This window comes from Pipistrellus kuhlii, unplaced genomic scaffold, assembly GCF_014108245.1.
Source record: "Pipistrellus kuhlii isolate mPipKuh1 unplaced genomic scaffold, mPipKuh1.p scaffold_m20_p_3, whole genome shotgun sequence".
NCBI classification, from domain to species: Eukaryota; Metazoa; Chordata; class Mammalia; order Chiroptera; family Vespertilionidae; genus Pipistrellus; species Pipistrellus kuhlii.
The window spans coordinates 179,161,102-179,233,190 of record NW_023425529.1 but is presented as its reverse complement, the minus strand read 5'-3'; the positions used below and the strand labels follow the sequence as shown (position 1 = coordinate 179,233,190).

Sequence of the window (72,089 nt, the reverse complement as noted above, 5' to 3'; positions counted from 1 at the left end):
AGGAGGCAAGCAAGAAACAAAACCAGTTAGAGAAGGAGTCTTAGAAACAATTCAAAGACACTAAGTGTACCACACTAACAAGAAAATAAAAAGATTTAATTAAATTAGACAGAAAACAACAGCAAGACATTATTATAATGATAATATATTCCCCAATTGCAGAACCAATAAAGAATATTATTAATATGCCTGACTTCAAAGAAATATGAATTGTTTTATAAAGTATAGACTTTGGGCAACATAGCATTGCAGGTTGAGAGAAAATATTCTTATTCCCAATAAGGTGACAGTCTCAAAATAAGATTCAGTGTTCATAATACTTTAAAACAGGTGGGTACCTCCTGTGCTATCAGTAAGCTTACTTCCAGTTTACCTGCCATTCCCACCTCCCCCAATTTTCAGCTAAAGATGTTAGAGACAGTTGCTGGAAGCTCCCTCCATTTGAAGTGATTTCTGTGGATGAAAGGTCTCTATCGATGGCCTGACTTTCCCAGAGGCAATTTACCCAAAGCTTTATTTGCTTGGTGATTACAGGATTGACTTGGGCTACCTGTGATGTTTACGGAGAAAGTGCTTCTTCAGGCTTCATGAAACTAAAGTGGAAATGATAGCCAAACTCTGTAATTCCTAGAGCACCCATACCAGGTAGAACATAGGTCTATTGGGAAACATATAAACAACAGTAGATCAGGCTAGAACATTAATATTTATGAGCTGTAAGTGTTGACTCTGAATAGCTGAATTCTATCTTGAATATAACTGGTAGGTAGGGTTTGTAAAATATATATGTATAGATTCTCTTGATAATGATTAATTATTTTATAATGATCACACATTGGGTATGTATTCCAATATAAACATTGTTTTTCCCCTGCTACTTTAATCCTATAGTACTCTATTTACTATGCTTTTATTTCCCTCAGAAACCTTTCTGTAAACGCTAATTACTGTAAGTCAACTGTTTAAATTCTAATATTATTAGAAACCTTAAGTAGGCTTAAAATCAAGTATTTGTGTTTACAGTGCAATCAATGCTTTTTTCTTTATACTATATAAAATATAGAAAAGCTTTTAATTATGGTTTTCTCTGTATATAAAGAATTCTATTATCATAAAAGAAACTACTTAACTTTATCACCTCTGAAGAAAATTCAGACTTTGCACAATTTCCAGCTTATTTTTTAAGAAAACAAAAACAACAAGCTATTTTACTAAATGAAACATAATATTCTTTAAAACTCTGGGGTTCTGAAAATAGGTTACTCATTTGAGAATATGACTAAATTTCCTGGCAGCAGAGCTTTAAGCACTGGGAAGAAGCTAAGTCAATTCAGTGACCAGATAAACATTTTGGATGGGCCTGAAGCCACTAAATTCAGGAGTTGCCATTGTTTAGTGCCCCCTTGCAATCAAGCTTACATCAAAAGTGGGGTTTTCACCAACTAATAATTATACATGATGGGTGAATACCAAATCTCTTTTCTTTCTTTTTTTCTTCATCCCTTTCTTTCTCTCTCTCTCTCTCTCTCTCTCTCTCTCTCTCTCTCTCTCTCTCTCTCTCTCTCTCTCTCTCTCCTTCCTTCCTTCCTTCCTTCCTTCCTTCCTTCCTTCCTTCCTTCCTTCCTTCCTTCCTTCTTTCCCTCCCTCCCTCCCTCCTCTCTCCCTTCTTTCCTTCCTTCCTTCCTATTCTCACCCAAGAATATTTGCTATTGATTTTTGGAGAGAGTGGAAGAGTAAGGAAAGGCAGAGAGAAATGTCAATGTGAGAGAAACACATCGATTGGTTGCATCCTGCAGGAGCCCCAATCAGGGCCTAGGCCAGGGAGGAGCCTACAACTAAGGCACATGCCCTTGACTGGAATGGAAACAGGGACCCTTCAGGCCACAGGCTGACACTCTATCCAGTGAGCAAACAGGCTAGGGCTAAGTCATTTATTTATGATGCCTGTTAGAAAACAGATAATAAAGCAAAATAAATTTAAAATCTTCTTCTTCAATATCTCTCAGCTCTGAAACAGAGAAGAGGACTGTGCACACACAGGGACTTGCTGAAGGGCAGCTCGCTGCATACACAGAGAGCAAGAAAGGTGAATAGCATTGGGACTGCGTTGCCTTCCTCAGCTGGAGAAACCTGGAACCACATGTCAAATGACTGTAAGGACTCCAACGTGTTGTGGGTGTGACTCAGAAGGAACCATCCAAGGCTGACAGATATCCAACGGCCCAGTCAGATGTGCAACGCTCCATATATTAGAAAGCTTCATAGACTCCAGGAAAATTCAAATAACTGAATGTGAATTCTCCTGCCAGTCCAAGTCAATCTGGACTAATTGATGCAGAAAACTAATTTCTACCATGTAGCACTTTATCACCTACAAATTATGTTCCTATTCATTGTCCTTTTTAATCCTCAAAACAGTCCTGAAAATATAATCTTTGCAGATTGAGAAAAAAGTTTAAGTCACATGACAAATTCAAAGGGAAGATGGTAGAGAAATACCGTTAACCTTCTGTGTGACTCAATTGAGGAATTTCCTTACTTGTAAAAAAAGTGTCTACAATATTGTCCTTTTTTTAATCTCACAATCATTGTGCTCATAAATATGCACAGATGTTTCCAGATTTATTGAGCCCCATAAAATCTCAGAATCAAGCAGTAGCTAGGAAAGGTAAGAAAACCCCTGAGAACTTGCAACTCCTTGAGAAGAGAGGAGGATTGTCATGAACCACTTTGGATAATCAATTTCATCTTGGGGATTTTGGCAGAGTCTTATAAATAGCCATCACACTCTTGAAGGCAGACTTCCACTTTATTCCAGACATGGCTTTGTCTGAACCGAGTCATCAGACCTCCTTTGAGTGCATCTCCCAGTCTCAGACCTCCAGCGCTGGCATACTCAGGCAATGTTGCATTGTTTCATTGCAGAACTCAAGGCTGTAACCCCCCCAGGAAAGAAATGGAAAAAGTCCAAGGAACTTCCTGTTTCTGGCATCACTTTGTTCCTACAAGCGAGGGTGGTTTGCTTCTACTGGCCCCTGCAGACACAGCTGGGTTTTGGGTCTGCATAAGAACAACAGAAGTAGAAGGTAAGCATGTTATGGCTGGAAACACCTGTGTCATGTGTGTGTTGGGAAGTTGGGACGTAGGAGAAGAAGATGGAAGTTGAGAGAAAACTAGTGTGTTCAAAAATATTACTTCACACAAACAAATGTTTGTCATTAGGTATTATGTGTAATTTAAAAACCAAGCCTTTCCCACTACTAGCTTAGAGTTCAATAGGAATATAGAGTGCAAAATAAAACCATAGTTCAGTGATGGATGGAATAATGGTTCTTATGATGGGAGAAGAGGAGGGGGATATGGAGTGACTACTCGTATCTACAAGGTTTCTTTTGGAATAATACAAATATTTTAAAATTGGATTATGGTGATGAACACACAACTGTATATATGCAAGAAACCATTGAAATGTACACTTTAAGTGGGTGAATTTTATGGTATGTGAATTATATTTTAATAAAGATGTTTAAAAAAGAAAGATAAAGCCCTGACAGATTTGGCTCAATAAATAGAGCATCGGCCTGTGGACTCAGGCATCCATGCTTTGATTCCAGGCAAGGGCATGTACCTTGGTTTCGGACACATCCTCAGTAGGGAGTGTGCAGGAGGCAGCTGATCAGTGTTTCTTTCTCATTGATGTTTCTAACTCTCTATCCTTGCTCTTCCTCTCTGTAAAAAAAATCAATAAAATATATTTTAAATTAAAAAAAAAGAAAGGTGAAGAAAAGCTAAGAACTATATGATTTCACTCATATGTGGGATATAAAACTGAAACTCATAGACACAGGCAACAGTTTAGTGGTTACCAGAGGGAAGGGGTAAAGGGTAAAAAGGGCCAAATATATTGATGGGAGGTGATTTGACTTTGTGTGGTGGGCACACAACCTAATATAAAGCTCCTGTATCATGGAAATGTATACTGAAACCTCTGAACAATGTCACCCCAATAAATTTAATAAGAAGAAATAGATAAATAAGATGAAGCAAGGTGATAGGAACTCTTATTTTTTGCTAAAGCAAGGTAGACTAAGGTATTTATAAGTTCATTGTTCTTTCCTCTATCTCTGCAATGTCTTTCAAATCTGTTCCATTTTTTCCTATTCATTTGTTTTTGTCTTAGTTCAACCCTCATTTAGCTCTTTGTCTAGTTCTTACCCATAGAGACTAACATGATTTTTGTTTGACTCTCTTTGATGTTGATTAGTTGTAAGCTGTCTTATGCAGACTGCTGCATTTGATTTTGAATTTTTTTTAACCTATATTATCTCATAGATTTTCCTAAAGCACACGTCTGATTATGGCATATTCTTACTAAATATTTCACATGATTCAGCATGACCTATAGAATGAAATGCAAAGTTTTAGCTTGATCCATGATTCTCTTTTTCTGGTCTTATTTTACATCATGATTCTACCAAACTATGATTCATTTTTGGCATACAAAACAACTCATCTTTATCTTAAAAGATACTTCATTTTTTCCACTTTTCTGGCTGTTGTTGCCCTTCTCTTAAATTTAAACTGTCAAAATTTCACCCATTCAGCTCAAATGCTTCCTCCTACATAAAATCTTCAATTGCACACATCAGAATTACAGCCTTTAACAAATTATACCTTTACTTGTATTTTAATTAGTTGCCTTTCTAGTGTAACTATGTATTCAATAAGTTATGGTTAAGTTGACTTTTATATTATAAACCTCTTTATTTGTAATAGAGAAAATAGATTCCTGTAAAATGAAGCAGAACAAAATCCCATCAGAGCCAATATGGACCTTTGGCTCATTCGACAGTCAGGTGAATCTTTAGGCTCCTGCCCCTTTTACTATGTCCCCCACACTCACCCCAAGCATTTCCAATCTACCCAACCCTCTTCTGCAGGATTCCATCCCCAAGAAAGTTCCAATTCTATCAACCAGGTTTGTCAGTGCCAGCCTCCATCTATTGAAATGCACTTTGTATTAACTTATACTTTTCAGGAACAGCTTTCAATCTGAGACTAAGCCGTACAAATGGAATCTAGGAGTGTAACATGTCCCTTTGCCAGAAACCACACAATATTGAAGCATTCTAGAGTATTGATTTATGGAAGTTTGACTTTTTCCAATATGCTTCCTGTGTGCATTTTCATTGAGCTCATCTAGGGACCAGGGCTCTGCTTCTGTTATACAACGAGGAATGAGAATAGTGAATTTCTCTGAGATGTCAGCCTGGGAAGTGATTACCAAGAAGCAAGTGAGAATGATTGGGGGCGTGAAATGATGAACAGCAGTTTGGTGATTTAAAAAAAAAAATCCTATATTTATTGCAACTGATTCCTGTCAAGTTAGGAAATACAACATGGATTTTAAACCTTAGCAGTACACAAGAAGCATCCTGTATGCTTTTAAAAATACAGGTTCTTGGGTCGTCCACTGGTTATTTTCAGAAGATGGGGCCCATGGACTGGTGTTTTTAAAGCTTCTCTTTAATTTGGAAGTAGCCAGATCTTAGATTGTTATTTGGAAACTACTGGGTCTTTGGCAATTTCTTGGGAGTAAAACCATCATGTAGAAAGGGTTGTGGATCTCATTCTGTGAGTGTCTCAGAGAAGCAAAGTCAGTGTTGTGGATATTCTCAATGAACTTTAATTCACTGGGTATTTTATATTTGGCATGAAGAGTCTTCAACGTTGTTCATGTTCTTATGCACAAATATGGGAATTGACCCTGCAACTTCAAAATGTTACAATTAGAACCAATACAAACATATTTCCTAATACTTTGTAACAAACACTTCCTTGAGAAAACTTAATTACAATATTTTTAGCACATCTGAAAATATTGACAATTTAATGTTGTTCTGTTGTTTTGTAAATGGTGGAATTAATAATGCTATTTCTAACTTCGCTCACCTTACAGTGTTCACTGCTTTCAAGACAGAACTAATTTATAAAAATAATAAGCCACAAATAAAGAATAGAACTCATCAGTTAAAGTGGAGAGTTGAAATAATGATGCCACAGAACATTTTTATGCCTTAAATAAGTCACATCTCTTGTGTTTCACTGGAAAAAATAGATATTCAAAGAAGTATATTTACAACTTTATCAAAGGAGAACAAATCTATGTGTTTTAATGGAAGCTCAACTTGAGTTAACACAATGCTTAGGAAACATTGCCATAATAGCTAGCATATCCAACTTTTAATACTTGAAAGTTGGCTGTGAATTGATTTTTCTAACTTGGTTTATTCAACAAATCTCTAGTCCTAGCTACTATATTCCAGCAAGGAACTAGAAATACCATAATCAACAAGGCCAAGTTCTTGCTCTTGGGAATCTCATAGACTGATTTTCTTCTCCAAGATCAAGCTAAACCCTATAAAAGAGCTATTTTAAGATACTGGAGTTTTCATGAAGTTAGGCACTCTACAGAACAGCCTTTAAAACTGTTGACTCTATCCCATTATTTTTCTTACTAATGGCCCAGTGCATGAAATTCATTCACATTAAAAGGAAATTAGAGGAAATATTTTGATATTGCTATTCACCCTTTCTCTATAATAGAAGTGTCAGAGATGAAAGAAAATGAGCAAAAAGTATATAAAAATCTTCCTCCTGCCAGAGTCTGGGGCATGCTACGGGACCCAGAGTCAAGTCCCCGCCCACCTGTGCCTTGAAATCACACAAGACCCAGACCCAGACCCAGCTGGCCTCACCCCTGTAATCCCCATTGAGGGGGGGGCGCAGCCTCAGGTCCCCCAGCCTGGCACTGGGGTAGGGGGCACACCTTGAGGTCCCCTGTCAAGCCCCACTGGGTGGAGGGGCGTGGCCTGAGGTCCTTGCCCTGGCCCAGTGCCATGTAGCCTCAGGTCCCTGCCGATTGCTCATTATGGGAGCCCCACCTCCACTGTGGGAGCAGCCATCTTGTGACAGCATGAGGGTCAATTTGCGTATTACCTCTTAATTATATAGGATACTCATTGAAGTACCTCGTTTAAAAAATACCAAGAGGTTCAGCACAAGGAATATTCCTCCTAAACATGCAGCGTTGGAGCCGTGAACATTCACTGTCACATTGCTGGCATTATGGAGAATTCTGGTTAGGTGCAGGGGCCCCTTCAAGAAAACTTGATGTTAATACTTCCCTCTCAGCAATAAAATAGCACTGCATGTGTTACTTGTAAAGGAAGATTTATTACCTTCATATCCTCTTAATAATTTATTGGCTCCTTTCATCAGATATAATCTCACACCACAGTTTTTTGGCCTTAAAGCGTAATTTCCTCTATTAGCCTAGCAAACCTTCTCAGTTAATCCTTGACTCTGAGTTGAAGTAGATAGTTTCATTGAGTGTGCTGTACTTGAAGGTCAGCTTCAGTTCATCACGTACCTGCAGGACCATGCAGGTAGAAACCAAATATTTTGGCTTCCGATCTCCTTGTGAATTGACTTCCTTGAAATCCAGAGGAAGACAAAAGGGAATGAATGAGGCCCACACCAGGGTTTGAAGAACAGGAGATATGTGTAGTCTTTTCAATTGGTAACTTACATTCATTGTGGGACTTAGCACATAGGAAGGGTATGTGGATTCACTTTATCCACAAGCTAAATAAGGAGGTCTGTTGTTCTGTGGCTAACAGAGGGTGTTGAATTCTTCACACTTGTGTATTTTTTTTCTGAGGAAGAAAACATGATCTATCTTTTTCTATATATATTTATTATTTTTATTTAAATCGAGTTATATACAGAGTTTCTCTTGAATAAAAGGGAAATATCTGAAAAAATTACATTACAAAGAGGAAAACAGAAATTCAGCCTCCTGAATTTTTTATGAGAAAGCTCACCTAGAAGTCACTGTATATTTTGGAATCAAATAGTATGGGTGCCTTTGGACATATAAGCAATGTAACCGAATCAAAGAAACTTCAGAAGTCTTACAACCTTACAAATATTTCTTATTGGAAAAGAAGCAAATACAAGTCTAAATTATGGATAAGTTAAAAAATATAATGGGATGGGAGCATTTAAAAAATTTAGCTTTATTGAGTTATAACTAATGAAATTATAAAATATTTAAAGAGTACATTGTGGCACTTTGATGAATATTATGAAAGGATTTCCACCATGTACTTAATTAACACATCCATCTCCTCATGTATTTATGTTTTTTGCTTGTTTTTGATGAGGTGATTGTTGTTGATAAGAACTATTCAATAAGGTGAAATAGAGGAGCCTCTGAATATACTATGTAAAACATCATTCAAAACAATTTTCAAAAACTTGAATTATTTTATCATTCATCCAGTTCTTTCAACCTTAATATATACACATATGGAGACAAAACACTGATTGTTTATATTTTAGGAGTTTCAGGGGATACAGTAATAAAGAGTGTAGAAATAAGGTTTCTACACTCAAAGGTCTTAAGATATAGTATTCAAGACCTGAATAAAATAGGCATCTTTAAAAGACAGAATATTACAGAAAATCTAACCTAGATGTTTACAGAAGAGATAAGTTTTACATAACAACAAAACATTCTAATTAAAATGTAGGCAGAAGCACCAAAGGGACATCTTTTCTTCCAAAGAAGACAACCAAATGGTCAACAGTTACATGAAAATACGCTCTATCACTAATTACAGGGAAGTACAAATCAAAACCCCAATGGAATATCATCTCACACCAGTTAGAATGGCTGTCATGAAAAAGGCAAGCAATAAGTAGTCTTGGTGAGGATGTGATGAAAAGGGAGCCTTTGAGTATTGTTAGTGGGAATGTAAATTTAGCCAGTGTAAAAAATTGATTGAAGGTTCCTCAAAAATTAAATATATAGATCAACCAAAGGACTTGTATGCATCTAGGTCTAACCAATGGACACAGACAACGGGGGAGTGAGGGCATGAGTGGGGGAATGGGAGGATAATGGGTGGATAGGGCACATATATAATAACTTAATCAATACAGAAATTTTAAAAATAGAGCTACCATTTAATCCAGCAATTATAATTCTGAGTTTACATCTAAAGAAAATGAAAACACGATATTAAAAATGACTCCCATATTTATCGCAGCATTATTCATAATAGCCAATTTATAGAAACAGCATATGTATCCATCAGCGAATGTATGGGTAAGAAGAATGTTATACGTACATAATGGAATATCATTCAGCCATCAGAAAGAAGACAATCTTGTCACTTGTGGCAACATGAGTGGGCCTTGAGAGCATGATCATAAGTGAAATAAGTTACACAGAGAAAGGCAAATACGGTATTATTTCACTTATATATGAAATCTAAAAAAAAACAAAAACAAAAAACTGAACTTATAGGAATAGAGAGTAGGCGAAATGTACAAACTTGAAACTGGCAAATAAATAAGTCCTGGAGATCTAATGCCCAGCACAGTGACTATAGTCAACAATACAGTATTCTAATCTTCAAAGTTGCCAAGAGACTAGATCATAGTTGTTCTCAACACAAAAAATAAATAATTATGGGACATAACAGAGGTCTTAGCCACTGCTATAGTGGTAATTGTATTGCAATATATACTAGTAAATGTATTAAATCAGCACATTGTACATCTTAAACTTATACAATATTATATGTCAATTATATCTCAATTTAAAAAAGAAAAATAACTTTTGGCTGACGTTAAGTATCATTGAAAGGCTAGTGTATAAAATTATTTTGAAGGATGTGTAGGATTTTGAAAGATAGATGTTTTGGAGGAAGGTATTTCAGGCAGAAGAAAAAAATGGCATGAAAAACAGGGACACAGAAGGGCATGGGGTATGATCAAAGAAAAGAAGTAACAATTAGCTGCAGTTAAAGTATATTTTAGACAAGTAACAGGAAATAAAGGTGAATGTGATATTTCCAGATTTTAAGAAAAATTAAACATGTCTTAAAAATAGCTTGCTCTCTATGGGGAATCCATAGAAAAACTTTTTTTTTGGAGTTATACAAAAAGAATAGCTGATGCAGGAATAGCAGTTGGAAGGTTTGGCCACAATCCAAGTAAAATAATATAAAAACTAAGTCTAACAAAATGGTAGTGGGAATGGGAACATGGGAAAGCGGAAAGCTTAAAAGGAAGCCACCGCCACCCACCCAAGAAAGAAACAAAGAATTTTAAACCCAGCGTTGGAAAGTAGGAAAAGAGCATCATCAAGGATTACTCTTAGATTTTAAGTTGTGTCTATATAAAGAATGATCATATTATAAATAAAAACTAAAAAAAAAACTCAGAGGAAGAAAATCATTTGGAGACAAGGGCCATAGAATTGATAATGTTTGCTTTGGTTATGCTGATCATTTTATTAGAATGTTTAAGTAAGTTATTGAACAAGCCATAGCTAAATATGTGATTTTGGAGGTTAGAGATAGGCTCTTGGGATTATGAAGAAACAAGATCTGTGAAACGTGGCAGCTCCCAATAGTAAAGAGGGAGATCTAATGCCCAGCACAGTGACTATAGTCAACAATACAGTATTCTAATCTTCAAAGTTGCCAAGAGACTAGATCATAGTTGTTCTCAACACAAAAAATAAATAATTATGGGACATAACAGAGGTCCTGGAGATCTAATGCCCAGCACAGTGACTGGAGATCTAATTCCCAGCACAGTGACACAAGCTGTTGGTGAAAGGTTACTATTGGGAACCAAATTAGAGCACATTAAAATATCTAAAACAAAATAGCTGGTAAACTTAGTATGTTGAGTTTCATTTACTCTGGTTCTCATTGTCTTGGCAGAAACAATTGGTAGGATGATGAGAGAGTTAAAATATGATGCAGAAGCAAGGACAACTAGGTTTCAAGAAACAAAGGATGGTTACTTTAGTCAAGTATTAAAGAGAAGTGAGTGTAAAGAATGTAAAGAGTGAGTGTAAAGAATGGGAACAGATTAGTGAAAGTTACCCTGTAAGAAGGAAAAATATGATGGGGTTATGGGGAGAATGCTACAGCTGCTCTTTCAAAAGCTTTGGAAGCAAGGGGACACGGCAAAGTGATACCTTGACAGACTGTGGGTATGAAGATAGGTTTTGCAGAAGTAAAAATTTAAGCACATGAGTAGACAGAGCAAATGTAAGAAAAAAGGGAGAACACAGAAAATGGTGATGATTTAATGGAGTGAGTTTTCAAGAAAGAAAGAAAGGATTAATGTCAAAGTCAGGATAGATGGGTTAGCATTAAAAAATGGAGAAATTGTGGGTGTTTTCTTCTTTTCTTTGGGACAAGAATGAAGAGTAAGATGCCAGATATTAGATGTGAGATCTTTATATAGAGGGCAGTCTACACAGATAATTTGAGACAACACTGATAATCATAGCTAAGTGAGGGATGAGGATTTTAATATGGGGAGAAGGGAATACATTAAAGTATCTCTTTTCAAGGCAATGCATTATTGAATCGGGAAACTAAAATAATTTCTGAGCAGTAGTGAGAGAGAAACAGGATTGAGAAATAGGGATCTGTAGTGAAGTCAGCACCATTTACCTACTTTCTCCAGCAGTGCTAAATTGATTAAAGTAATTGAAAGGGGATTAGAAGAACTACTCAGACTTGAATTTATACAGATAGCAAAAGTCAAACAGGTGAGGTATCTTTCAGTATTAATGAGAAAACCACTAAGAAGGTTGTATATAGTCTTGCAATCAAAGTTAGGAAGAAAATTGAAGTCAGACAGAGGTGCATGAACCAGACATATAAGGATAGCTCAAGGGATTAGACCTCACAATGAGAATAAATTTCAAGGTGGTTGTTAATGAAGGTATAGAAAGGATAGAAAATAAAATAGTTCTGTCAGAGAGGAAAATTTCAAAGTTTAGAATCAATAATATTGACTAAAGACACATAATGAGCAAAAGTGTAAGGTTATTTTGATCCAGAATGTTTGAGGAATGAGATATCTAAGTAAATGTGCTGACTTAAAAAGAGTATAATATATATGTAAAAAATATCAATGTAACATTTCTACAAATAATTAAGAACATGGGATTTTGCTAGATAAATTATTATTTTATTCTCAACAGTCTTGGAAATATCTGAAATGCTAGGCATCCTGAGTCCTAAGTCAATATTTGTGGAATATTTAAATAACATGAAATACTGTGTGTCTATTTCTATGTCTATGTTTCATTATCTGTTTGTCTACCTATACATGTATTAGAGGTCTAGTGCACAAATTCATGCATGAGTGGGGTCCAGCTGGCCCACCCCAATTGGGGTTGGAGGGTGATCAGGAGTGGGGTTAGCTGGGGGAAGGAGCCACCTGTGGTTGGCTAGCCAGCCCCACCCCCTGATCCAACTCACAATTGAAATCCCGGTGAGGGGACAATTTTATGTTAGCCTTTTATTATATAGATTTCTAGAGGCCTGGTGTACAAAATTTATGCACAAGTGGGGGTGGCCGGCAATCAGGGTCAATCAGATTCCCTGCCTCCCAACCTCCCCACCTCCTCCTTTCCCCCCACAAGCCACCACCTTGTGGTTCCCTGCCACCCTCCCTCCTCCTCTGCCCCTCCTCCTTCTCTCACCACCCATGTCTACTGCCATCCACTCCTGGTTCCCCGTGCCAGCACAGGCCCAGCCAAGATCAGGCATTTAGACCCTGCCAGCTGGGGAGAGGGGCCAACCACCACCGCAGATGGTGGGTAGCAGGCCGATTGTGGGGTGCCACCTAGAGAAGAACAGGAGCAGGGACCCAGAGGTTGGCCTGCAGGACCCATTGACGATTAGGGCTTATGTGCTAGGGGCAACTCCTATGTTGAGTGTCTTCCCCCTGGGGGTCGGCACATCATAGCAACTGGTCGTTTTGGTGGTTTCATAATTTTGTTTGCTTAGAAAACCGATACACAAAATTCATGCAAGAGTAGGCTTTCCTTCCTCCGGCAGCCAGCACCAGCTTTTCTCTCACACCCGAGACCTGGGTTTCCCTCACAGCCTTGGCTTCATCCAAAAGGACATCAGGTCTAATTAGCATATTATGCTTTTATTATTATAGATAGATATTTTTAACCTATGTCTGTAAAACTTTCTGGATATATTACATAGATTCAGGAGTGCAGAGGCTATTTTTATACACAGCAATCTTCCCTAACAGATATAATTCTATGTACTAAAATGTACCTTTGGAAAACCAAGAGGTAGAAAGGTCTTGAAGGGTAGCAGTAATTGGGGAAAAAAACAGAAAAGGTTTTCTTCCCATGGAGATGAATTGGATATGCATAAAAAGTCTGCTAAGTGCAAAGTTCAGTACTCCCTTTTCTTCCAATTATTTCTGTGGTGTTTTGTACATAATGGTTTTGATACACAAAAAGAAATGTTGCATGTGGATGTCAATTTTCACAAAGTAAATAGTACATCTAATTCACAGTTTACTGAGTAAAAATATTCTATTATATCTTAAATGATTCAGAAAAGCCTTCATGAGGAAGGTTACTTGTTGAAGATAGATTGCTTCTCAGAGGAATTAAGGTTAGCCTCTCTTAATTTATACTAATCAACCTAGATGGTGCCATTCAATTCAGTACTCAACACCAGGCATAAAAGAGGCATGCTATTAGAAAAGAAGTGGCATTAACAACCCATTTCCCATACTGGACAAGGTACCAAAAGATATAATATTATTTATTCCTACTGGATCACAGCATGGGTAAATTGCCTACACTACCCTCAAAACTAAAGTATTTTGTTTTAAGATAAGAGAGTAGTTGGGTTTGTTTTTTAGGAGTCAACTTGGTTTTAGGAGGTTAAATTGCAATGAGGAAGAGAGCAAAAAGGAAGGGAAATGCATTTCCCTTTACTGGGACAATTCAGAGAGGAGCAGTCCAGGGCTGGCGTGTGGTTCTGCTCTCCTCCACACGTGGCTTTCAGGATTTCTCCAGTCACCACGAAGGATTTTAGGCATCATGAAATATAGGAGTCAGAAAGATTGGTACTATAAAAACAGGTGACTTTTATTATTATACTAGTGACCTGGTGCTTGGATTCGTACATATTGAAAGGAAATTACTGCCGAAACTGGTTTGGCTCAGTGGATAGAGCGTCAGTCTGCAGACTGAAAGGTCCCAGGTTCGATTCTGGTCAAGGGCATGTACATTGGTTGTGGGCACATCCCCAGTAGGGGGTGTGCAAGAGGCAGCTGGTCGATATTTCTCTCTCATCAACGTTTCTAGCTCTCTATCTCTCTCCCTTCCTCTTTGTAAAAAATCAATAAAATATATTTTTTAAAAAAGAAAGGAAATTACTTAGACGAAAGATTCATGCAGTAATTACGTTACTGTAGAAAATTTCATGCCAAAATAATATATATTGTATACTATTATGAAATTTAAAAAATGCATGCAATTGGTACCAGCAAGAGCTTTATATGTATCACACATGTGTTAGACAATATTTATTTTTAAATTGTCAGTATCATGATATGTACCAGCCAGTAGGTCGGAGGGTTGATGAATATATTGCCATGTGGCTCACGTTGAATGTCAACAAAAACAACCAAATTCATGATCGACAATGATAGGTTGAAACACACGTGTGCGATTGGCGCCAGTGAGAGCTTTACGTGTATTGGCCATGTGCAAGTCAACTTTTATTTTTAAATTGCCAGTGCATGTCATATGTACCAGCCGGTCGGTCAGTCGGATGATTGGACAGATGGTCAGTCATTTAGCCTTATATATATATAGATTACTTACAATCAACAATTCTATATAAATTTTACTCAAAATGTGTCACAAGCTAATGGTTGTTTTAGCAGTTGAGTATGTACAAATAAAGTAGTTTCTAGATTCAAAGAGTATAAAAGGAAAGCATTGCCATAAATAGAATCATATAGTCACATAATATTTCTACACTGCTTATAATTACAAAACATTTTCTCATGTTTTTCTCTACTGAAGATGATCTTGTGAGCTAAGCAGGACAGGTGTAATTATTTCTATTTTACAGATCTTCCTTGGATCAGAAGGCTTTCATGGCAGATGTTCAATCTTAAAACAAGCATTAAGAAACTACTATGTGTCAGGTGTGATTCCAGGTGCACTGAGGATGGAAAGTTAAAAAAAGAAAAGTTGTTTGTTTCTCAGGGGCTTCCAGAGTAGCACAGAAAAAAGGAAACATAAACCAGCACTGTGATACTGTGGTAACTAGGATGCCAGTAGAACATAAAGGTCAGGTTGGAATGGCTTCAGTATTCAATAGTGAATGAATACCCAGGTTACCTGAATTTGATTCCAGTGCCCTTTTATGAAAAATTGAATAATTGAGATTCTGATGAATAATGTTATCGAAACTCAGAAAAAGAAAGCACCTTAAGATGTGTTACAATTGTTAGAGTAAGGGGTGGGGACTCCATCTTGATTTTACTGGATGGGTTAATGGTTGCATAAGTACAGGGGAAGAGAAGAACCATTCTGAGAAAGTAATTTGTAAAAGTCCTTGGCAAGCATCGGAGTGTATTAGGAGGGAAGTGAGTTGACTAGTCAGACAGAAACAGAGCTTGTGGGCTGTAAGAGGAAATAAAGCCTCATTAGTAGAATGGCACAAAATTCTGAGAGAAATCTAATGCCATGTAGGAGAATTTGGTCTTCATGCAGGAGCCGATAGAGTGTAGGAGTTTCCTGAACAGAACAGTGACATAGCAATAGCGGTATTTCAGAAAGAATATTACAGTGAAAGGGTGAATTGGAGAAGAAATGAATAGGGGCAGGCTAATTAGCTGAAGAGCTGTTGTAGTATTTTAAGCATGGAGTGAGGAAAATCTAGACTTCAGTCTTAGTGGCCAGAATTGAGAAGAAAAGGAAAATCAGAGAGACATTTTAGAAGAAAAATGACTGAACACAATGACAGACTGCCTCTATGGAATTTCATAATGGAAAGCATCAAAAATTCATTGTCCCTTTCTACTCGTTATAATTTCCATCTCACTGTACTTCCCATTAATTTTTGATGACCTGCCATTTAAGCAACAAGTAAGAATAAATTAAGAAGAAATGTGACTATCATTTTCTGAAAAGTGTAATGAAATAAAAGATGTTAAAATTATATTGCATATAGTAAGTGCTCAATAAATGTCCTCAATTAAAACTAAAAAGTTAATTTTGAAATCATCAAATATATAAATTCCTCTTTCAGAAATTAGCTTTTGGATCTAGGGTTGTCACTCTTGAGCTATAAGAACCATGATGTCAGGAACATAATAAATGGAGATTTTTAGTGCTTTAAGCAGCGGAATGTCACCAGAGACTGCTCCAAAAATGTAAGAAAAGAAATTGACAAAGTCGACTTAAAAGATGATATGTTGAAATATAAATGAGAAGTTTCCCATCTAATTTTTATAACAGAGGCAAAATATCAAAAGTTTCTAAATATAGATTGGTAATATTAGAGTTCATTTAAGAAAGTCCAAAAATGAGTCAATATATGTTTAGTGACAAGAAAATGGAAATGAAATCTTATGTTTGTCCACAAGTGTATGATAGTAGTTGAATTATTATTATGAATAAAACAAGGGTGAAAATAATGACACTCAAATCATTGCATGGACTTAAATTTTGATGACAAATTAGTTATGACTACCAATATTTCAATATTTTTCAATCCATATCATTCTTATAAGAATATATAGACAACATATATATATATATGAATATACAGGCAAATTTGTTGGAAAATGGCTTCAATTAACATAATGAGTGAAATTATGAAATCATTACTTAAATGTTAAATATGTCATTTTGCTACTGAAGACAATATGTAACTCAGTATAAGTTGGTATTTATAAATTTATAAAGGTATTTGTGGATAATTAAAAAAACAACCAGGAAAGCGAAACCAATCATAATATAAAAATGTATTAACTTTACAAATAAGGAAATTGCCATCTCTTTTATAAAAATTAATTAGCCAAACTTTTATTTATGCTACATTCTAACCAAAAAGATTAAATAGCTTTGAAACATATGAAATTTCTTTGAAATGAATCTCTAGTAAGCTATTTGATTTAGAAAATTGTAATTGTATTCTTCATATAGCTCCTGCATAAGCAACAACATCAACAAAGTATCTATATCCTTAAGAACTCATTAATTTTCTTCATTTACATGCTCAGTTGAGGAAGATTTTGTTAAGTCACCAGGTATTTATTGGTGAATGCATTCATAAGTCACTCTCTTGAGATTTATACTTGGAATTAATCTGATACAATTTTCTAACAGAAGTAATTTGTTTGTATCACTTTTACAACACTCACACAGACATTCTGCTATGGATTACTCTTCCCTAGAATGTTTGAGAAACTCATTCAGTATTTATGGAATAAGTACATTAAATTTTGAATTTCCCTTATTCCTTTGCTATCATGTTAATAGAAAGTGGTGAGAAAATTTAATTTGTGTCTCTTCATAATTTTGTCAGTCCCTTCACCAATGTTAAGTGACATTCCTTAGACACATAATTTATACTTTAAACTTCTTTTTTTGTATGGATGAAAATATTTAATTTTAAAATCATTTAATTTGTCTTTGTTTTGCTAAATATAACGTTCTTAGGTTGAAAGTAAAAATATTTTACCTGAAATAATAGTAATAAAACAAAAAATATATAAAATGTTTAATGTTACATATTTTCTAATATTAAATAAGAAAGTTCACCTAATCTATTTTTTCCTGCCATTTTCTTGGATGACTATTTAACCTAATGGACATATCTTTGTTAATTTGGGTATGTTTTTGTTTATCTTCAAATTATACTTTTATATTTTAAAATACTTTTCTTAAATAAAAATATGCAAAAGTCTCTGCTCATGTCAAATGCATATTTTTATTTAAGAAATAAAGGTTGAAAATAGATACATCCTTCACTGATTATTAACATAATCACATTATTTTAAGATAAGTTAAATTATATTTGGATGTTTTTCTTCTTAAATTAAAATTTCTTTAAGTTACAGCTTGCATTCAATATTATTTTGAATAGGTTCCAGGTAAACAGTATAGTGGTTAGACAATCACATACTCTACAAAGTGCTCCAGTATGGATGTCCTCTCTCTATCAGGATTCAACAGTTGGATAATGTCAGAACAAGTGCTTAATTTTTTTCTAGGCCTCATTGTTTTCTTTCCATTATAAACTTAAACACTAAAGTATTGTCCTGAATATATACATACATGAATATATTACATATGAAGAAGAAATTGAAGACTTAATTTCTCTCCTTAAATATAAATAAATATTTGTTCAATAAATGAAAAACATACAAAAATACAATAAAATAATAAAACACTTGCTCTGAATGCATTGCCATTGCCTTTAGTAGGATCTATTTTTAGATGACTTAAGGTCCCATTCTTCCTTCCTTCCATCTCCTGCATTGTCTTTTAGATCATAAGCATTGATTTTTCCTATAGTTTCATTGTCTTCGTGGCCAGTATAAAGAAGTGGTATCTAATTGGTTTTTCATATACACTCTTTTCTCATTCTGGTTTCCTTATCTTTATTCTCACATCCCAATTAATGAAACCTAATAAGGAACGAAAGAGAAATCTGCTGCTGATGAGATAACATTTCAGAAGCCCTGGGCGTGAAGTCCAGAGACATGTCCTTTTAGATATGTGCATGCCAATGAACTGTGGAGCTTTATAATTTTTTTTTCAATTAATTGGAGATAGAATTCTACCAGACACATTTCACTATGCAGTTCAGTAAAATTTGTGAACATTTCATATTTTTATAGAGCTAGACAATTTATGTTCATTTTCACCTCTAATCTTTATTATAATTATGTCAGAATTGCCTTATTATGTATCATATACAAAAAACTAATTCTCAAAGGGGTTAAATCATGTATCCAAGGTAGGAAAATTAGTGTGTCTTAGTTGGAATTTAAACCCAGATTTTCTGATTAAAATCATGTTATAGTAGCAATACTCTATGAACTCACCAGTTACGGAAAATAATTTGTAACTTTTCTAAGTATTTTTCTTGAGAAAACATTTCACTTTCTAGATGAATAAGTGGTTACATCTTAATAACCTTCAAAAGATATCACTGCTCCTTTAAAATAAGCCTGCAATTGTCAGACTCCTGTTGGTTAATTTCTTTTGCTGGTAAGACTTGATCCCATTTTCATTGCTTTCCTGCTGGCAAAAGTCTGCTCATGTCAAATCACATACATTATAGCACTTTTGATTTTTTTTATAATGCATCTATTTTTTTTAATGTACAATATGTTGCCATGTAGATAAAACTATAACTTGCAGAATAGGAAATAGATTTAAGAATAATACAAAAAGATTCCTTTTCTATAATTAGAGCGGACAGACAGTGAAATCAGCTTTCTCTTAAATTTCACTCTATTGTGCCTGGTGTTCTCTGACCACATGTCAGAATGGCTGAGGAAAAATAGCATCCACTGGGAATGGGTTTACACTAGTGTTTCTCAAAAGAAAGATCTAGGGCAGTGGTCGGCAAACTCATTAGTCAACAGAGCCAAATATCAACAGGACAACGATTGACATTTCTTTTCAGAGCCACATTTTTTTTTTAAATGTATGTTTTTTATTGATTTTACACAGAGAGGAATTGAGAGGGACAGAGAGTTAGAAACATCGATGAGAGAGAATCATCGATCAGCTGCCTCTTGCACACCCCCTACTGGGGATGTGCCCGCAACCAAGGTACATGCCCTTGACCGGAATCGAACCCGGGACCTTTCAGTCCGCAGGCTGACGCTCTATCCACTGAGCCAAACCGGTCCCTGCCAGAGCCACATTTTTAAACTTAAACTTCTTCTAACACCACTTCTTCAAAATAGGCTTGCTTAGCCCATGGAATTTTGTGGAAGAGCCACACTCAAGGGGCCAAAGAGCTGCCTGTAGATCACAAGCCGCAGTTTGCTGACCAGAGATCTAAAGAGTTTATTTGAAGTAATTTTTTCCCCCTTTGATCCTGGCTATCTATATATTAATTAGACCCCTAGGTAATTTTTAAAATCTGGAAATACTGACTTAGATGGTCCCAAATAAAACTTTCAACTCAGAGAAAGTTTTAGAGGTAGGAATGTGTCAATGAGGAGGGTAAGTGGTGTTTAAGCTATAGATCCTAGCTTGAGGGTTGAATTAAGTGCTAGAATTTATGTGAAAATGAGAAAGGGAAGAAAAAAAGGGAAAGAAAAGCAGAAAAGAAAGGAGAAAGAGAGGAAGAAAAAGCTGGATGCCAATGAAATGGGTATTTTATATATGTGAGTTTTTATACTAAATGTCAGAGATATCTTTCTAAGGCAATCTAAGGAAAACATTAAATATGATTAAAATCTATAGAAAAAGACAGATTATATTTCTGGGCAATTTTTTCTTATTGTCCACTCTCAGAACATGTTTTTATAATTATAATGAGAAAAGAATATGGAATGTATGATTTTGACAAATTTCCTATAAAACTCAAAAGATAGTGGGAAGGTGAACTAGGAAATCAAGTACCAAATGTCCCAATGTCTACAGTGTCTTGGCTGGATCTCAATATGATGTCTTTTTTCTTAATTAAAAGGTATACTGATATATATATGTATACTTCTATTTGATCGTAACATTTTTGATAAAATTAGATTTTTAACAATTTAAATTATCAGATTAGTTTTTATTTTTAGAGATGCTAACACACTTTAAGGATAACTATATGTCCCAAAACTGACATGATTTCCAATCCAAAAGTAGAACTAGGTTTTCTGACTAGCTCTTAGATAACAGCCATGTACACTAATAAAAGAGTAAGATGCAAATTGACCTTACCTTCACAATGCCCACCAGCCAATCAGGAGTGAGTATGCAAATTAACTCAACAAAGATGGAGGGTTAATTTGCATATATAGTGCTGAGCATCCAGGGGTGAGATGGAATACTTGCATCCTTGCCATGGAGATGACACAGGTGTTCTGCTCTACCTTAGTCACTCCAGGCCTCCTTCTCACATTCCCCTCTGAGCAGCATGAGAAGGAGGAAAGGCGGCTCCAGGCTGGAACCAAGGCAGTGCCAGCAGCCAGGAGAAGAAAGGCCCATTCTTGCATGAATCTTCGTGCATCGGGCCTCTAGTATAAAATAATCAAGGAGACACTTGTCTCTTTATCTATATACCTAAAAAACATTTCTATAAGACAAAAAGTTGAAGTTGTTTTATTCAACTTTATTGTTTATGAACAATGCATCACATCACAACACAATTGGTGCAATGTCACTGATATCAACTTTACAATGAATTTCCCTCCCGAGATGACTCTATTTCAATGAGAGATCAGCTACCCATATAAATATGTTATCAACATAATGCAATTTGCTGTGCATCGATATGAACATGTTATAATGATTCACTTTGCTTAATGAACTCAAAATGCAGCTAAATATATTATGGTACATAATTACAAGAGTTAGTTTTCAGGGTACATAATTACAAGAGTTAGTTTTCAGGGTTTGACTTTAGATTAATATAATTTAATCCATATATTTTATTATACATTTTGAAAGTTTGTTTGCTTAAAGGTAGTTAATTTGTAGCACTAAGTAAAGTAACAAAAAGAAGTTTTCAGGAAATAGCATATTATTAAATATTTTATAAGTTAAGATATTTGAGTAGTTCTTTATAAGAAAATTCTCTCTTCCTTTGGGTTTATGATATTTTCAAGGTATATTCTGATTCTCCTGGAAGATAATCATGTTAGTTTAAGCTAGTATCTGGAATCTTTTCAGATTTAGGTAGAGATGTTAGAGGAATCACAATGAACGTCCTGATTTGTAAGTCACCGGCTTCAGTCTCACCACAGTAAAATAGAGACTTGGTAGAGATTTTTGCTGAAATCCGAGCTGTGACTACATTTAAGTCACTCTGCTGTATTTCAATATATATATATATATGTAATCTCCAGGCAATTCCAAAGATAACCTTTTGCATGATTTCATTTATTCTTTTATTCCTTTAAGTACTAAAAAATAATTATTAAGCAGCTATTAGGTGCTTAATTTTTTAGTGTTTTATTTTGTGTAAGATAGTAGGAATAAAGGAAATGATCATGGCATGATTACTGTCGATCCTCCTGCCCCAAGTTTTGCCCTTTGCAAATAGCTCTAAAACTGTCTAGATATATTTGCAATGAACTGGCACCTACAAATGTTCTTGTCCACATCCAGGCCTGACTTCCATTATGCAGGGTGGGTGGTTGGGCAGCAAAACAAAGGGAGGCATATGTTGCCAACCTCACTTTTATTCTCTTCATAGCACACAGCTGCTCCCAGATGTTAAAACTTTCAGTGTTCTCGCTCCCTTGGCTCACAGAGATTCCTCTTACCCTTGGCACATTTCTGGCTGGTCACAATGTGCCCAGGCTAGCAATTCCCTCTGCCCCAACTGCAGGGCTGGCTCGCTGGCCTGGATTTGTTCAATTCAATATATGTGATGAATCATCTCTCATGGGACTTCTTCAATTGAATACCACACAAAGATGAATTTTATTCTCTAATACATGACAAAGAAAGGCACTTGGAAAACCTATGAAATAACTGAATTTCCTTTGAGTCTTTTTCTTCCGTCCCCAGGTACCTAAACCATTTGTTTTCACTTTGCCCTTTAAAATGCTAATTAGACTACTTCTTTGTTTTTATAGAGCCCTTAGAGTTCTTTGCAGTTTATGAAGTTTAATCCATATGTTCTCTCCTCCAATAAGAAAGGAACACTTTACTGCGTATTAGTTTAAGGCTTCATCTTCACTAGAGACAGGATATGGATACAGCAAGTCAAAATGGTGAAGATTTTATGATAGCAACGATTACAAAATTTTTTAAGCATTTACTATTGACCAGTTATAGTCATAAGTAGGTTGTGTGTATTTCATTCACTTATTTATTTATTTTTGTTAATCCTCACTGGAAGATATTTTTTCCAATGATTTTTAGAGAATGTAGAGCGAAGGGGAGTGCCAGAGGGAGAGAGAGAGAAAAACATCTATGTGAGAGAGACACTTTGGATTGGTTGCTCCAACATGCACCTGATCTGGGCCTAGGATTGAGCTTGCAACTGAGGTACTTTCCCTTGACTAGAATCAAACCTGAGATACTTCAGTCCTTGAGCTGATGCTCTAACCACTGAGTAAACTGGCTAGGACTATTTCATTTAATCTTTAGCTCTAAGAAATATGTCATCATTCTCCTTTACAGATGGGAAAGATGAGGCAAAAAGCAATGGAATATAATCCAAGTACTAATGCCAGAACATGAATGCAGATAATTTTTTTTTTCTAGGATCACATAACTCATTGGTAAAGTTTTAGGTATCCAGTATTTGTGTGAGGGCAATAATGTGTACAGAAAAATAGCTCCAAAACACATCATGTGAGTGACTGCTTAATTCTAAAACTAATCCTTTGTATGGAATTGAGATCTATAACAGACTAAGTGAATAAGGCTGACTTATTGAGAAAAGTCCATTGTAATCTACCTAAAACCACAAGAGACAGAAAAATAATGTCTTCACATCTCTTCAAGGTATATTAACCAACTAATAAAAACTTGTAGTTATTATGGTCACTTCTCTCTATAAGGATTAGAAATAGTAAAGGGGCATATCATATACATTTGATATCTGAAAATATAAGATTGCAATGTTTTCCTTCTACAAAATGAAGTAGATATTAGCAACGTTCCCTTGTTAGGAAAGGGTTTTCTCATTATTATACTCATAGCTTCTTCTAAAACAATTAGATCCCTAATGCTATTGAAAAAAGGAACTAGCTTCTTAAACACAGGAAGTTGAAAACTAGTTAATTGCAATCTGGGTCAGTAGGTCTTTCTCTACATGTTTATCATTCACAATAATGTTCCTCATGGGGAAATGTGTTGCAATATTCCACTGATTGTTTTTTTCTACATATTTTTAATGCAAGGACTCTTATATTTTCAAGGAAATTATGACACATCAGGGTACATAGAGTATTTTACTTGCCAGAAAGAAGGTCAGGAGAAAAAAAAAAGAGAGAATATAAATATAACAGCCTCAAATCAAGGTTAAATCCCTAGGTATTTTCTTGGTTTTCATCACAATGAATCAATACTAAGCCATTGCAATTAGTCATAAGAAAGCTAAACCTTAGAATGCTGAACAGATGGAGAAAATAGAAAAGAATTGAAGTTATCTTTAATGAGAAGACAAACAAAACCACATGACCATTTTCTTCTCATTGATTTTCTTCCTCATTAAGATGTGCTCATTTATTTTCTTTCATTTTGAAGTTTTTTTGTTAGAATCTTGAAACTAGAATTGTCTTAAATGACGTATATCTTCACTATTCTTTTTTATTTTTTGAAAGTATTATAGATGTTCCCCAATTTTTGCCCCCTCTCTCCCCATCCCAGGCCCTCATCACACCATTTTCTGTGTTCTTACACAGAGATGAATTCCAAATTGAGTTGGAACAATAATTCTCCATGCTTTAATTAACTATCTCCAAATATAACTAATCCATAGACCTCTTTAGCCCATTCTAGTATTATACCAAGTTCTTCAGCAAATATTCACTCTAATGACACTATGTAATATAGAGAGGAAAAACACAGGTTTCCCAAGAAAAACAATAAAAAAAAATTAAAGCAGAGTTTGGAGGCTTGAATGAAAACAGTGCATTTGTGGGAAAACAAAGACTCTATCAAGCAATCAGATAACTGAAGTTATAGTAAGTAGAAGACAGGATATACACTCTATAAAATGCTTATATTAAGATTTTAATTCCTTAAGCATAAAGACTATATGATTTTTACATAGGAGATACCCAGTTTTAAAAAAAGACTGAACAGGTGAATGATTACACGCATATAATTTGACAAGCCAAATAGATCTAATATTTTGAGGCCCAAGCCAGGAAAAGAAACTGAAATTTTTATCCTAAAACATTTGAAAGTTCATCTTAAAGTTCAACTGAAATCTCTCCACTTTATAGCAAATTAGACATGAAAATAATCATTCATCTATTCAACTAATATTTACTGAATATCTACTCTCCACAAGGCATGCATTCTTTACACTCAGACAGGCCTAAATAAAAATGTATTTATAACATAATTTATAAGAGCAAAACTAAAGATATGTGTAAATAGAAAAAAAAAGAAAAAAAAGAGCTGTACTGAATTTTATCTGTGTTGGGAGTGGAAAGAGATGAAGTCTGATGAGTATTATTTAGCCAGATAAAAGATAGATAGAAAGTTCACAAATAATGCACAACATAGAGTTATAGAGGCAAAAATTGATGTCTTTGAAACTACAGAGAGTTGAGTATTGTTTGACATCAAATAGATGGGATGAAGAGTGAGATATATCTATAGGAGTAAAGACAAACAGATTATGGAAACCTTTATACACCAGTTCAGTTTAACTGCTTCTTGTGGTCTGAAAGGAGACATTGAAAAGTTTAAAGGGGAGAATCACGGCAATTTAAGTCACAGAGAAATAACTTTTAAGACTGGTAAAAGACAGAGTAGAGAAGGGCATGATTGGAAAGGGTGTATTTAGCAGGAATAAATATGATCTTGACTAAAGGAGGTGACCCCCAGACTAACTGGTCTTGCTACTCTTCCAACTGTCACACACACCCTAACTTGGTTATCATCCTCCTCCACACATTTCTCTCATATTTGTATAACTAACTTACATACATTTCTTTAAATCTTTGCCCAACTATTACTGTATCAATGAGGTCTACTCTGAGCAGCGCACAAAGTTCTAATTCTCTCTACATTTCTGATCCTCACTATCATAGGCTACCTATGTTAGTCTGTAGAACACATCTTATAATTAGTGTATTACATTTATTATTTATTTCTTGTCTCCTACAATAAGAATGAAAGGTCAAGAAGGGCAGGGATTTTTTTTAATGTGTTGTTGTTCAAAGTAAACTTGGCTTTAGAAGAGTGTCTTGCATGTGGTAGGCGCTTATTACACACTTGGTGAATAAATGAAAGGCCAAACTCAGAAATATTGAAACCCAAGGAATTATTTATGAAGGCTAAGAGGAAGAGCCAAGAATCCTTCCATTCTCTCCATTGACTGGGTAGATTGTAATTTCACTAAAATTAAAAGGGGATGCCGATGGAAGAAGGGGATTTGAAAAAAGACAGTGGGTTCTGGTTTGAATATAGTGAATTTGAGATTCCTGTGGATTGTGCTGGTGAGATATCTACCTGGAAGCTCAGGGGTAAAACCCAGGCTAGTAAAGAAAACTTAGAAGTAATCTACATGTAAGTGATGCTAGGATAGTAGAATGGATGAAATTGCCTTCGGAGAGCAGTGCACAAAGAAAGCAGTGGAACAATAACAGACTTTAATAAATGTCATAATTAATAAAATGTATGCCATCATAAGTAATAAATGGTGAATTATCATCTTTCTATATTATGATTTGGGGGATAATTAGAGGTGGTGAGGTGATATGGGACAATCCCAAGTGGGGTGGCAATTGTTCAATTATCACAGTCATCACATAACTTGCCAAAGCTTAAATTAATTGGCTACTTATTAACCTGATGGATCTAAAAGATAACCGTTGCCCCCACCCACCTTATGCTTTGCTTAGAGTAAGCTTTGTAGTTCGTCCTGTTTTTCCAAGGCAAGCTTGAAAATCCTCAGATTTTTTATATTTTTCAGAAAGAATGAGATCCAAATTTCTAGATCTCATTTCTTATCAAATTATTTTTATTCTCATGTTAATTGCTATTCAATTGGTGGATGTCCCTAAAATGACTGGCACTCTGGGGCTCTGTATTAGCATTCTGGAACATTACATGCAAAGCTTCATTGTCTTTAAAATTGGTTGGATTAATTTCTTAAGTCTGAAGAGGTTATTTATGTTACAAGATAAAGGGGAATGTGTATTTTTAATTTTACAAAATATTTTTAAAATAATTTATACGTTGTGACTAATGCATTGTGATTGACATATGCCATATATATTTTATGTAGTATGAATATTTCCTGATAATTAAGAAAGATTATGAAATAATTTTTTTTCTGGTTTCTTCTCCACTTTCTAACCATTATTATGACATTCTACTAGATATGGTTTTGAGAGGGAGAGTTATTGGATTTATAAACTAAAATATATTTGTGAAATATTAAGATTTGTGTTATTTCCAAGGTAAGAACAGAGGCCACTCTGGACTGGAAGAGTACCATTTGAAATTATTAGATCCTGGCAGACTAGCAAGAACAGATGCATTTTAATTAAATTATTTTTCAATTTAATCTTTCCCAGTGTGCAGGCTCTTTCTATTACCTTTTCATGAAGGTGAAGAAATTCTGAGAAAAGGGTAAGTTTGATACCAATATTTTCTTATTTTAAAAAACATAGAAAACTTTTTTGGCCCTTGGTTTGCATCAGGCGGTGTCTCTCCACTGGAGGTCCCCTTGGATCAGCCAGAGTTGCACTTGTAGCTGGAACAATGGGCAGAATGAATACCTCACAGGATAAGAAGGGCTCCAATAATTAACAGAGAGCCCCCCTTGAGGTGTTGTGATGCCCAGAGGAATTTGGAGCTTACTCCTGTGTTGAGTGTCTGCCCCCTGGTGGTCAGCGCATGTCATAGTGACTGGTCATTCCTCCATTTAGTCGATTTGCATATTAGCCTTTTATTATATAGGACATATCACACAAATAGCTAACCTTGAGAATATAGTGACCTCTTTTAAGCCAAAATGTGTATCAACATCTTGGCAATTTTTGACATGAATTACACAAGATTTTAGCCCACATTCTTTTGGAATAAATTTAACTGCTACAAGTTTTGTCTTTATTTCATTCTCTAAATAGTATTAAATAATCTAGTGAGCTCTTTTAGAAGGGCTCTGAATAGCTTCACCATGATAGCCTAGGTAATCCTAATCTGTTTGAAAATATTCTGAGGAAATGCAAAGGAGCCCCAGTGCCAACTAATCAAAGAGCAAAAGGCAAGACATGCTGGGAATGTAGTATTTGAAATATTCATTATCCTAAGGGCTGGTTATTGGTGCATCCCATGTAAATAGAAGTTGAGCTTGACACCTGGTGCTTTTACTCGTAACTAGGGATAAATTTAACATTCTCTTACTGCAAGCCTTACCTCTAGAAGTATAATGCAGTGACATTTTAGTGAATGGGCCGTTTTGAACACTTGTGCCTCAGGATGTTTATTGAAGCTTTATGAAAGCTGATCTTTTCTTAATATACTTAAAGTCATGTCCATGCTTTAAAAAGTTTCTCTGTAGGAGAGAAATGGGATTTATAATGTTTTTAAATTCTCTAATATAGCTGCTTTTCAGACCTTTAAGCTATTAAGTGACTCCACTTGCTTTGGTATATGGTATTGGAATTATTTTTAAAGATTGTGATGTTGTCATCTAGAAAGAGCTTTGGGGGAAGTTTCACAGTCCAGTCGTGCTGTTCACCATACAGCTTCCCTGGGATTGCCAAACCACAGCTGAAAAAAATATCCTATTACTTTTAGTCCCAGCCCCCACCCAGACACTATTTAGAACTTTAACAAAGTTAGTGGGTAAAACACTAAGAATCCTTCCCATTATCTGAGGTTGCAGGAAACAATGGAGTTTTGAGGTTTAACAGGCTGCGTATTCCTAATTTTACATTAATCACTACACTAATGAGATATAAAACAGTCTCATGCATTGATGCATTTTATATCTCCCTCTATTAAAAGCACAGCAGCAACAATGAATAAATAAATAAGACATACAGAGAAAACTTAAACCTACACCTATTTGTGTATTAAAGGATATAAATTAGCCAGAGTTACTTTTAGACCTAATAAACTACTGATACCTTTGAGAACCTCTTAAGGGTTGACCACACTTGATGATTAATACTAAAGGATCATGTTGTAGAATGCCATCCTGAGAAATTTTAGTAACTTCAAACTGGGAGACTGGGTTCAGACTCTGTGGGTATTAAGCTACAGAAAAATTAAAATGTTGGGGACAGATGGATATGTATGGTCCATGGCTGTAAAAGATTGAAGATCCACTTGGTCAAGAGCAAACATTCTGTTCTATCTAAACACAATTCTCTATTAGTCCCCTGAAGATCACTCCTGGAAAAGGAGTGTGGGGAAAGATTGGGTAGAACAAAATGAGAGGGGGAGGGAGAGAGAAGGTAGGAAGGACTTGGTCCCCAGGGACTCACAACTCACTGTGATTTAATGTCCTCTCTAAAAGTCAAAATTAGCCAAAACTGGTTTGGCTCAGTGGATAGAGCGTTGGCCTGCGGACTGAAAGGTCCCAAGTTCGATTCTGGTCAAGGGCATGTACCTTGGTTGCGGGCGCATCCCCAGTCCAGGTTGTGCTAGAGGCAGCTGATCCATGTTTCTTTCTCATCAATGTTTCTAACTATCCTTATCTCTCTTTCTCTCTGTAAAAAATCAATAAAATATATTTAAAAAATAATAAAAATAAAAGTCAAAATTCGGCATGAGCTCAGTGTTACATTTTAAAAAATATGTTTTATTGATATTTTACAGAGAGAAAGGGAGAGGGATAGAGAGTTAGAAACATCAATGAGAGAGAAACATCCATTAGCTGCCTCCTGCACACCTCTTGCTGGAGATGTGCCTGCAACCAAAGTACATGCCCTTGACCAGAATCGAACCTGGGACCCTTCAATCTATAGGCCGACACTCTATTCACTGAGCCAAACCGGTTAGGGCAGTGTTACATTTTCACTTGCCTGTGGGACCAAGAGGATCATGAAAACTGTTGGGAGACTGGGGAAACTTCTCCCTAGCCACTTTCCAAGAACATCACCTCTTCCAATTGTCTGCAAATTTACTCTCAGCTTTCAGAATAAAGAAGGGCAGTTTTATTGTCATTTGCATTAAGGCTCACATAGACTTCCCATTGTGCCCATTATTAACAAATACCCCTGATCACCAATGAAATGATTAAACTGCTGAAAGTAGTACATAAAAGGATGACAGCCAGATATTGCTTTAGTTGTGGTTAAATAGGGAATGAATGGACTAAAAAGGGAACAAACAGCACATTTCCATCAAGTCTGTCTCTGGAATGTACTTTCTGAGACTGTGTTATTGGACAATTGATAGTCTGGAAAAGTAGTAATTAAAAGTCAGAAAAGACAATGATGGGAAGGTAGTTTAATGGAGCCCTCAGCTCTGCTTGGATGAAGGGAGAAGACAGAAGGTGAATTGGTTAAGTTTTTCTTGCTGAGTCACTGAGAGGAAAAAGGCAAATCCATGGTACAGAAAAGGCTGCAAAAGAATCTCAACAAAGTGTCTCTCAAATTCCCCACCAGACTGTTGTGCTTCTTACACTGAGGACATGTTGACAAGCCAGAGTGAGATTAGAATTCTGCTGAGGCACATTCCAGTGGTTGAAGTCTGGCTTTTTGGGGTTGCACAAATTCGTGTGCTTAAGAACTTTTGACTTAAGACTGTTTATAGATGACAGTCACTCACCAGAGCAGAAGTTGTCAGGCCTGCCTACTGTCAACAGATGCTTTCACCAGCACACTGTTATTTTGGTTACTGCCATTATGCTGTCTCAGGCAGTGGCTTTCAGATTGTTTGACCACAACCTACATTTCACATCCTGACACACAAAAACAAGCATATATAGGGTAAGTGACTTATAAGACAAAACCACATGGGAGGTTCTTTGATATTTCCTTTTTTTTTTTTTTTTTCCTAATCTATTCTATTTAATTTTATTTGTGGCTACAATTCAATGCTTACTGCCAGGATAATAGGTTGTGTATGATCTGCAGTGTGAAATATGCTTGTCTAAGGCAGAAATTGTCAACTTTTCTCATCTCATGGCACAGTGTTACATTTTTTAAAATAAACGAATTACTAAAATTCTACCGCACACCTAAAAATAGATTTTTTGATAATCTGACAAAACAATAATTTTGATTCATTCACAACAGATGACTACAGTTGTGTTGGCTGTTATCATTTTTTAATTTGACAATCTAAAGGAAAAGAGGTCAGTGCCCTGACTAAATATTTGGGTATTATATTTTTAAAAAATTCTTACAACCCTCCAGGTTGAAAATTGCTGGTCTAAGGTATTCTTTCTTTTTAATTGAAGAGGGCTGTTCATTAACATATAAAATTGTAAAATTGAACTCAGTTATTTTTATTTATTCTATATTAGGAGACAAGTTATATTAGCAAATAAACAAGTTCACTTCTATGTACATAAATATAACCAGAGGTTTAATCACAAATAAAAATCCTGGACATTACTATAGCTTTTATCTTTAATCCTAGAAACCACTTTTTTATGGAATTTTTCAGAGAATTTTTATTCATTTCCATTTTTCTTATATAAGATTTTTTAAATGTGAGATGCATGTGAGGAAGAGAGCATAATCCAGAAAATATACTCAGTCAATAATGTCAATAAAAAAATTGTGCTTTGAATCAAGTGTTTTGTAAGTTTGTTGTTCCTTTTCACTGGGCAGAATAACCTTAATGATTTGTTCAAGTTGCTTGAATTTGATTTATGCTGAAATAAAAGTTGGGATCAAAATAAGAGCTTAATCCAAATTCCATAGAATGGGGAAATCCCCTAAATGTAACCAAATTTACAATTTACGCTCACATACAAAATAGTCATTATGCATTATGAGACATGGAAATTATAGGCTAATGAAGATACCAACCTGTGGCAATTTATGCTGAAATATCCAAAGGTACTTTAATTCTTTTTTAAAACTGATTAAGAATGAATAAAAATAAATTGTTCTAAAAAATAAATTAATTAATTATTTCATTCACATGATAAAAGTGAACTAGAATGTAGAGAAAAGAACTAAATAAATTAGTAAAAGAAAGTAACCAATTTCAGATAAATTAAGACAGAGAGTTTTAAGGGAAAACAAGGACAGGTGAAAATAAAATTAGGATGGAAGATAATAAAGGAAAATCGGAGAATGCCTAACTTCAGTATATGATGAGGGCATAAGCCTCAAGGTGAATAATTCTATAGGTCTGCCCTGGTTCAGTTTTACAACTGAATAAAGATAATTCTAGGAGATTTGTATATTATTACTGAGATCAATTCACAATTTTCCACCAAGCATGATATATTTCCTGAGGAAAATCTCATTTTTAGATATTTATGACTTGAGTGGTTTCTGAGTCACTGGTTGTCTCTGTTTTCTGTGCACTTAAAAGGATGTCCAAATCAAAAAAGAGAAGACCGGGTAGGAATCTTCATCTTAAAAATAACTGCCTTGCTTGGATCAGATTCCTCAAAGTTTTGACCTAAGGCTGAAATCAAAAGCTTGACCTACATTGAATCAAGTAAAATATCTAACTTTGGTATATATAAGTATATATATTTTCAATAGCAAATTAAAGTATATAAAATAGAAAATAGCCAAAGGTGCCAAAACCAGTTGGGCTCAGTGGTAGAGCGTCGGTCTGCGGACTGAAGGGTCCCAGGTTTGATTCCGGTCAAGGGCATGTACCTGAGTTGTGGGCACATCCCCAGTGGGGGTTGTGCAAGAGGCAGCTGGTCGATGTTTCTCTCTCATCGACGTTTCTAGCTCTCTGTATCTCTCCCTTCCTCTCTGTAAAAAATCAATAAAATATATTTAAAAAAAAAGAAAATAGCCAAAGGTAAAGAGAAAGAGGAAGAGGAAAAGGAGAAGGAGAAGGAGGAGGAGGAGGAAGAGGAGGAGGAAGAAGAGGAGGAGGAAGAATAAGTGGTACCTGGACATTTTCAGTGAACTTTACCAAAATTCAAAATTTTAAATAATATGTAAAGTTTTGTCTTTAAAAGAAAGAGTATGAAGTTATCTAACAGGTAAACTAAAAAGAAGTGAGTTGACTGGATGAACTATGAACAGAATACAACATATAAATATGACTATGGACATCTCTGGCAGCATATAACAATAGAATTATAGTAACTTCCCCCTTTACTAACATTCTCCCACCAGAGTGGGATACTTGTTAAAATTGAGGACCCTACATTGAAACATGATTATCACTTCAAATGTATAGTTTACATTATAGTTTACTTCTGGTGTTGTACTTCATTACTTTTCTTCTATATGTGTCTTTGTATTTAAAGTGGGTTTCTTATAGACAACATAGAGTTGAGCCTTGTTGTTGTTGTTTTAATACAGTGACATATCTGTCTTTTTATTGGTATACTTAGATTATTAATATTCAATGTGATTACTGATATGACTAGATTACTATTACTATCTACCATATGTGTTAACTGTTTTCTCTTTGTTGCCTTTATTCTTTGTTCCTATTGTTTACCATTCCTTTTCTGTCTTTTATGGTTTCAATTGAACATTTCATTAATTTATTTATTTTAAACTAGAGGCCCAGTGCACAAATTTGTGCATGAGTGGGGTCCCTCTGATTGGCCTGAGAGGATTGGGACAAAACCCACAGTCTGATGCCGCCTGAAGCTCCTACCTGCCTCTCCCACTCATTCTGGCCCCACTGCACTTGCTGTGGACTCGAAAGAAAGGCTTGCTCTGCTGCAGCAGTGCTCACCAGCCATGAGCCCTGCATCTGGTGCCCTCCTGAGAGGAGTGGCCTGTGGGATTGGGCTGAAACTGGCTCTCCGACATCCCCTGAGAGGGCCTGGATTGCAAGAGGGCACAGACCAGGCCGAGGGACCCCACCAGCTGGGTAAGCACCAGAGGAGGACTCCAGGGCATGTCCAGCCCTGCCTCACCCTATCTTGATTGGCCCACCCCAGCAGCAAGCTAATCTATCAGTTTGAGAATCTGCCCCCTGGTGGTCAGCGCACGTCATAGTGAGCAGTTGAGTGTCCTTAGCATATCATTATCATATTATGCTTTGATTAGTTGAATAGTCAACCCATCAATGGACGACTGGACACTTAGCATATTAGGCTTTTATTATATAGGATATTTTTATTGATATTTTTAGAGAGAGCAGGAAGGAAATGGAGAGAAACATCCATCAGATGTCTTCTGCACAGCCCTTCTCCCTGCTTAAACCATGAGAGCATTTTCTTTCAGTTTTCATTGTTAAAGCCTAGTATAGCTCCTAGAGATAAAACTCACAAAAATGGTCAGGCCCCATTATCATTGCCCCTACCCCCTGAGATTTTAACTTCCAGACAAGCCCACAATGAGTGTCCAGTTATATTTCTGTTACAGTTTAGGTTTCCCTATCCTTGTGTGTTTTTGCTCAGTAAGTTGGGTTTTATTCTTTCTATCTGCTTGTCTGTCTCACTAATTTGGGGGGCATTGGTATGTCCTATAGCCTCAGTTCTCTGCCAGATCTAAGAATATTTCTTGAGTTTTGGTTGGTTCAGTTTTCCACTTGTTAGAAAACTGGAGTGCTGACTTATAAGCTCCTCACCTGCTAGGAATTTATACATGTTGTTTTAAGCTGCTAAATTTGTGGTAATATTATTACACGGCAATTGATATACACAAAATATCAGCAAATTAAAACAAAAACATGGGACTACCTTAATAGCTACATAAAAAAGGAGTGACAAAAATCAAACATTATTTTTGTGCAAACTAGTAATAGAACATTTTTTTAATGTGATAAAGAGATCCTACAAAAACCCTGCAGCTCAGAAACAAGGCATGTATGTTTGCTCTTAGCATTTCTTTTAACATTATATTGAAAGTTCTAGCCAGTTTATTAAAGGGAAAAAGAAAAATGAAATGCTTACAGATCAGAAAGGAAGAGATAAAAGTCACTTTTATTTGTAGACTATGTGATCAAATTTATTAAAAAATCTTAAAAAAAAAGGTTACCCAAAACTAATAAATAAAAACTAAGTTTAGCAAGTTATATAATACATGGTCACTTTATAAAAAGCAATTATATTTTTAGGAATGAGCAAAAAAGTAAAAATAGTATTTTAAACTCCTATAAAATAGTATGAAATAATTAGGGATACATTTAAAGATCCTCTAACTAATTTTTAATAATTTTATAAGGAAGGGAGCCACCATCCTACAAAAGAAAAAAAAAGTCATTTACTTTAACCTTTGTAAATTTATAAGTAAGTGGGTAAAAGATTTCATTTTCTATTTAGGCAGAGGCATACACACTTATATCTCAATTATTACCAGAGTGGAAAAACCAGCAATGAACACTGCTAGTCCAGCAAAAGGCACCAAATCACCAGTATGTGGACTCACTGGTGATAGGAAAAATAGACCAATCTAAGACAAGAACAAAGATTCAACTCACTTCCTGAAGATCCAGGGAAGAATCATAGTAATAAATATGACTTTTAATATGTGAACACATGTAAGCCCCCTTCCCTCATGCCCCTCATAAAAACAAGCAGAAAACAACAAAACCAACTGAAATAGTAATTATAGACACAAATATTCAAATATGAGACACAAATATTGAGTATTCAAAATCATCACCAAAAAAGCTCGTTTTACAAAAATAAGTAAAGTATAATATGCAATGATATCCACAGGAAGAATTAGAATTGTTTTCTTCCCCTTTTCGGTTTTTCTTAATATACAAAAGGAATGTAAGAATGTAAACATGGAAGTAAACAAACATTTCTCTCTTACATGACAGCATCCTGTGGCAGCTAATCCACTTTGGAAGGAAGGGAAGAAAGGAAAAAAAAAAAATGATGCCTTTTACTGACTCTATAAAAACAACAGGAAGGAGATTAGCATCACGGAAGATAAGTTTGGACTTAAACTGAAGCTCACTGCAGTAATTACCTCCCGTGTCTATTTTTGATCCTGCCTACTTTGTGATACTTGATATCATAATGAATTGTTGATTGTGTTTACGAACATTTGCAAGGTGCTCATTTTCTGCTTTTCAGTTGGAAATGCTATTTTGTGTAACTGAAAACGGCTTGACCAGCTGAATATAATTCCATATCATTTTAATTTAGTACAGATAGACTTTGCCTAAACTCGATTCTATAGAGATTTGTTGCAACTTGCAAAAACCACATCCTGGCGAAGAGGAGAAAATTTGTATTATGTGTACACTTCCCTTCAAGCACATATTATGCTGACATATTTGTTATTAGAAACATGACTGGCAACTACATTTTGAAAGTAAAGTGACTATGATTGGCAATTGCATTTTGAAAGTAAAACAATTATTTTATTCCCTCCCCCCCAAATTGCCAATTTTTATTCTAATAACCATAAGACCTTTTCAAACAATATATGAAACACTGTAATATCTTCTTAATACACATGTACAGAAAAGCTAAAAATAAATGTGTACTCAAGAAGTTTTTTGTTATATTCTCTCTTGAGGAAGCCTGGAATTGAATAGAATACATAGACAAACTCCCATAACTATTATAAGCAATTATTACCCTATAGAGACCTCTCAATCAGCAACTTTTCTGAAGCAACATTTAGGTTGTGCAAGTTGGAGAATTGTTAATAGTTGTTTAATATTTACCCAGTATGAAGATGGATGGGATTAGTAATGATTAACCAATCATGTGCTAAGTGCTTGGTCATTATAAATATCGTATTAATAATTTTATTTGCCCTTCAAATTTTGAGGAGAGGCTATTATCTTATTTTTACAGGTGCAGGGAACAGCTTCAGAGAGATTAAGGGATTTGGTCAAGGTCACAAAATTAGTAAATGGCAAAAATAGAACTTGAACAATGGTTCTTCTGATAATATCATTGATAGTTCTTCTTGTTTATTGTATTTCCTCACTACTGCCCCTTCTCCCCCCAAAAAATTCCAGCAAATAGGCAGATTCAAATTTGTCAGCTTCAATTGGCCATTTTCATTACTAAGAAAGTTCTAGAATGTTTGCCATTACACCTATTTGTTGTACTGCAAAAACTCTACAGGAACAGCCAGAGCCCTGTGCTCTAGGTTCAGCTCACTCACTAATAAGTCCTATGCCACTGATGGTAACATCACTTTTGGGCTTTGGTTGCTTTTTCTTTCAAAATAAATATTACGTCAAATTCTTCCAGAAGCTTCTGTTTTTGTCTATAAACCAACTAAAAGATATACAAAAAGATAACAATATTATTATTATTATCATTTAAACTTCACCCAATATCCTTCACCCAAGGATATTTTTGCCATTGATTTTTAGATAGAGTGAAGGGAGGGAGGAATGGGAGAGTGAGAGAGAAACATTGATGTGAGAGAGACATATCAATTGTTTGTTCCCACATGTGCTCCAACTAGGGCTGGGGATGGAACCTACAACCAAGGTACATGCCCTTGAGCAGAAATCAAACCCGAGACTCCTCTGTTATTCTCTTTGAAAGAATGTAAGGCTCCTGCAATACTTTAACTTAATTTATGGTCAATATCCTTTTGAAGCTACCTACATATTTATCTTTCCTGATGCTCTTTATTCAGCTCAGGAGTTCTGTCTCTCCAAAGGGATCATTTTCTTTTAGCATGCATCTTTCTATAGTATTTGTTGAAAATATAAAGCTAAAAATATGTCAATTTTTAATTTCTAAAAGATATCATTACCTAGACTTCATTTTAAGTGAGTATTTTAACAGGATATAAACTTCTAATTTGTAGATAGATAGATAGATAGATAGATAGATAGATAGATAAATATAATGATATTACTATTGAAATAGAATTTAAATATTTCATTGCTTTCTGGCTTATATGCTTTGTTCGTATTCAACTCTCAATCTTATTGCTTCTCTATTAAAGATAACATTCATTTTTCTGTGAATGTCTTTAAGATATTTGTCTTTATTCTTGAGTTACTGCAATTTGACTATAATGTCCCCATCTGCTGTATCATTGTATTTATCTTGCTTGGGAGTTGCTGCACTTCATAAATTCAGGCATTTCGTCAGTTTCAAGGCCTTTATCTCTATAAATATTGTTATTTTTCTTTCTTCTCCATTCTTCTAACTTCCATTACACATTTATTAGGCATTTCAACCATCATTTTTTCCTCACTAGCAATGATTCTCTACCTACATATTACATTTGGTAACTTAAAAGAGGAGTCTTCAAGTAATTAATGTCTTTTTTTTTCTTGATGCAGATTTCAAGAGAACATTTTATTATTAATAGTTAGCTTGTTAATAAGAGAAAGTTCTTTTTTGTTGTTGTTAATTCAATTGAAAGAGCGGATTTTCCTATCAATTCCTCATTTGTCCTTGTAATAATTGTTTTTTGCAGTCCATTTCACCTTAAGATTCAGGTTGCTAGTAAAATTTTGAGAGAGAAGAGATTAATTAGTCACCTGTCTGAATCCTGAGGGGATTATCTTGAACTATGTTGATTTTTTTTTAGTAAGTTTGTGATAAATCTAATTAGACATTAAAGAAAAATAAATTACTCTGATTCTTGTTAAAGATAGTAAAGAATATTTCATTCAAAGGGATTATTATAATGGGGTTTTGCACTAAGAGAGAGATATTGGGCTCAACTCCAAATACAGCAAGCTAAGGATTTATAGCCAAGGAGATGAAGGGAGAGGGTGATTGGTAGGTGGAAAATACTAGGAGTGTAGACTAAGAAAGTAGCCTAATTCTTGCTAAACTTAGGTAACAAGGTTCTAACTGGAGGCAGTCCAGGGTGCTTAGACATCACCTGGAGGATGGTGGGGGAGAGGAATTTAGTCAGGTATTCTGGGTGATCACATATCAAAGGTGGAATTCTCTCTAAATAGACTTAACAGGATTCTTACTAAAACTGTACTTAATAAGGACAGAGATGGAAGCCTGAGATTGGGCCAAGTGGAGTGTACAGATGAGAGGAACCTGACTGAAGTTAGATCACAGGAGGTGATGTCTCTCAGTGTAATAGTTTAATAGTTTTATTTGCACAGAGATCGAGGGCTAAACTAGCATCCACTGGAGGTTCCAAAGAATAGTATAAGTAAAATAAATCAAGATACACGAGAAACAGTTAAAATTAAGTAAAATAAAAAGTCATATAAATGGAAGGTTTTTGTTTTGTTTTTTTTAGTTAGATTCTGTTATATATATATATATATTTAGTTAGATTCTGTTTTATATATATGCATGAAATTTATGCGGGGGGTAAGGAGGGGGAGTTCCACAGCCTCTCACAATCTGAGACCCCTTGGGATATGTCTGACTGCCAGTTTAAGCCTGATCCCACAGGGATCACTCGCCTGCCTGCCTGCCTGCTTGATCACCCCTAACTACACACCTGCCTGCCTGATCACCCTAATGGCTCCACTGCCTGCCTGATTGCCCCTAACCGCCTCTAACTTGGCCCCTGCCACCATGTCTTAGTCCAGAATGATGTCAGGAAAGTCGTTTGGCTGTCCAGTCTAATTAGCATATTATGCTTTTATTATTACAGTCTAAAATTCTGAGACAGTACTAAAGATAATGTCAGGATTCATAAACTCATTCTTTGCAATTAAAGCAAAAAGAGTATGACAGGAATAAAATCTTACTCAGTTCCATAGGCTGTTGCTCTTTATGAAACAGCTGGATAGTCTTCTATTTTCAGTCTAATGTATTCATGTAAGGCATGTAACCTTCAAAATATTGGGACTTCTCTATTATCCACTCTTTTTCCTGACAGACAATAATAACCACAGATATAAAATTTAGTGTTGCAAATTTTTGAAAAAATACTTTAGCAAATAATTTTAATTAATAGACATTAGAGAGTCAGACAGATTTATCTCGAGTGCTGGAACTATGATTATTAGTTTAAATGCATGACCTTATTTTTCTCACTTAGAGATAATAATATGAACCTATCTGTCTAGTTTATTGTGAAGACTACCTGACATTTTATATATAATTTCAGGAAACAAGGTCTAACACAGTGTAAGTAGTTTATAAATTATTTTTAATATTATCATTTTCAGCAACAATAAGAGAGTCGCAGTCTTTGTAAGGACTTTGCAAAGTACTCATTTCAACACAGGAAATGAGTAAATAAAATCAGAGGACCATGTCAGGAGAAATAGCCATTTTTTAGAATGTGTCCTTTTATTATAAAACTAGAGGCCCAGTGCATGAAATTTGTACACTGGTAGGGTCCCTCGCAGCTACTGGCTGCTGGCTGGGTACTCCCTCCCTTCCCCCAGCTGGCCCCAACTCTTGATCGAACTCCCAGACAACCCCCAGTTGAGGGGACAATTTGCATACTATGCTTTTATTATATAGTATGAGAAGGCAGCCACTTTTCAAAACTATCATAAAATAATTAAATAGCCATCTATTGTTACTGCCACTTATTTCAATTCTCCTCTATTATTTCCATAGTCACACTCCTTTGGGAAAAGTCTAACCCATAATAAATGTATTTCCTACACCTGCGAGGCCACACAGGTATTCACATTTTATAGGGAGTAATATTTTCTTTTGCAGTTTTTCCCTAGAGTACTTTATATCTTTCTAGTTCATAGCAGAAATACGTAATAAAATAAGCTAAAAATGTGAGCACTATGCAGGTAGAACTACAAATACACATTATTATACTATTTAAAAATAGTTTGGATCATTAAATGCTATTATAACATGCCTGTACCTGCATAAATTCATATGTACTATGAATAAAGTCATGCATAAAAATGTACAGCATGTTAAATATATTTGTTTTTATAAAACCAAATCAGTATAACATTATGTTTTTCTAGGAAAAAAGACAAAAGAGCTTTTAAACATCAATTTATAGGTGATAATGCATTTTTATATTGTATATTGCCTAATTGAACTTATAAATTGTTTTCTAAATGAAATATGCATCCAGTAAACAAATTTCATAGGCAATTATTTGCCTCAAATGATTTTTTCTCTTGTCAAAACACAGTGTATCTATAGTGTTTTGTTTTTAATTCTTTTACACCCTAGGGCATTTTGTTATATTCTTCAAATAAAGTGATTTATTTGCTGAAATAATATGAAAGTATAGTTATAGTAAATGTTCATAAAATATTTATTTCAAAAATAAATCCCATCCCCTACAAAGTTATGTGTAAAGAGTAGTTTCGTATGAGAAATATGCTATGAAGAGGTTTTCCTCCTGTTACTATTACAAAACATTAATCACTAGAGGCTGTGTTACTATAGTTTTTATATGAGGCCCATAAATTTGAATTTTAAACAAATTCCCAAAGCTAGTCCTCAGATAACACTTCCAGAAAAATTGATTTAGAGGACTGACATTTAATTCTGAGTTTTTTATTTATAAAAAGTGAAAATACACTTCTTAAAAGTGAACTTAGAGGTAGATGGAGGCCAGGTATTTTGAAGCTTTGTTCTAGAGGGTTCCATGGAAAAATGTAGCCGAAGGCACTGAAGGGAATAATCGCCAATGTATATGAGTGACGGTCTCCAACCTCCCAGGAAAGGGGCTTACTAGGCTTTTATGTCACACTGTACACTGAAGACTTTGGTCTAATTCCATGCCCCTGAAAGAATAATTGCAAAGAAAGTATAGTTTGTTTTGTACCTCTTGTAAAAATGATGTCTTCTCACATGAATTACTGGGAACCTACATTTTAATAAAATTATAACCGAATTAGATGGAAGAGATTCCTTGAAAAATAGCAGAATTGATAAATTATTTAAAAAAAATTTTTTTTTTCAGAAATAGGAAGAGAGAGAGAAATATTAATGGTCAGAGAGAAACTTAGATCGGCTGTACTTGCACGCACCCTACTGGGGATTAAGCCCCAAACCAGGATTGAGCCCATATCCCTGGCACATGCCCTGAACAGAATCAAACAGTGACCTCCTGGTTCCTGGTTGATGCTCAACCACTGAGCCATCCCAGACAGGTCTGAAATGACAATTACTATTCAATGTGTAATGGTTTTTGAATTTTAAGATAAGACAAATTTCAAAGTTCAGAGATATAAAGAGATTTTATAAGTGTTTTATAAAAACAGAAAAATTACTTTTATAGTGAACTCAGGTTTATGTACTAAATTCTACTCATGTAAAAACGAGATATTACCTAAAAATTGAGTAGTTGGTCTTTTGACAAGCTAAAACTCTACATAGAATTTTAAGAAATAAATTATTTATTAATGTCAGGTTTAAAGTGGCATGTTCTGGGAAAGCGAGACATCCTCTTTTATTCAACAAATATTTATTTTTTTAAATTATAAGTCTCAGGGTATGGGCTAATGGTAATATTTTAAAAGACAATATTTAAATGCTTTTCATGAAATTTGAGATTCTTGAGAAATTATAAACAAAATATAAACTTTAAAATATTAATGTTAGTGATTTGATGAGTCCAGGACTCTATGGAAATAGGTATTAGATAGAAGATAATTCATATAGAAGTATCAGAACTTTTTTTCTAGAGAGTAATTATCAGATAAAGACCTTAAGCACTGGTGGGAGCTCGGCAGATAAAGGAGAGTATGGGAAGAAATAGGTTGCTAACAGAAAGCCACAGGTGAGACAATTTATGATCAGATTGTGGAAAGGAGTTTGGCTTGTCAGGGGCCCAGTTAGAGATGACTACCTAGAGAGGTAAGAAAGGATTGAGTCGTGGGGGTTGGGAGTCGTGAAAGGCAGACTAAAGACTGTAAAATTTAAATTAATGGGCGGCCACTTGAGATTTTTAATCTACCATGGTCATATTTTCTATTTAGAAACATCAATCTAGCTATAGAATCCAGACTGGAATATAGAAAGAGAAAAAGAGTATGGAGGTTACTCAAAAAAATTAAGACTGGAGTTAATATATGACCCCTCTCTTCTGAGTATCTCCTAGAAAATTTGAAAGCATTTATTGGCACCCTTATGTTCATTGCAGCGTTATTCATGGGGGGGGGGGGGGGCCTAAGACATGGACACACCTGAACTGTCCTTCAATAGATTTCATGTTTTTGATCCTCACCGCCTTTTGAGGTAGGCAGGTGTTTTAGTTATTAATCCTAATTAGGTATTTTCTCCAGAAGCACTGAAGGATGCCAAGAAAAGTTTGCTCTTGGACTACATTTTCATACATTTAAAGAATTAGCCCTGTGGGCATGGCTCAGGCTGCGTGTCAATCAGGATGAGTTCATGGTTCGATTCTTAGTCAGGGTATGTGCCCGAGCTGCAGGCTTGATCCCCAGTGTGGGGCATGCAAGAGGCAGCCAATCAATGATTCTCTCTCATCATTAATGTTTCTTTCTCCCACTCTTTTTCTCACTGAAATCAATAAAGATTATATATATATATATATATATATATATATATATATATATGAATTAAGAGTTTTTTAAGAAGCTCTTTTTTTTCTGACTAACTTTAGTTACAGAAATCGCATTAAACATTTCTTATTTTTATAGTTCATTCTTTACGAAAAAGAGCAGAAATTTCAGAAGTCTGTTTTGGATTATTTAGGAGTTCACTCTAAGCTACTTTTTAGTTGAGAGAAGGGTTTCTTCTGTTTTGCTTATATTCTTTGAGGAACAAATGGGTGTTGACTGCCTGGACGCAGGTATCAATGCCTGGCTCTTGCCTTTGGAACCCGATGTTCCTTGATTTAGGTTTAAAGACTGAGTCTTGAGTCTCCTTGCAGGAGTGGTAGGGTTGCTGCTCTTTAATGCTGCTAGAGAGCTTCCTCTTTGACCAGAATGCTGAACTACTCTGTTAAAGTTTCACAAATAACTAACACTATGTTTTTGGAGTTTTAGCAGTGTTTCACAATTTTTTACTTCTGTAAAACAGTCTATACTGTGTTTTGCTTCTCTATTAAGAAGTTTCTGTACTAGGGGTGTTAGTTTGGGCTTGGGTTTGAGGTGCACTCCACAGTTACCCAAAATCAGCCATTGAAAACAGTATGAACATGTTTCTTGAAGACTGCTCTTATCTTATGAGGAACTGCAGGCCCAGAGGCATCGCAGGCCTGAGGAGGCAGCTAGGCCATGTCCCTATGGCAGCCACAGAGGGAGGGGAGGAAGAGTGCCCTCTCTGAGTCCCTTCTACACTGCTGAGGCCTCCTGAGACAGGAAGACTCTTCCTGAAGCTGGCTTCCCAGTCTGGCCCATTCCATGTTTGTTGTTTGCTTAGTAGCATTTGTCTAGCTTCTTAGATTCCCTGTGCCTCAAATGCTTTATCTGTAAAACTGGGCTGATAATACCCGCCTCCCATGGATGCGGTGAAAATTAATTGATGTGAAGATTTATAACGGTGCCTAGGCAAACAATAGAAACAAATTATAGCTAATATTGTTTAAAATTGTGTTGATTCTTCAGCTCAACCATCTAATTTCTGTATTCTTAGCCACATGTTGGCGGAAGAGGAGACCACAACAGCACACTAGCCAGTAGCCTGAAGCCTGGCAGCTGAAGTGTGACAGAACCAAGAGCCCATCGATTCTCCAGCACTTTCTGCTAGATCTCCCCGGCTCCAGGCAGGTGATTAATGTGCCCCGGCCTCTCCTGCCTCATTCTGTAGTCCTGATTTATGTCGTCGTGTTTTATTGTGAGTAACGTGTTCGCAGCAAGTCAGAAAATGATAACATTGAAGAGAAAGAATCCAGAAGTGAGGTGGTCAGGTGTGCAAGAGTTTCAGCAAGAATTTTTGTGCAAGAGTTATAGCAAGCAAGACTTATGTCAATTTAGATAAACATTTCTAGTATATTCTGCCATCTACCCAGAATGAAATCTCTCTTAGTTAAAGCAAACATCCAAAGGACTTACAATTCATTCCACTTTTCCAACAGATTTTATTGGGCTCGTGAAAACATAAATATGTCAACATATGTTGTTATATAAATGAATACATTAAACAGAAGGCATAGCACAGATTTAAAAAAAACAAAACAAAAACACCTCATCTGAGGAAAACAAAAATGTTTGTGCATTTTGAAATTTAAATTGCATTTTGGGCTTGGATTGCTAATATTTTTCATGCTGTGACTTTCCAACCTGACTCATTACAGATAGAAAGTGACTATCAGCTTTGGAAAGTTCAATGAAGGTGCAAAGCTGTTGATCCCAGCCCAGAAGGCACACTTCACTCATCCCTGAAGACTGTCCAAAAAACCCTGACTGTGACACCAGGCTGTTAGAGAAGCCTAAGAAAGATTAAGTCAAGGAAAGGAAGTTTCATTTTTGTGTGTGCTGCCAAAGCTTAAGGTGTTTTTAGTTGAACGCAACTACGAGAATAAACTGCAAAGTAATCAAGAGGATGTCTAAATCTAGATTTGTTCAGCTTGCTTCTGAGAATGGTTATTAGCTCACTTTGACATCCAGGGTCACTTAGCTTGGCAGATGCCGTGAAAGCTAAATCACATCAGCTTTCCTGGACTAAAAATCTTTCTAGGATCGGGAAAGTGACTTATCCTGAGGAATATTTGGTATAATTTTGAGATGTTTTACAAGGAGTCAGGCTATGAAAAATTTTACCTTTATAAGCATGAGCCAAACATTTTGTTTGTCTCGGGAAATAATAATTTCAAGAAGTAATCTATTATTATAATAGTTAAATCCATAGCCATAATTACTCCTCTAAGTCTATCTCCTGAAGTGAATGGGTAGTGACAATTTTTAAGGATGCTTTCATTGTCTTTGTGATAATATCTGGCAGTTTAAGAAATGTTAAAAGATATTGCTTCAAACACTTACTCAGGTTCAACCCAGCATTATATTACCTAGTTCATGGGCTCCAGATTTCTTGTGGCTCTGTTCTGAGATAAGTAGATGAGGAACTGTTGAACCACAGAAATGGATGATGATCATTTCATATTTCTACTACGAAGTCAATGAATTGGTTTCAATTGTTCTTTATTGTGTAGATTGAAATGTACAGAGAAAGTGGATTAGGCATAGGTGTGTTCCTCCTACCTCTCCCACATCATTTTGACATGATTCCCCCAGAAAATTAGAAGTATAAAGGAGTTTTCTCTTCTTCCTGGTGGTTATGTAGCAGAGTGGATTTTTCACATCTTCTCGTGTAACCTGGACAAGCATGGACCTATGTGGTTCAGGCTCAGAGAGGCATCGGGTTTAGGAAAAAAGGTGAACAGCTAAAACATCATTGTAAACAAACTCCATCCTTTGTTTTCATACTTGCAAAAACGAAGGGTATCCCTATCTAATCCATAGTCCCTAGCAACCTTTGTAAAAATCTAGCTTCTTTCCTTTAAACCACATGTGTCAAACACAAGGCCCGCGGGCCAAATCCGTCCGGCCAGGCCTTGCAATGTGGCCTGCACCGCGTTTTCATCACTGCACTCCACTGCGTTTCCATCACAATGACAGTTTATGACTGTAAACCATTGGCCCGCGATTTAGGCTGGATTTTAGATTTTGGCCCCTTCTCTGATTGAGTTCGACACCCCTACAACATTTCTCTCACTTTCATGACCCTAGGTCTAGAGTCATTCAAGCAAATTAGCTGTCATTCTCCGGTGTCCTGATGAGCTAGGTGTTTCATATTATCAGTGAGCCTCGTGCCAGCGATTACATTATCCTCATTCTTCACAGACGGGTTAACTAACATGCCCAGATTCACACAGCTAACATGCCCAAAGTGTTTGATTTGGAAACTTACATGCTTAAACCTAGACATGATGATGTCTCTCAATATTCTAAAAGCCCCATTTTGTAATTTGACAAAGAGCCTATTTCAAAATGTTTCTAATCCTCAATTCAACTTTATTAACAACAGTTTTTATCTACTTTCCCTCAGAGTGTGTGTGTGTTTGGGGGTGTGTGTGGGGGTTGTTTCTTCTTCATTATCTCAGGCCTTTATGCGCTTTTTTTTTTTTAAATGGGCAGTTACCTTCTTTTTTCCCTGTTAAAAATATCCACTCCATCAATATTCCATTTGAAGTGGTAGATTGTCAGTTTTGCCTACTCACTCCTTAAGTCACAAACCTTTCTCTTAAAACCTATGGCTTTGCATTCTTTTTCCATCAGTACAAAATCTTTCTTGTGTAGGAGTAAGGGTTAAAAAAAGAATATTTAAGAAAAAGATAGTGAATAAGGGAGTGAGAGTTCATGTTTAATGCATTTAATTCTTAAAAAATTGAAATATTTTTATATTTCATTTTAAAGAGTTACATAGTTATTATAAAAGGCTACCCTAAGACTTCATAATAAAAATTGAAAAATGTGAATGCAAAATTAATACTTCTTCAACTGCTTAAAGGAAACATAAAAAAGATGTAAAGCACTTTAAAAAGTAGTTTTTCAATGGTCTTAAGTTTTAAAAGAGATAAATAATTCATAACAGTTCAAGGGATTTACCTCTTCCCCTTCCTTAAACCTATGCAACAAATTAATTTACTTTTGGATCAGGAAGAAATAATAAAATGAATTTCATGACATCCAGATGGTGTCAGAGAATTAATGTCAAAATGTAGCATCCTAATAGAAAATTTGGCTGTAAAATACAAGTATTTACATAAACATTTAATCTTTCACTCATGACTTAATAACTTTAGGTTCCATCGCTACTATAATATATTAAATATGGTCCTTAATTTTCAAAAGAACTATTTTAATATATTATAATGCATATGGTCAGGTCTGTGCACAGGAGCTTCTGTCCCTGTGGGGTCATGTATACTTCTGCACAGGTTCACTGGTAGGTCAACCAACCAGGCCCTGAACCTTGCATTTTCAATGGAGGTTTTATTACCCAGGCATGATTGGTACTTGCTCAGCTACTTTAACTCAGTCTCTACCCTCTTTCCCTCCTCTGAGGTCAGGTCGCCCAAAGTTACAACACTCTATTCAAATAATTGGTCTTTCTGGTGATGTCTCCATGGAAGTTAGATAGGCAAACCCAAACTAAGAGTTGCCTCAACAAAAATACTCCTGCTACTCAGGAAGTTCTAAGAGTTATTGAAACTCTGTGCCAAGTACTGGGGATGACCATTAGATATATTTTTATATCACAAAGGCCTATTATGTGCTAATTTTATCTGGTTTTGTGATTGATAGAGAGCTTTTAATACTTTGTTCTGCCATATACAATTTTATACTCTTCCATTTTTGGTTGTTATTGATTTTGAGATTATTTTTCAAGGCAATAAATTTCTTATATGTTTCACATAAATAGTTTATCTATTTATCTATCTATTATCTATCTATCTATATATCTATCATCATCATCATCATCATCATCATCTCTACTATAGTTCAATAAAAAGAACGTTCTAAAGTGGGGTCAGTCTTGTGAAGGATTTTGCTATTAACCAATGGTTCTGTGCTAGGCAGTTACTGTCAGAAAGAATTGAGTTGTAGGATACCCAGAAAATTTGGCTGTAAGATACAAGTATTTACATAAACATTTAACATGACAGTTGGTGTCAGAGAAAATTCTAATATTATTTAGTCATAGTCAAGATGGTTTAAGGCTTAGACAACCCAGAACAGGAACTGAAGCCTGAGTTATCCTTCAACTCAAGGGAAAGAAGCACTTGGAGAATAAGCAGATATGCAATATGAAACACGCTTCAGTATGAAAGTTGGGTCCCTGATGTCATCCACGTACTATGAAACTCCATGTCAAAACAGCCATGGAGAGCTTTTCAAGGCAGAAGGAAGATGCCAGCCCCCTCTCAGAAACCATTTGGTCATGGGCCATTTAACAATCAGGGCGAAAACGGATTGTGTTCAGGACTTAAAGAACAGAGGCCCCTGCTCAGCTTTCTGCTAGACCAAGAAGAATCAGTTTTCTCCAAGTCTTAGAACTCAAACCCACAGAATTCCAGGGTTGTGTAGTGTGTCAGTGCTCTCTACCAAGACAACTGTGTTATGTCTGGTCTTGCCTCAACCTTCCTCTCCTCATTTCAGCTTGTCCCTGTAGTCACGGCGGGGCCTGATCTACATCTTCCCGGTGTTCAGTATCCTGATATATGGCCCTAATTTGCCCATGAGCCAGACCATTGGTCTGAAATCTTAGCTACACATTAGAATCAATGGGTGGAACTTTAAAAAGGCCATGCCCAAATTCAACCATACTAATGAAATCAGGATCCTTGGGCATTTGTGTATGTAATATTTTTAAAACTCTCTGGTGTTTTAATGTCTATCATTGCACTGGGCTGATAGAGTCAACTTTGCATATCCTATATAATTAAAGGCTAATATGCAAATTGACCAAATGGTAGAATGACTGTTGCTATGATGCACACTGACCACCAGGGGGTAGACGCTCATCACAGCAGCTGCCCCTGGTGGTCAGTGTGCTCCCACAAGGGGGGTGCCACTCAGCCAGAAGTTGAGCTCAGGGATTGTGAGCGCAGGAGCACCTCCTGGCTCCCTGGCAGTGCTAAGGATGTCAGACCATGAGGAGTGGGCCTAAGCCATCAGTTGGACGCCCCCCAAAGGCTCCTGGACTGACACAGGCCAGACTGAGGGACACCCCTCCCAAGTGCACAAATTTCATGCACTGAGTCTCTATTAGTAGCTATAAAGCAACACAAGTTAAAAGCAACATGATGGTTAGTTTGCATTCTAATGTAAGGTACCAGTCTAAATTTAATGCAGCTGCTTAGTCCAAGGAATTTGAGAATGAATGACCATAAATCATTTTTTTTAATGTAGTGAATAACCTTTCAGAGTAAGATAATTTTTTCTTTCCTTAAAGCAAAAGAAACTACTCAACATCATTCAAATCAGTCTTATATGATCTTTTATGGAAGGTATCAACAGAGCACATGTTCAGATGGTCCTACATTGAATAAATTACAAAATCAGTTAAGAAATAAAGAATTAGAGCAATAGAACTATAGTTGTCAAAGTCAGAGAGTATTTTCACTATGAAATGACTCATCTTTTAAGACTAAGAGACAGAGAATGCTTCCCAATTAGTTGTACCTCCTCTGATATGACATAGATTAGCAGGCCAATTAGGGATGAATCAAAGAAGAATGCAGCCTGATAGATGTGTTCGGACTGATTCACTAATCTTTCACTCTTTCAAACATATTTATGAGTGCCTGTCATTCTAGAATGATACGCGGTACCATTCTAGGCAAGGAGGATGGAGTGGTTAAGATAGGAGACAAAGTCCCTGACTTTATGACATCTACAGAAGTCATATGGGAAATAAAGAATGCAAACTGCACTGTTAGGAAGCACAATAAAGAGATAAAGAAAAGGGTGTGTGTGGGGGGGGAGACAGCAATTTAGAAAAAGTTACTAATGTAAGAGCCTTGAGTGTGTTATGCTTTGCTCATCCCCAGGACCCCACAGGCTTAAACTTCCTATTGAAATATATTATGTGTAGAGTGGGAGTTGCTTTGCCAAAATACTTTTTTCCCCCAATGCCTTTTATACCTTTTTGCTTTTGGTTTTCCCTGTGAGCTATGTCCAAGAGAGGGTCTGTCTCTTGCCTATAAGTTACATGCTACTAGATGCTTGCTAAGCTGGCAATGAGTGTGTGTGTGTGTGTGTGTGTGTGTGTGTGTGTATGTGTATGTGTATGTGTGGTGTATGGGTACAATCTCTGCTGTTCTCAATAAGCTTCAGTCTAAAGCAGGCACAATACCCCTGGGTCCTGGGGACATGGCTTGCTCCTCTCATAGCTATATGCCTGGATGCTGTGCATCCTGCCTATCTCCTACTCCCAACCCCCTCCCATATCCAGGTAAGGGTTTTCTTATCCAAGCGAAGCAGGTGAGAAGATCTCAGTAAAGGTGCTCACGTTTCTTGCCATGGTTGTTACTCCCCTCCTTCAGTTCTGCATGAGGGATAATTTCTCAGGATTTTCCCAATAGCTCTCTTTAGTGCCCAGTAGGATTCACGCAGAGAAATTCTGTATGAGGAGGTGGGCTCCCCCGGGGTCCTCACCCTGTCTGGACTGTCTCTGTCACTTTGCCCACCACCTTAGCTGGTTCTTACTGGCTACATCTTACCTTCTTAAGGTAATGCTGGCCTTCCATCTCCTACTGGCCAGACATCTCCTTTATGGCTGATTTATCTTCTTTTGCCATTTGTATTCTCCTTAGATTTTGAGCCATATGGTGGCTCGTCTCAGTTCTATGGTGGGTTCCAGAAAAGTTATTAAATTTCTGTTTATCTAGTGTTTTGTTTTTCTTTGCATGTTGTAAGGTTGCAAGCTATGTTTATTTCAGCTCTCTATATGCTAATGTGGAAACTAAGCAAATGGTTAAACAGCACCTGCCAAGGCTATAACTAGTTAGTTATTTTAGCTAGTTTATTTGTGGTGGAACAACAATAGTTTTCTTACATTATTATCATATCTGCAAGTCTCATAATATAATCTTCTAGAGGTCTAGTGTATAAAATTTGTGCTCAGGTAGGATCCCTAGTGGCTGCTGGCTGCCAGCCAAGATCTCCTTTCCCTGGCTGTTTTCTTGCCTTCGTTCTGTGCCACCCCCTGGTGGTCAGCACACATCATAGCAAACAATCGAACTCCCAATAGGTCAAACTCCCATGGGGACACAAAGTGTATTAGGCTTTTATATATATAGATTGCAGAAATTGGAGGTGAAGCCATTTCCTCATATAGTCAGTTATTATAGAAATGATGGTTCAAGGCTGTATTGACTTTGTGAATTAGACAGGGAGACTGAATTTGGTTTTTGCTTATCTTAGGGTACACAGTAGGTTTCTGCTGTGCGAACTGCAGGATATAATGTGCCCACTTACTTATGTGCAACTGAGACAGACGGAGGTGTCATATTTGCTGTTGTATCTTTCCTGCATTTTGTAAAGCTTGAGCTTATACTTGAGGTAATTTTTTAAAAAATTAAATGGTCCTATTTTATTGAAAAATTTGGGTTCACTTCTATACAACCTGTCTTTTGGTTTCTAATGTTGCAAAAAATATTTCATCCTGGATTTAAGGGAAAACACCAATTCCTCACCAACAATCTTGGTATATAAAAGTTAGGAGGAAAAATAAACCGCATCAGCCCATTTATAAAGGCTCTGTCTCAGCTTTGTCATCAGTGAGATAGAGCCTTCCAGCCATAATTCTTCACTGGTCTACGTCCCATTCATTACTGATATGCTTTGAGATCAGCACACATCTTAGTGACCAGATCCATGTTCATCAACCCTGCAGCTCTCATTCCATGACCAGATTGCAGGGGCAACATCTACTTTTCTGTCCCAGGAATCCCTGGGGCATCCCAGGGTCCTCACTGTTTCCCCTGTGAAGATGCCCTCCTCCTGAATGGATTGTGTGCTCTTTCATTCCTTCCAGATCTTTTCTCTCCTTCACAGTGCTTTTTCTGGCCCACCTCGTCTTTTTGTTCCCCGGTGTAAAATCTGATCTCCCCCTCTCCTGACCTGCCAGGGCACTTATTTACTCTAGTACATTCAGTGACACTTGATTATATCCTGTCTTATATTTTTGCCCAACATTTCATGGATCACATCATTTCAAAATTACTCAGGTCTCCCAGGAAGGAAGCATGTCAGTCTTATTTTGCATTACCACGCTCCCTTGCATGTTGGCAGGCATACTGGTATAGCAAACATGTGACAAACATTGAGTTGAAATAAGTTTAAATTTCTTTATTGAAGAGAGAGCGAGAGAGTGGGAGAAGAACTTTGGTGATTGGTACCCATTACTTTAAGTAGAATGGGAGAAAGAATCTGCTGGTCATCATACTCCAGAGCTGAGTAAATGGGTTGAAATTCGTATAAAAGTTCCACCTTCAATTTCTGTACCCCTCCAACTGCTGTATTCCTTTTATTTCTACACCCCAGGCTGCTGTCTGTGCTTCTGTTTCCCAGAAGCCAAGGCTGTCACTGCACATTCCTGAGGCTGTTGTGTCTTCCCTATCTCTCCCCTTATTGTCATGGATGCACTGCTGTGGATTCTCTTCTGTTTCCCACCTCTTGTCAGCTCCCTATGACAGTGTCTTTTCTCAACTGGTGAGCAGAGCTGAGCAGGATCAATTTCACCAGCCAAGTTCCCTCTCAGGGACGTAGCAGCCCTCCAGAAGCGCTTTGTGGGTGCCTGTGTTCTGCGTGGATGCTAAGGGGGACTCAGAAGTGACACGATGGGATCGCTCCAAGTGACAAATGGGACATGTGTGGCAGAGCTCATCACACCGCAGTCCGTGTCATGTGGGCTTGGGATACGGCTGTGGCCACCTTGGCCCCCGGATTCTGCCCATCTCCTGAGCAACACACAGCCCAGATCTGGTCTATTGCCTCGTGTTTCCATCAGCGAATTAGGAGACAGCATGTCCCTCTGATGACAGAGGCTGATGACAGCTTTTGCTACTCTTCTGCCAGGGAACATCTGCTGGAGTAATGGGGGATCTGTGTACTAGAAATTGCTACATGACCTCAGGCTCCTGCAGGTGTATGCTGGTTCCTCGCCTGAGATTCTCTGCAAAGTGGTTCAAAATTGCGTTCTGAGGACACTGAACATGCAGTATGACTTCGTGGGTGATCACGGGAACACCTGTCTGTTTCACAGCTGGAACATCAAATCCTTTGAGTATAAAGCATTATTCACCACTCGCTTATTTTTCTTCTTTCTTTTTGTCAGTGCCTTTGAGTTGCTCGTAAGAAGAAAATAGAGCTAGACCTACTGAATGTGTGGCTTCCGTTTACCGGCCAGGACTTTCTCATTCTGTTTTGACCAATAACATCACCACCGAGTCTTTTCAGAACTTCCCTGAGGAGAAAACAAAATAAAACAAAACAACAACAAAACCACCTACGTGTCGCTGCCAGATTCTAGGCCAGCTGCTCATTTATTGAAAGATGAGTAACTTGGCTAAGGGAAACTCGGATTGCCTTCATATGCCTCCAAAAGAGTAAAATGAGGATTTCTGGTAAGAACTTTGGATATGATTCATCTTCAATCGAATCCCAATTGCAATATGGCCACTCGAGTTGAATTGAAAAGAACTCTTGTGTTATGCTATTTCAAATAAAACCCCAAACAAACAGTTGTGTTTATAAAGAAGGTATACATTTAAATATAGTTTTTCCTCTGAAGAAAATGTCAGCAAGCCAATTCCCGGAGATTCATAACATATGGTGCTTTTGAGTAAGTCTATTAGTCAGCATGGAAAAGTAATTTATGACTTTCAATAGAGAAACTTGAAATTTACTTATTTGACATTAATACCTACATCCAGGAAATCTCAAACCTGGGGAATAAATGATGGTTATTCTAGAAACCTTGGCCTATTGACAGCCCTGCTCCATTGTAGTCACTGCTGCTGTTTCCACATCTATTCACTCTTGGGAGCTTGTACCTTCTTTGTTATTTCCCCAAGAAGAACTCTCCCATTTTCTCTGTTTCCCCTCCCTCCCTCTTTCCTTTCTCCCTTCCCACCCTCCTTTTATCTTTATGTATGTTTATTTGCATAAATTTATTTGTACAAAGTTGAGTTTATTTTATATGCACCATTGGCCGTCTCACTTCACTCACTCCTAACAGTATATTGAGGTTATCCTCGTGTTCATGCTGCGTTATTTCTTTCTGTTTATCTCCATGATGCAGGATAGTGTGCCATTGAATGGCTGTACATAATTTTAAAAAGAAATAGAATAAACATGTTTGCATTTTTAAAGTAATGATGCACATGGTAAAAGAGATATGAAGCTGTACAAAAGAGATTAAAATGGAAAACAATCATCTTTTACTGCCAATTGCACTCTTCAGAGACCACAGTGTTAACAGTCTTCAGAGTTTATGGTCGTTACTACTGTAATGGAAACAATTATATCGCTTATCTGTTTCCTAATTTTATCAAATTTATATAGTATCTCTTATCTTTCAACTTCTCTCCTATAATGATGATGAGGGACTTAACACATTAACACACTTACAAGTCCTCCTCTTCTTGCTCTTGGATATTTTTTTTGCCACTATCATCACCATCATCATCACAATCATCATCATCATCATCATCATCATTACTATTTATAGTAGTAATATTTGAAAACTTACTGTCTGTTTTTATTAACTTAGTAACCTACTTAAATCCCCATTCTTTGAATTAACAAATTTATATAATTGATTTTTATGTCAATATAATACTATTAATAGAGACAAATCCCAAATCTCAGTAGCTTAGCAGAATAAAAGTTCATTCCTCACTCATGTCATTATCAAGTCTTTGAATTAGACAGCTTCTCTTGCAGAGCTTTGTCTTCTGAAGCATCTATGCTTTTCTGTTTTATAGCAGAGAATGACAGTTCATAGCTATTTTCTAGGAATCATTTTTAAAAAAATATTTTTTATTGATTTCAGAGAGAAAGGAAGAGGGAGAGAAAGAGAGAGAGAAACATCAATGATGAGAGACAGTCATTGATCAGCTGCCTCATATAGGACTCCTCCTGGGACCAACCCTGCAACCTGGGCATGTGTCCTGATCTGGAATTGAACCATGATTTCTTGGTTCATGAAGTCAATGCTCAACTACAGAGCTATACCAGCCAGGAATCATTTTGAAAGGCTTTTCTTTTCCCAGTAAAACTTATAGTTTCCTTCAGCTTGGGAAAATTTTTGTCTATAATTTTTAATTATTTGTCTCTTTCATTGTTTCCGTTTCCAACTTTTTGTGGTCTTATTTTCTAGGCATGACTTCTCAAATTTCCTTTTTAAAATTCAGTCTCTAAAATTAGAATTTATTACTCCAGAAATCATATTTCAAATGTTAAGAAATAACTTTTATTACTTTGTTTATAATATTCTTATTGATATGTGGAATACCATTTTCAAGCTCTGAATGATATACTTTGAAAAACTGCATCTGAATCTAACTTACCTGTTTCTTCTGGACTCCATGTTCTGGTGGCTTCTCATCACTATGTTTCATAGATACTTTTTCTCAAATACCTGTTGACTTTCATAGTTGTACATGTGCATTTATGAAGGAAAGTGTTGGACTCGTGTGATGTGGTTCATGTTGCTTTTCTACACTGTTGGGAAGTCTTAGTTCTCCAATAGGGTTCTCCCTTGAATGCAAAAGTAACCAAGAATCCCAGGTAAATTCACATGGATAGAAATATCTTCTGAGTGGTGCAGGCTGGGTTTCTCAGAAAGCTGGCTCGGCATAACCAAGCACAGCAGAGTTGACTTGGGGATTGCTCTCAGGACCAGTTCCTGTTGGGGAAAGAAAGGAAAGAGGTTGGAATAGAGGGAAAACTTGGTGTTGATGCAGTCAACACAAAGCTTCTGCCAGTTCCACAAGGAATTATAATACTGGACAAGCCCTTCATGGTTGTCTGAGTTGGCCAAATAGGTTGAGTCTTCAACACTACTCATTAGAGGAGACAAGCTGCTGGAAGCAAGGAATGTAACTTTGGTGAACAGCTTTCTAAGGTGATTAGCCTAAGATGATTCCCCTAACGTGCAGACAACTGAAGCCTGTTCTTGAGTAACTCTCTCACCACAGAGGGAACGAGTCCTTCCCAACATGGCCCATTACAGGAGAGCGGACATTACCGGGACTTCCACATGGCAAAGTAAGGAAGGCTTTGTTCTGCACTTTGGCTTTTCCTCTCTTTCTTCTGGGGAAAACCAGTGTTCTCTCAGGGTCTGCTTCTTTCTTGGGTCCCACTACAGACCTCCCTGGACAGGCAGCCTATTTCTTTACAGAGGAAGACCCAGTCCTTTTCTTGTTTTCTTTTGAGGTCAAAAGCAATGGCTACTGCCCAATCCTTCTTCAGAGTGAAAGAAGACAACAGTCTTGGGAAACTCTTTTATTAAATTGTCTTGTGATTACCTCCTTGTCCCTATGACAAACCCTTTGTTTATTTACTGCATGGGAGGGGAGACCCATGTTTTCCTCTGATCTTGGGCTATGACTTCACCTTTTTAAATGTCAATCCTGTCTCACCTGCTGACTTCCTAGAACTTAAAAGATCTATTCTATTCCTAGGACACTAAAAAAAATTATATATATATATATATATATATATATATATATATATATATATATATATATTTTTTTTTTTTTTTTTGACTTTTTACAGAGAGGAAGGAAGAGGGATAGAGAGTTAGAAACATCGATGGGAGAGAAACATCAATCAGCTGCCTCTTGCACACTCCATACTGGGGATGTGCCCGCAACCAAAGGTACATGCTCTTGACCAGAATTGAACCTGGGACTCTTCAGTCCGCAGGTCGATGCTCTATCCACTGAGCCAAACTGGTTTCGGCATAGGACACTTTCTTGTGCTTCTGTACTGTCATGTCTCCTTTCTTCTTACATCTACATGTTCTTTAATTCCCTTCATTGGGGGGAGGGGGAGAGAGAAGCCTGTGTATTAAGTTCTCACCTTGATTGCGAGTGCCCAGCCAGCTCAGTAGAAATGGTCACAGACATCCCAACCAGCTCTGCCACTTATGACCTACATGACTTAAAACCAATAATACACCCTCTTCAAGACTCAGTTTCTTTTTAAAGTGGAAGTAATGATATGGACTACCGAAACTAGATATAAAGGTAAAATAAAAATACTAATCACAATACTTGACACATAACTTTCATGGAAGAGATGATTGTTCTTCTCCTCTATATTTCTCATAATGATCATCAATGTGCCTGCATTCTAATGAAAAAGTAAAACTTTGATTCTTTAATAAAATCCAAAATCTATGCGAAAGCCAGAGTGCAAAAATCCTTACAGATTCAGTGAGGCCTGGTATATTTGGAAAAATGGCTTAACCGAGTGACAGCTTAGGCAATGGTGCATATCATATTTTCTCTGCCGAGGACCACCTTGAGATTTCACAAAATGTCATACGTAATGATGAGAGCACTTTACATTATAGCTTTCCTGCTTAGCACCTCTGCTTTTAATAATGTTTTATTTCCTATTCTCTATAAAATAGATTGATTAAAATAAAGATATATTGCCTAGAAGCAGGAGGTCAATCGCAGAATACTATAAGACATATTACATTCAATTGGACTTTCTCAGTTGTGAGAGTTGCTTGACATGAAAGCAATATCACTGAACACGGCCTTCTCCTGACAGATATGTGACTAGGCCTTAAACCAGTCACTTTAACTTTTAGGCCTGGTATTCTCAGCTCTAAACCCAGGGTGATATTGACTCCTGTAGTCGTTTCCATCACAAATTGGGTGACTTAAATCACAGAAATATAAACTCCCACCGTTTGGAGGCTCAATGTCCAAAGTCAAGGTGTCGTTGCTGTTGGTGTTTTGTGGAGGCTGTGAGAGGCTTCTCTCCCAGCTCCTGGTAAGCGTGGGCAATGCCTGACATCATGGCTTATAGAGGTATCACTGCAGCTGCTTCTGTCTTCACATTGCTGTCTTCCCTCTGACATGCTTTGCCTGTGTCCTCACACAACATTTTCTTCTGTGTGTGTATGTGTTCATTCCCTTCATTTCATACTGACACCAGCCATTGGATTAGGGTCTAATCTCATCATAGGATTCTCAGAGCCCCAATTTCCTAATATATCACATTCACAGGTTCTTGGCATTAGGACTTGAGTGTATCTTTTTGAGCAACAAAATTTAACTCATACAATCTCCTAAACTCATTTTAAAAATAGTGGCTATGTTGTTTAAGACATTGTTGTCATGCACCAGAAAGCCAAGAAAGCAAAAGTTGAAATATTTAGGGAAGGATTCCAGACTATACCACATTTGAACTAGACATGATGAACAAAAGCCAATAAGGGCAGAAGGGTTGGAGGGAACTGGGGGACTCTTTTATTCTCATCTATGCTCATCTATCTACTCTGCTCCATTCTCCTCCCTACTGCTAAATAACTTTCTATGCCATTTTGTGTAATAGGGAATGGCTATCAATAGCTTCCCAGGGCTGAAGAGACACCTCAGACAGAAAGATACTGATACAGAATCTCTCTGTAGATATAGGGTGGGGATAGGAAGTAAATTAACCATAGAAGCTGAGTGGGGGAGGGTCGTGGACATTAACCTTATTTTTCTTAGTGGAGAAGGAGACAGGCTTATTTTCTCAGAGAAGAGAGATTTCAGTGGTATAAAAACAAAGTCAGTATTAAAGTTTTATGAAAGCTGTTGAGAGGAATGAGAGTCTGTAGTGAAAAGCCATAGAACTGAGAGTGTGTTAGTGCTCAGACTGTGGCTAGACACCTTGTCTATTTAGTGGGACCATCTCTTTTTTAAATATATTTTTATTTATTTCAGAGAAGAAGAGAGAGTGAAAGAGAAATAGAAACATCAATGATGAGAGAGAATCATTGACTGACTATCTCCTGCACACCCACAGTCGAAATTGAGCTTGCAAACCTGGCATGTACCCTGACCAGGAATCAAAGTGTGACCTCCTGGTCAATGCTCAACCACTGAGCTACACCAGCCTGACAGTGGACCCATTAATTACGCCTAGTAAGTGTGTCATCAGTAATGGTCAGGAACTCCAGGGTATCAGAATATTATTAGATGACTCCAGCATCCTTGTGTAAATGACACATGAAGACATTTCCAGTTCATTTAAACCTGATTGCTTTGGAGCAGTGGTTCTCAACCTTTCTAATGCTGTGACTTTTAATACAGTTCCTCATGTTGTGGTGACCCCCAACCATAAAATTATTTTTGTTGCTATTTCATAACTGTAATTTTGCTACTGTTAATGAATCATAATGTAAATATCTGTTTTCTGATGGTCTTAGGCTCTACAGCAGCAGTTCTCAACCTGTGGATTAAAGTTATGAAGTAGCAACAAAAATAATTTTATGGTTGGGGGTCACCACAACATGAGGAACTGCATTAAAGGGTCATGGCATCAGAAAGGTTGAGAACCACTCCTTTAGAGTATCTTCACAGTAAAACAGTCCATCACAAAATTGATAACTACACAATTTTAGTTATATTTTTTCACATTTCTTTATAAATATCTTTAACGCTTAGCTTCAAAAAAAAAGACATTATCTTATCCTAAGTCAAGATTTCTGAGTCGTGGGTTTTGAGTTACTGTTTTTATAACAAACTCACAAAATAGTACAGGTCTCATTTCTAAATGCATTCAGGTGTGCTTAGTTTATCCCTGGAGAAGCTTTGGTAACAGCCTCTTGCTCTTTTATAAATGCAACGGCTCTTTGGCAGAGTCAGAGAGAGCAGGAGGCAACCAAACCCTGGCCTTACTGGGTTATTATTTCTTAATGAGTAAATTATACACAGAAGCATTTCTTTCCAAAACTTTAGGGCTTTTCTTCCTTTTTTATTTGCTTATTTGCAATGAACAGTCTAGTAGGGGTGTCGAACTCAATCAGAGAAGGGGCCAAAATCTAAAATCCAGCCTAAATCGCGGGCCGAATGGTTTACTGAAAAGTCATAAACTGTCATTGTGATGGAAACAAAGCGGAGTGCAGTGATGACAGCGCGGTGCGGGCCACATTGCAAGGCCTGGCGGGACGGATTTGGCCCGCGGGCCTTGTGTTTGACACATGTGGTCTAGAGAGTATATAACTTAAAATCAATTGAATAGCCTGGCCAGTGATGCTCTGTTGGTTGAACATTGTCTCATGCACCAGGAGGTTTGATTCCAGGTCCCAGGTTTCCAGTTCAATCCCCACTAGGGAGTGTAAGAGTCAGCCCATCAAAGTTTCTCTCTCAATTCATCTGTTTTTCTCTTCCTCTCCCTCCTTCTCTCTGAAATCAATAAATGAATTTTTTTTTTCCAAAATCAATTCAACAATATCAGAGACATAGTAAATTCTATTCTTTTCCTTTTTTCTTTCTTCCCCTCAGATAAACTCTTTTCCTCTGAATATTTTTTCAACTCACCTACTCTATTCCACCTTCCTTTCTCCAATCTTCCCCTTTGTTCATTCCTCAAATGGTCCACTTCTAGGAAAGACCTTTGTGAAGCTCTTCTACAGGTATGTGATTAAAATCTAATGAGTGTCTCTTCTTTCTTCTCGGTGGGCATTGGTGTGATCACTGAGAGAACATGCCACCCGTTCAATGTTCGCCATAGATTTCTTGATACAGGAGCAGTAGAGGAACGGTGACTCTGTGATGAATAGTTTTCATTGTTTTTTATTTATGTTCCCTAAAGCAGTGCTCTCCAGGCAGAATATTTGATTGCAAAAACAAAAGACCCGTATTCTCCTCCTAGCTTTACTTTGATTTTCTGTTCTACTTTGAGGCCTTTGTGTTTATGAATGTGAGAAATGCTTTAAGAAAATCTACCTTATTTTATGTGGATATTGTGGGTCTGCCTCCTGGTTGGGTGATAGTTTGCTTTTCTCAGAGGAAAGTGTGGGGATGTAGACTTCACATATAATTGTATGTAGTAAGTTTCCTCAGAAGTCAGCAGCCTGTGGGTATTAAATGGCATTGCAGTCATGAAAATGAATGGACCTTAGTCCCCTGAGGTCACATTTTTGGGAGTCTCAGTGGATATCTCATGCAACTGTGGCCAGCTGTCATGTGAGTGATCACATGATACATAAGATTTATTTTCCTTTCAGTCATTTGTTGGACATCAGACCCACCCTTTCTCTTTACAGTCCTATTGCTCTCTGTTTCAATCATGACTCACGTTGCTTAAGCTGCAAGGTGTCCTTGTGTTTAGGGAGGGTGGAGGACACTGTAGTTCTTCCCTGTGTGCCTCTGTCAAAGGGTCCCAGAGAAAGATGGTTATGGGGCAGGGTCCATCACCCAGTTAGACTTCTAGTATCAGATACTGTGTTATACTCAGAATCTCTGCACATTTTTACTTGCTAAGATTTTGTATTCTTTCCTGCAAGGGGTTCATGTGTTATCTCTGGACTATATTTGTCTAACCTAAATCAAAATAAGCATGGCTATAGTGACCATAATCTGTACAACACTGATTCTGTGTGTATGCGTGTATACACACACACACACACACACACACACACACACACACACACACACACGGGACATGATGCAGGAATATTCCTGCAAGACTTCTGGCAGGCTTTTCTCCTGCCATTGCCACCTCTCCAACCCCCCCACCACCTCTCCCGCCATCTGTCCCACCCGCTCCACCTTACCCTTGGCCACCACCGCTGTGAGCATTGCCCCACACACGCTGCCAGTGCTTTTCCTCCAGCGGCAGCAGCTGCCTTGCTTTCCACTTTCTCATCCTCTTCCTTCTATGCTGTTTTCAGTCTTCACTCCTCCCTCCCTCCAAGTATGCAAATTAACTGCCATCTTTGTTGGGTTAATTTGCATACTTGCTCTGATTGACAAGTGGGTGTGGCCTGTGGGTTTGTCAGAGTGATGGTTAATTTGCATATTACTCTATTATTAGGTAGGAGATATATATATGTGTGTGTGTGTGTGTGTGTGTGTGTGTGTATGTGTGTTTGTCATGTGTGTGGTATTTTAGCCAATGATAACATTTAACTTGAAAATGATCTTTTATTGGAAAGTTAAGAAATAAGGAGAAACATGCATATGTCTTTTACTCACAATAATCTCTTTTAGCATTTTTATTCATCTGTGCTTTCCATTTGGTTTAACTTTCTCTCTAAATATATCCATGTCTACTCCATAAGAATCAAGGTATTCTCTAACAGAAGCACAGTACCCTTATAAACTTCAGGAAAATTAATATTCATAAAAATGTTTAATGTAATTTACCATCTGTATTCTAATTTTTTCAAATAAACTATTAATATACTTTGAAATGTTTTTCCCCTCTATCCCAGAACCTTGTCTAAGATTAGGTGTTATACTTAGTTTTAATGTCTCATTACTCTTCTTTCATCTAAAATAATCTAGAATATTTCCACAGGATTCTTTGTCTTTTATAACATCTTAAAAATATATTATTCCTTTTGGTATTGTCCAGTGTTTTCTGATAATTACATTCAGGTTATGAATGCCTGGCCACATCACATCTGGAGGTGTATGATGTTCCCTATTCCTCATTTGTGATTTTAATTCTGGTCACTTTGTCAAGATGTCATCCAATTTCTCCACTGAATAGTTATAATATTTTATAGGCAACTAACAAGTGATTCATGTGGAGACTCTTTAAGTTCATGAAAATGTCCCACAGTTCATCAAAATACTGCCCTGGACTTAACATTCATTGATGATTATTGCCTAACTAACTGTAACTATGATCTTCCAATCCAGCATTCCTTACACACTTACTAGTTGGCATTCAACATTCTTCTATAAATAAGGAAGGGTCTTGATTCATATAATCAATGATGAGACCTTTCTTTTTACAATATTGGTTAAACTTTCTTAGTTCTCATGTTGCTGGTTTGAAAATATCAGGCCATTCTTCCCAGGAGCTTGACCTTAATTGCAGCAAAGATCCAATTCTGAAAGCTTTAGTAAAGTTCATATTCTTAAAATATGATTCATTTTTTAAAATGCATTAGAAAACATTTAGTTGTGGTTATGAATTGTGAGTAGAGAAAATTGGAACTAAACTCATTTGTCACCAGAACAAATTTTATCTCTGCTCTACATCCATAAGGGAAATAAATGTGATTAATATTTAGATCATTTACATAAAAATATAGCTCTTGAATTTGTAAAAAAAAAAAAAAAGTAGCCAATACTTCTTTTTTTCTCATATCTTATTACCTAATTTACTTATTATCTATAGTGATTCAATCACTGGTTTTAGAGTTAGAGGTGAATTAGGAGAAGAAAAAATACATTAAGTTAAAAGAAACATTTCAGGCACTTGGAAGTGTACTAATCCTTCTGCTTTTGGTTCATGATGACTAGTAGGTTTTCTCATTGTTCTTTTATTTTATTCTTCTTTCTGTTTCTTTAGTCATTGCAGGAAAATAAAAAAGGAGGTGATTAATTTTATTTAATTCTATTGAATGCCCTGTTCTCTGACAACCTAATGTCTCATTAGCTTTAGGTTCTTGGCTTCACCTACCTTGATTCTGAGATGCCTAATAGTCTCCTGCCTCCGCACCTGAGAATGAAAAAGACTGACAAAGAGAAGCCTAAAGAAAGTAAAACCTTTCCTCTGGACAAAGCACTTGAATCTCTATTAATTGGAAAGTGTCTGATAGCATAACTAAGGCCAAAGAGAAAGACCTTAGTAACAAGCTATTGAAATTACCTTTGTGACCAGTTAGCTACCCCTCTTATTGGAATCTTTGAGAGTTCCCATATGAATGCACAGAAGTCATACTCTATATAAGCTTGGGCTTGAGCAAAAGATCATCCATTTACCCTTAAGCCAGAATGTGTTCTCAAAAATGAATAATGAATATAAACTCAGACTGACAAGAGACCAAATAAATGGTATTTATACTTGGTACTGCTCTGTCCCCATTCTTGGCCCTGCCCCAACCAGGCAAACATCCTATTTCTAACAATGATGCTCAGTGGTGACATTAGGTGCCCACTGGAGTTGAGCTTAGTAAATGAACCAAGTGCCATGGGAACAGGAGAGCCTAGGCCAGAGAGTAGTGACGAGTGCCAGCTGCCAAGAACAAACCACTGCACTCACTGTCTCATCTCCAAAGAATACTAAGGTGTTGTTAGAGCTGCCAGGAAACATGCAGCAGCAAGAGAAAGGCTGGTGGAAGGAGAAAGGGGTATTGAGGTGGTTTTTGGATGTGAGGAAGGAAAAGGATTGCATATTCTCTAAATATTTTCATATTAATGAAGCTGATTCTATACTCAGATCTCATCAGCAAAAACTATGGTTCACAATTTGTCTTTCATAGTTGTTGAGAAGCAAGTCCCCTTAATGCAATGCATTTCACTGTCATCTCCAAACTCAGTGTCCCTTCTAGACAGGTTGCATCCTCCTTACGGATGTTGCCAAAAGCAAAAGAAGTTCACTCCCAGTTTCATGAACTTGAGTCCTGATGGACACATAGGTCTTTTAATGGAATTAAATAAGGAGACTATTAGATTGATGTGGCTCTCAGGACTAAGTGAACTAAAATCTGAGCTTGAAAATACCTCAAGATTATGAAATCCAAACACTAAGAACCAATTACATACAGCCAACAAAGCTTCAGGCTACAGCCAATCAATGATTTCCTTACTTTGCTTCTGCCTTTTCTCTATAAAAGTCTCTCCCAGAGCTCCCATCAGTGGAGTCCTCCTAACTGTTTCTGATTTGGCACTTCCCAATTTGAACTGATTTTTGCTCAAATAAACTTTAAAAATGTTTACTGTCTAAAATCCTCAATTTATCTTTTTTTAAAAAAAATATTTTTTATTGATTTTTTTTTTTTTTACAGAGAGGAAGGGAGAGAGATAGAGAGTTAGAAACATTGATGAGAGAAACATCGACCAGCTGCCTCCTGCACACACCCCACTGGGGATGTACCCGCAACCAATGTACATGCCTTTGACTGGAATCAAACCTGAAACCTTTCAGTCCTCAGACCAACGCTCTATCCACTGAGCCAAACTGGTTTTGGCACTCAGTTTATCTTTTAATAGTCTTTACATGTTTGAAACATTGCTATAGGAGCAGGAAAATGTAAGAGCATGGAAATCAGGGTAACCCAGTGGGCACTTCATGTCACCACTGAGCATCATTGTTAGAAATAGGATGTTTGCCTGGTTGGGGGAGGGCCAAGGATGGGGACGGAACTGTACCAAGTATAAATACCATATATTTGGTCTCTTGTCAGTCTGGGATTTATATTCACTATTCATTTTTGAGAACATTTCACAAATTTTACCTAAAAACAAAAAGTGAAAATAAGGTTTCCAATCCATTGCAAACCTTGTAATATTTCGAAGTTAAAACTTAGCCCCAACTTGAAGGCCTCCAGAGAACTGGTCCAGCTAAGGCGTGGGGAGGAAAGTGATGGTGATGCTGATGGCAGTTGAGGTGAAGTTGATGGGCTATTCAACAGGGATCACCCTGCTAGATCAAATTCTTGCCAGCCATAATATAAAGGGACAGAAGTCATTATTTTTCATTGTTACTCTCCTTCTACCAATATAACTTGAATTCGCCTTTCTTTGCAACCCTCATTGCTCTGTAACTCACTGTCAGTCTGTGAGTGAGACCTGTCTTAGCAACAGTGACAACAACAGTTTAAATGTAGTACACGTGCATCTGGTCTCCTGAAGGTTTATCAAGCCGAATTGTTTTCCAAGCTCTACCTTTATTCTCAGTTCTGACTAAGAAGGGCAAAATACTGATAATCTTCTATGGTCCAGACAGTTTATATATCTGTTTTTCTAAGAAAAACAATCATAGATTTAACTAAAAAAAAAAGAAAATTGAAGTTATAGCCTCTTATTTAACTGAATCAATTGTTTGAGATTTGACCACCAATCAATCAGGGCAGTCCTCCTCTGCTTTGAATGTAAGCTAGAAGACAGCTGCTAAGTCCCAAACCTCTCTGAAGCTTGATTTCTTGGAAAAGAGGTAAATGTAGCTTGAAACACCCAGTTCCACGGCCTGTGTGAACCCCAGCACTCATGCTCATTAATGTGAATCATCATGAACTTACATTCTCATGGTCCATTTCGCTGAACTCCTGTGTCTGTGGGTAGTTGCACCTGCTCTATACCATCAAACACTAATGAGAACTTATTATGTTAACTGATTTAAAAAAACAACCACTTTCAGCAAGTATCAAGTGAAATTAGGGTATGTTCCCCAAAAGTACTATTAGGTAGTTATAGAAGGCATTGTGTTATATATTATTATCATCCAAGTTCCTAATTTCTCTTCTCTTTTCTCCCACTCTACACCTGATGACTCCTTTAGCCTCTCTTTTCCTCTCTGATTCCCATAGAGAAAAAAACTCATTTCTTAAGATTAATAAAGGAGTATAGCAATCACTTTATATAAATTTAAGGTATAAAACATCTCTATTTGATTCATTTATGTATTTTCAATATGATTACCACCATAGAGTTGTGCTAACAATTCTATCGTCACATAATTGCAATTTCTTTTTTGTGATAAGAACAATGGAGATCTAGTTTCTAAATAAATTTTAAATTTATAATACAGTATTATTAACTGTGCATTAGATCTCCAGGACTTATTTATCTGCCAACCTCTGCAAGTTTGTATCCTTCAACAACCTCTCCTCAATTCCCTTCTCCTCCTGGTAACCATGATTCTACTCCTGTTATTTTGAATTTAGCTTTTATAGATTCCAAATATACATGAGATCATATAGTATTTGTCTTTTTCTAACTTATCTCACTTAACATAACGCACCCAATTTTCATCCATGTTGTTGCAAATGCAGAATTTTCTTCTTTCATATATATATAATGATACGTATGTATATATGTATATACATATATCAAAATGTGATGTATATTTTATATATATAAATTATATATCACATTATCATTAATTAATGCATTGATAGACTTGAGTTATAGTTTAGACAGAGTTAGGATTTAAGTTGCATTATAAGAAATTGCCTAATAATATAAAAATTATTTTTGTTAATATTTTAGTGGACCTTACAAGTGTCATTTTATTGGTTGAAATAACACATTTCAAAAAATAAAACTAATAAAAAAAGGACTTGAAAAATGGAAATTTTACTTTCTAACAAGCTCAAGCTTTTATAATTGATTGCTTCCCTTGTGACCTTGGAGTTGGTCAGACTTGAGTTCCAATTATGACTTTCCCACTCATTAGCTTTGTGATCTTGGAAGCTTGATTAACCTCTCTGAGGCTTGATTTCATCAAGTCACAAGTGGTTGGCAGAGTTCCTGTCACATAAAAATGTTTATCTTTTTAAAAATAAATTTCTCACTTATCTCCATAATCTAGATTTTAAAGAAATAGAGAATTGCTAAAATTTAATATCAGTGGCCAGGAGCAGAATATAAAAAATATATTCTCCCTCACTATAGACCAGCGTTTTTCAACCACTGTTCCTGGTGTGCCGTAGGTGCAGACAAGACAAGAATTTTATAATTTTTCACTATTTTGTTTACTTAATATTTCATAATAAAGTAATTATAAAATACTTTCTTTGTGTTTATTTGATTCCTATTCAAGAGAATTACTTTATATATAGTCAATATAGGCACAGAGTTAAATTTTTTAACATTTTCTAATGGTGGTGTGCCTCGTGATTTTTTTCATGAAACAAGTGTGCCTTTGCCCAAAAAAGGTTGAAAAACACTGCCATAGACAACTTTTTAAATTAATCCTTTTCTATTTTTTCAAAGTAAAGAAGTTTACTATCTGAAAATAATATTAAATATGGAGGTCATACCTTCTACTTTCTAATTGTTTTGCTTCTTCTTTCCCATTTTTTTACTACTTCATAACATTGCTTATAATAAAAGTCTTTTAAAGTGAGTTAGGTATAATGATGAAATGAGCTTAGTACCAGAAACAGGGAAGAATAATTTGAATTTTAAAAAAGTAGAATCAGAAACAATGGTAGTATTATAGGAGAGGAGAAACAATGTGATAATGACAAAAACTAGAAATATATCTAAGGATATCAAAAGACAAGTTTTAAAGAAACATCCATAAGGCCCTCCCAAGTGGCTCTGTAATATATCCTGGGCTATGGTGTTTCATTCAGTGGTTCCCAAACACAATCCCCAGCCCAATGCAATTGGCAAACAGCAACAGCCTCAGAGATGCCCAACCTCTGTCCACAGATATTCTGATTGACTAGTCTGGATGAGCTTAGAAATTTGTTTTTAAAAAGCTTCACAGATAATTTTTGTTTAGCCTCATTGGAAACCAAAGATGTAATTGGCAGTGGCCAAGCAATAAATCATATTTTTTAAATACACATTAAAATGTATTTTAATTTACTTATATTTCTTTCTGGTTTGAAACAATATAGTATGTGGAAAGTATTTTAGGGTAATTATTTTTACAAACATTTTAGGTTTACAGAGTGACTCTAGGTTCTTTCATCTGTTTATCACAATTGCTCTTAGAAATGGGCGAGAATAGAAATGTATAACATCCCTGTATTTAGTGCTCATTTTGCCATTTGATCTCTTGCAATTCAAATTTTATTGCTTCTAGCTATTTATTTATTTATTTTTTAAATATATTTTATTGATATCAGAGAGAAAGGGAGCGGGGAGAGAGAGAAAGAAATAAAACATCAATGATGAGCGTGAACCATTGATTGGCTGCCTCCTGCATGCCTCACACCAGGGACCAAGCCCACAACCCAGGCATGTGCTGTGACCGGGAATCGAACCATGACCTCCTGGTTCATAGGTCGATGCTGGCTAGCTACTTCTAGTTCTTTTAGTACATGATGTTGAATTACCCTTTCGGACTTTTTCATTTGTGGGTCTTTCTTCTGAGAATGGTACTCCTGACCTTGTTCTCCTAAGCGACAGACAGACTCCTCTCTGTTAGCTTTCCTGGTCTGATCAGCAGGCCAAGAGGGAGCCACACGCTCAGTGCTGCTAGTTACCTCGGAAGTCCTGGGTGCACTCTGAAACTCTACTCATAGCCCCCCTTCCTATTAAAGAAGCTCCTTTGGTTACCCACAAGAAAGGGAAGAAACCAACTTAAACTTGGCTCTGAAGCCAAACTGAAGAGTTATGAAACCTATTTTCTTTTGGATTAGCAGTTCTCAAACATTTTGTTATTGTTTTTGTTGTTAATCCTCACCCAATAATATTTTTCCATTGATTTTTTTTCTTTTTAGAGAAAGTGAAAGGGAAGGGGAGAGATAGAGAGAAAAACATTGATGTGAGAGAGACATTGATTTGATTGCCTCCTGCATGCTCTTGGACCAGGGCCCAGGATTGAGCCTGCAATCCAGGCTTGTGCTCTTAACTGGAATCAAACCTGGGACCCTTCAGTCCACGGGCCAATATTATAGCCACTGAGCAAAACTGGCTAGGGTTAAAACATTTTCTTTTTACTTTATCATACATAAAATATGGCAGTAGCATGTGGGAGATGCATTAACTAGAGGCCCAATGCATGAAATTCGTGCAACGGCCTTGGCCCTGGCCCCCACCCACCACCTCCATGGCCATGGCTGAGGATTTCTGCCATGACCACTGCCTGCTGCAGCTTTTTTTGAAAGGAAGGACGTCCAGTCTAATTAGGATATTACCCTTTTATCATTATAGATTTTACAAAGCAAAGCATTCTCAGCTGTTGGCACTTTAAATATTATCAATGACAAATTACTTGTCACTCCCTGTTATTGCACAAATTAGTCAGAACACCAGGTGTGCTGTGTCAACCTCTGCCCTCTGTGGTCCTCTGTTCCAGATGGAGCAGGAACGCAGCAGCCTGGTCACACCGCAGGCTTCAGCTGGGGTATCAGCTCAGTGACTCCCGGGCGAGTCTCTCATGCATCCTGTAGCAGTTACACCATGATTAGTGATGAGTGTAACAAATCCTCGCTCTCTGCCCTTCACTGGTAACGCCATTGAGTAAGACAACAAAAGAACACTCCCATGTGTTCCTTTTACTCTCTCACAACTAACACCTTCATAGCTCTCCTGACACCAGATGTGGAGTTTTCCATGCATCAAGCGACTCTGTAACACCAGCTACATGTCCTGCAGTCCAATCATTGCTGACACTATTGCCTTGTCATTAGCATCACATCCCACAGGTTAAGGGGTCAGGCTACAAGACTGCCCCCATGCCAGCTGCCTACTGGAAGTCCCAGATTGTTACCTGTATTCCTGACTGATCGACTGTACTTGGGGTTTCCATGATCTGCACCTTGAGTTCAATAATTTGCTATAATGGATCACAATGATGCCTTTCTTTGTCACAAAGGATGTGGTAAAGGATTGAGATAAAGAGAAACACAGAGCAAGAGTTGGGAGGGTAGGTGGATGTGTTCTTCAGAACGCACAGGGTAACATCTAAAGGAAAGAAGAGGGCCTTCTTGCTCAATGATAGTTTCTTAAAATGAGGGGGCACTATACTTGGATGCAATGATTTTAAAAATATTTTTTTTATTGACTTCAGAGAGGAAGGGAGAGGGGGAGATAGAATCATCAATGCTGAGAGAGAATCGTGGATTGGTTGCTTCCTGCATGCCCCCACACTGGGGATGGAGTCCACAACCTGGGCATGTGCCCTGACCAGGAATCAAACCATAACCCCCTGGTTCATAGGTTGATGCTCAACCACTGAACCACAGTGGTCAGGCTGTTAGATGCAATTAAAAAAAATCTCTCCTTGATATATATGTTCTCTAAGAAAGTAGGCAAATGAATGGAGATCAACAGTTTCTTAGTTTTTCCATCAAGATTCTTGTGTCTTAGTTTTTTTCCATTTAGATTTCTCCTGTTTTGTTATGTCCACTCAAGCCTCTTATATGGGATAGGAAAAAAAAATTGCATGAAGAAATGCCCAGAATGTATTTGTAAATTTAGAAACTGCCACGTTTTTAGCTTTTATTGTTGTCCACATTCACCCATTGTTTCTCAGAGGTTATGAGACTAGAAATTCTAGACTGTGATTCAAAGCTTCTACATCTGAGATGCCTTACCAGGGCTTCCTTTTTTTTTTAAAAATATATTTTATTGATTTTTCACAGAGAGGAAGAGAGAGGGATAGAGAGTTAGAAACATCGATGAGAGAGAATCATCGATCAGCTGCCTTTTGCACACCCCCTACTGAGGATGTGCCCACAACCAAGGTACATGCCCTTGACGTTTCAGTCCGCAGGCCGACGCTCTATCCACTGAGCCAAACCAGTCCCGGCCAGGGCTTCCTTTTTTAATACCTCTAGGCCAATGGTTCTCAACCTTTCTAATGCCGTGACCCTTTAATATAGTGCATCATGTTATGGTGACCTCCAACCATAAAATTATTTTCGTTGCTACTTTATAACTATTGTATAATTGTGCTATTGTTATGAATCATAATGCTAATTATAATTTAATAACTTACATTATCATAATGTAATTTATATGAATCTTAATGTAAATTATGGCCAGCAAGGGAGTGCAGTTAGTGGTGACTAGGCCTGCAGAGGAGGCCAGTTAGGGGTGACCAGACTGGCAGAGGATAGTTAGGGGCAATTGCACCTACAGGGGAGCAGTTAGGTGCTGATCAGGCTGTTAGGGGAATGGTTAGGGGTGATCAGGCTGGCAGGTAGAAACAGATAGGGGCAATCAGGCAGGCAAGCAGTTGGGAACCAGCAGTCCTGGATTGTGAGAGGGATGTTCAACTGCTTATTTAGAATGGGCATTTGGGCATCCCTCGAGGAGTCCCAGACTAGAGAGGGAGT

At 36.7% G+C, this 72,089-nt stretch overlaps 1 pseudogene; it reads right to left on the bottom strand.

The window, feature by feature from the left end:
- Positions 1 to 43,404: 43,404 nt before the first annotated feature.
- Positions 43,405 to 55,779, bottom strand: LOC118729726 (annotated as a pseudogene).
- Positions 55,780 to 72,089: the final 16,310 nt, after the last annotated feature.